The sequence below is a fragment of the Gracilinanus agilis genome, chromosome 2 (assembly GCF_016433145.1).
Source record: "Gracilinanus agilis isolate LMUSP501 chromosome 2, AgileGrace, whole genome shotgun sequence".
Taxonomy (NCBI): Eukaryota; Metazoa; Chordata; class Mammalia; order Didelphimorphia; family Didelphidae; genus Gracilinanus; species Gracilinanus agilis.
In genome coordinates this window covers 571,903,233-571,968,087 of record NC_058131.1, presented here as the reverse complement: position 1 = coordinate 571,968,087, position 64,855 = coordinate 571,903,233, and the positions used below count along the sequence as shown (strand labels likewise).

General features: G+C 38.5%; 2 protein-coding genes and 1 non-coding gene across 4 annotated transcripts; 1 reads left to right on the top strand and 2 right to left on the bottom strand.

Annotated features, from left to right (window-relative positions):
• The first annotated feature begins 4,485 nt into the window (after window positions 1-4,485).
• DIS3L (DIS3 like exosome 3'-5' exoribonuclease) lies at window positions 4,486-41,051 on the top strand. 2 transcript variants are annotated; one of them, XM_044665337.1, is made up of 17 exons: window positions 4,486-4,624; window positions 7,076-7,229; window positions 13,225-13,353; window positions 14,424-14,559; window positions 18,462-18,638; window positions 19,654-19,732; window positions 20,843-21,022; window positions 21,595-21,764; window positions 26,615-26,776; window positions 27,950-28,197; window positions 29,098-29,190; window positions 30,613-31,146; window positions 32,320-32,474; window positions 32,574-32,752; window positions 39,199-39,344; window positions 40,438-40,612; window positions 40,713-41,051. In XM_044665337.1, exons 1-17 carry the CDS (start codon window positions 4,486-4,488, stop codon window positions 41,022-41,024), a joined length of 3,168 nt encoding a protein of 1,055 aa, XP_044521272.1. In that variant the 3' UTR covers window positions 41,025-41,051. The 2 variants fall into 2 exon arrangements, with proteins under 2 accessions (XP_044521272.1, XP_044521273.1); XM_044665338.1 differs by lacking the exons at window positions 4,486-4,624; window positions 13,225-13,353 and having other exon boundaries at window positions 7,171-7,229.
• A 2,044-nt stretch (window positions 41,052-43,095) lies between these two features.
• TIPIN (TIMELESS interacting protein) lies at window positions 43,096-57,793 on the bottom strand. The gene is made up of 8 exons (XM_044665339.1): window positions 57,761-57,793; window positions 55,162-55,296; window positions 54,700-54,784; window positions 52,722-52,797; window positions 51,204-51,326; window positions 50,432-50,495; window positions 46,531-46,737; window positions 43,096-44,816 (listed from the first exon to the last, which is right to left on the bottom strand). Exons 2-8 carry the CDS (start codon window positions 55,289-55,291, stop codon window positions 44,641-44,643), a joined length of 861 nt encoding a protein of 286 aa, XP_044521274.1. The 5' UTR covers window positions 55,292-55,296; window positions 57,761-57,793; the 3' UTR covers window positions 43,096-44,640.
• On the bottom strand, window positions 49,483-49,618 carry LOC123238514. The gene has a single exon (XR_006505675.1).
• Window positions 57,794-64,855: the final 7,062 nt, after the last annotated feature.

Below are 64,855 nucleotides of genomic sequence, written 5' to 3'. Positions count from 1 at the left end.
AGACAGACAGACAGACAGACAGACAGACAGACAGACAGACAGAAATTTGGCAGAAACTAGGTATAGACCAATATCTTACACCATTAAGATAAGATCAAAATGGATGCATGATGTAGATATGAACACAGATATAAGCAAAATAGAACAGAGTATATTACTTTTCAGATCTATAGTAGGAGAATTTATGAATATATAAGGGACAAAGAATATGGAAGTATAAAATGGATGTTTGTTACATTAAATTAAAAAGTTTTCACATAAATAAAACTAATATAGGCAAGATTAGAAGGAAAGCAGAAAATAGAGGAGACATTTTATAGACAGTTTCTCAGATAGAGATATCATATATCAAATATATGGAGAACTCTGTCAAATTTATAGGAATATGAGATATGAACAGAAAATTTTTGAATGAAGAAATCAGTTATGTGTATCCATTTGAAAAATACTCTAAATCATTACTAATAAGAGAAATACAAATCAAAACAGCTCTGAGATATCATCTCACACCTATTAGATTGGCTAAAGTGATAAAAAGGGCAAAATAACAAATGTTGAAGGGGATGTAGAAAAATGAGGACACATATACTGTTTGTAAAACTGCAAACCCATGCAACCATTTTGGAAAGCAATCTGGAATTATGTCAAAGGGTTATAAAACTGTGTATACCCTTTGACCCAGCAATGCCACTCTTATGTCTGTTATCAAAGAGATCAAGGAAAAAGGAAAAGAACCTTTATTTTCTAAATATTTACATCAGTTCTCTTTGTGGTGGCAAAGAATTGAAAAATGAGGGGATACTCATCAATTGAGGAATGGCTAAATAAGGCATATGATTATGATGGAATATTTCTGTGCTGTAAGAAATGAGAAAGTTAATTTTTAAAAACATGGAAAGTCCAGTATGAACTAATGAAGAATGAAATAAGCAGAACCAAAAGAACATTATATACAGAAAAAGAAATACTGTTTGAAGATTAACTGAGAAAGTCCGCCTTCCAAGAAAGAACTGATAAACAGAAATATGTTTGATATATTTTATGTAAGTATTTTTTTTTCAAATTTCTCTAGTAAGGAGAAGGATAGGTGTGAACTTTAATGTAACAAACAAAATAATAACACAAGAAATTATGAGCTCAAGATTGCCAACTTGGGTATTTGGTTTGAAAGTAAGTACTTATCCTAAACCATGAAGATAATAAATTGGATGTAAATCCCTCAGAAGCCCATAAGTTCTTTGCCTACCCTTTGTAAAAATGCACATCTGGTCACCACTCACAGTATGATAACCCTTCATCAGTAGTAATTCAGAAGTTGTTTGCTGATGACTGCACTCTTGAAACACATATGCAAGTAAGCATGCAAATGATTAACAATTCCTTTGCAGAATAAGCACACTGATGCTAAGCCTGAAGAAGAATCAAGTCATGCACCAGGAGAATCTATTCCTAATCAACTATTCTCATCAGCAATATGGAATGGAAAGCTGTCACTAAATTTTGCTATCTTGGCATCACATTATCTAATGTATATTCTCATTGACAGTAGAGTAAAAAACTCAATCAAGAAGGCTAGTATGTCTTTTGTGGGGCCAACCAATCATGTATTGATACGGCACCATGCTACAGATCAAACTAAAAATCTCCAAAGTGGCAATGATGTTCAACCCTATATGCCAGAATGCATCCATTCAAAAAAAAAAAGCTTGCCACCATTAGTTGGGCTGGATTTATAAAAAGAGGGAAGGGCAGCAGGATAACCTCACAGCGATTTGAGAATAAACTGAAATGAAGGTAACCACAAGCAGGGACAACAAAAGACACACTGTGGTTCAGTTTTAACCAATCATATATGCAGGCATGAAATGCTGACTATACAAACAGACCAGTCTGAAACTTAAGGGAGTAGTGTCAACAGGATAGTTTATTTTAAGAAAAGCATTGTGTAATCTTTGAGGCAAAAAAAGGACAGTATTTTCCATTTTAGATTATAACTTCTTAGGGAGTAGGCATGGTTTTTCTTTAACATACTTTACAAATAATCTATCGGTGCAATACATGTACAGATGCTTAGTAAGTATTTAAAATCAATGGAGTTTTCCTTTACCCGAAACCACTAACAAAATATTTTGTAGTAATATTTGTAGTTTATGTTCTACAATCAAAAAATGATACTGAAACATAAAACTACATATATTACTACAAATTGTTTTGTATGGTTTGTTATTGTTACTATTTGGTCTTTCTTTGTATCCCCAGTAATAAGCATAGTGTCCGGTGTTTAATAAGATGCTTATTGATTTGACAGTAATTTCAGGTATAAGGAAAACTCCATTGATTTGATTAATCAGTCAACAGCAAATTATGATGTACTTACTATGCGCCAAGTCCTGTAATAAATGCCTCAGATACAAAGACAAAAAGAAATAATAATCTCTGCTTATATCTATCAAAGGAAACTAAATGTTCATGTGCATATAAATGTATTCATATACATGCATGTGTACTTTTATCTACAAAATGAATATGAATGGAATTCAAAATAAATACAAAATGGACTTTTTTTTTAATTTTTTTTTAAACCCTTAACTTCTGTGTATTGACTTATAGGTGGAAGATTGGTAAGGGTAGGCAATGGGGGTCAAGTGACTTGCCCAGGGTCACACAGCTGGGAAGTGTCTGAGGCCGGCTTTGAAGCTAGGACCTCCCGTCTCTAGGCCTGGCTCTCAATCCACTGAGCTACCCAGCTGCCCCCCAAATGGATTTCTTTTGAAGGAAGGGCACTAGAAATTAGAGGGATAAATATCATTCATATAGTTCTTTAAAGTTTGCATTGTTATGTATGTTATCTCATTTGATTTTCACAACAAATCAAAGTGTCTTATCTAAAATTTCTATCAATCAACTCTGTGCCTGGGAGGATTCTGCATATAGTAAGAATTTAATAAATGTTTGTCGAATGAATAAATGAATGAAATCAACTAATGATGAAATACTAACAAGTATACTATCTAAATTCCAAACTCCTCCCTTAAGGTTCTTTTAAATAATGGAAAACTCTAATATGTGAAATAAATTTTATTATGATCTAATAGTTTCCAAATCTTATGTAGTGACATCCTCACTAGTAATATCTCATTCTACTGTAATTTTCACCTGAGAAGTCCTTCCGTTAACCCAAACAATTAGACTGCAGATTATGGTTACAGGAGGGTCTTCCAAAGTTGCCTAATGAGGAAGCTCAGTTTAGCTTGGTGGTAGTGGGAGATGTCAGGTAAGGTGCTCCCCTACTGTCATAAGGTTATGCAAGGATATTAGTAGCAAATTATAGCTACAAAAAGCTATAGTCAATTTTATCTCCATCTCTCCACTCCAAGCATTTTTACAAGCTGTCTCTCTAGCCTGCAATTGCCTTAACTCCACCTCTTTGCTTCTAAGTCTCTGCTAAAGCCCTACCTTCTGCAACAAGCCTTATGTGATCTCCTTTAATGCCAGAGTCTTACACCAGCACTTATATCCAATTTATCTTAAATATCAAGTTAAATTGAATATGTATATACATATATATGGTTATAGATACAAATTGTGTTTGTAGTTGTCAGTCAATGCTCTCCAATTGTTCATGATCCCTTTATGCATTTTCTTTGCAAAGATACTTTTCCTTATCCAACTCATTCTACAGATGAGGAAACTGAGGCAAATAGGGTTAAGTGACTTGCCCAGATCACACAGCTAGAAGTGTCTGAAGTCAAATTTGAACTCATGAAATTATCTTCCTGACTCCAGGTTAACACTCTATCCACTTGGCCACCTAGGGGGTCGTTGTGTGTGTGTTGGGGGAGGGAGGGTATTATATATATATATTTATGTAAAATACAAGTTTGTCAGCTCTTTTATATCATCCCCTCTTTTAGAAGATGGGCTCCCAGGAGAGAGGGATTGTTTTTGTCTTTGCATCTCCACTGCTTTGCCCGGTGCTGCGTAGACAGCAGGGGCTTAATATCCGTTTGTTGACTGGCTTCGAGTGGAAAAAAGTTGCAATAATTAACACTCGATAATTATGCACCTTCCCGAGGAAATGGAAGCCTTTCATGTATTTTCTCCTCCTTTCCCTTATCTCCATAACCGTTTATTTAGGAGTAGGAAGATTCTTCTCTTCTTGCCCTCCCCGCAACGGGAGGGTCGCTTAGTGACCGAGCTCTGGCTAGGCCACCGGGATCCCAGTCTTCAGGAAGGAGATTTCAGGCCCCAGTCACTGTCACCTCCGAGGCCCGAAGAACGAGGCGGGGGCGGCCGTTGCGCCCCGCGGAGAGCGCCCGTACTGCCTGGGCTGTAGCGGAATCAACAGTAGCTTGAGGTGCAGCTCCAGCCTCAGGTCTCCGGGAGGCGCCGCGCGGAGTCCTGGGCCGGGCCTCCTGAGGGCGGAAGGGGGCGGGCCCCAAGCCGCGGCCTCGCCTCTTCCCGCTCCCGGGCCTAGTCGGCGCCATGCTGCAGAAGCGGGAGAAGGTGCTCCACCTGAGGACGTTCCAGGGCCGCACCGTGCGCATCGTGAGGGAGCACTACCTGCGGCCCAGCGTGCCCTGTAACAGCCCGCTGTGCCCGCAGCCCACCCGCTGCCACAACGGTCAGAGCTGGGGAGGGCCTGGGGAGGGAGAGTGGGAGGAGGCTACGCGAGCGGGCCCTCCCGGCTCTCTGCATCTGTGGCGCCCCCTGCAGGGAGGGCGGAGGCGAGGAGAGCAGCCGCCGACCGTGTAAATATGGGGCCTGCGCCTCCTCGTGGCGGCGGGGCCGCAGGATGGATCCGGGGCTGAGACCCAGTCGGGAGGTTGTAAACACTTAGACCTGCGCTCCCGCCCTCTCCTAGCTGAGGCTTGAGGATGCCCGGCGGGACCGGAACCTGAGCTGTTGGGGGCGGGGCGGGAGTGTAAACAACGAGCCGCGCCCCTCTAGAGGAGGAGATGTTAAACCCGGGGCCTGCGCTCCTCCCCCCGTAGCTAAGACGCCCCCTGGGGGCGGGGGTGGGGAGCCGGTCGGGCGCCGAATGTCAACCCCGGCCCTGCGCTCTTCTGCTTGACGTTCAGGTGTCCCCCGGAGTTGGCGGTTTCTCGGACTGATCCTGGCCCGCCCTTCCCCCCAAAAAAAAAAGTCTCCCCTGTATTTCTACGTAATTGGTTTTCTTTGTAATTCTGTTCATTTAAAAGAAACATCAGAAAGATTTAGGACTCCTGCTCCTAGGGTTACTTCCAGGCTACTCCCTCTCTATCTTGTATGCACCTACTTGGGTCCGACGGGTTATCACATTGTCATCTCCTTTAGGGCAAGAATTATTTGGGTTCCCTCCCCTTCGGTTTAGCCCAGTGCCTGGCCCATTAAGAACTCAGCCATTGCTTACTTGATCTCAAGTCACTTCCTCCTGAGTTAGAGGTTCCTTATCCTCAAAATGAATGAGTATGAAATATTTTGTATTCTTCCTTTAAATCCCAGGACGCCATCCTCATTGAGGACATTTCCTTATAAGCTGCAATGCAATGATGGCTGATCCTACCCTTGCAGGGCTTGAAACCACAAAGGAAGGCCCTTTCTTTTTAAGGTTAAATGAGCATTCCTGATTGTGGCAAGTCCCCCAGATAAGAGAGAAGGGTCACTTCTGAATGAAAACTCAATTGATCTGGGCAGCCCAGATCCCTTAGAATTAGAAGGTAAAGGGGGCATCTGGGTAGCTCAGTGGATTGAGAGCCAGGCCTGGAGACTGGAGGTCCTAGGTTCAAATCTGGCCTCAGACACTTCCCAGCTGTGTGACCCTGGGCAAGTCACTTGACCCCCACTGCCCACCCTTACCACCCTTCTGCCTTGGAGCCAATAGAAGATGGTTAAAAAAAAAAAAAAAAAGCCTCAATTGCTGTCCCAGAAATGGCCCTTCAGTGTTCAGAAATAACATCAAGTCATGGGTACCCTTGTTGTTGTTGAGTCTATTCAGTCTCATTTTGACCCCATTTGGGGTTTTCTTGGCAGAGATACTGGAGTGGTTTGCCCTTTCCTTCTCCAGATCACTTTACAAATGAGGAAACTGAGACAAACAGGGTTAAATGGCTTGTTCACGGTCACACAGCTCATGAATGTCTGAAGGCCTATTTAAACTCAGGTCTTCCTGACTCAGTGTCCAGCACTCAATCCGCTGTGCCACCCAGCTGCCCCCATGGTACCCTAGGCATCCTCCTTTTTCTGTTGATATGTACATACTGTTACAGAGGTGAGAGTCCCCGAAAGCATATTTCACCCTTAGCTTTTTCTTTGGTGCCCTATGCAGGTGTCTTCTCTAGTTTGATTTCAGGATTACCTTTCAAGTGCGTGATAGTGAACTTAATAAAAGATTGTAGAGCTGAAAGAAGCTGAAGTACCATATATCTATGTTAAATTTCTGGCCCACCGCCACGTAAGCCCATATTATCATTCCTCTAGGGGAAGCTGTTCGGATGGGGAAGGGATGAACCACTGATGTCATTTGGAACCCTCAACTTCAGGGCTTAGTGAAACATTCATGGTCAAAGTTGGACAAACCTGGATAGAAACTGTCTCATTTATTGCCCATTATCAAACAGCTCATTTAATTAACACCTTCATTATGGATCAGCAACATTACACTCAGAAACATAAGGTAGAACTCTGGCATGAAATTATATTTAGAAATAATGGCATTTTATGATTCTCTGGAAATTGTCTTATTCATAGTCTTCAGATACGGGTGGCTAGGCAGTGATGGGTTAACGCAGAAAATCTAAGTAATCCTAAAAGTTTGTTTATTTTTGAGAAAATCCATCAACTCTCCCAATGCAACTCTGGCATCATAATAAACCATGTTATGTTTTTATTTATCCCACCTTTAGAAAAATGAAGCTGCTAAGTTTACTTGCTCTTTGGCCCTTTACCAAAGTAGATTTGTCTTGTCTTTTAAAAACCATGCAGGGTAGTTAAGGTTGTAAGTTATTTCGTACACTGGGACTCCACGACATGGCAGTGGTAATAAAGCAGCCTTGGAAGTGTTGTCTCATCTCTTAAATTTTGAATTATGTTCCAGATGGGAAACTTTTGTCCAGTGATGTGACTCATTATGTTATCCCTGACTGGAAAGTTGTTCAAGATTACCTTGAGATTCTTGAGTTTCCTGAGCTGAAAGGTATTATTTTCATGCAAACAGCCTGTCAAGCTGTACAGCACCAAAGAGGACGAAGGTATCTCAGTTTTGCATAATTATTTACTTTTGATTTGAACTTGTTAAAAGGAAAGGCCCTATATTGGGCCTGGGAGTAGTGGTGGGGGTGGAGGATGCCAAATTGTTATTTCATTTAAATGAAATGTTGGAGTTAATATGTTTTTCACTTACCTAATAAGGAATTCTGAAAGGCATTTTTGTAGTAGCTTTATTTCATGATTTTTGTTTCAGCAAATGACTGAAGCATAATATATAGCTCATGTCCCAGTAGATTGGTGTTTAAGGTTACAATCAGTGCAGCCATAACATTATTTGGTCTGCATTCATACTTTAGGAAGTCGATTCCTAATTTCTTTTTTAGTGTCTTTTTAGCACTTTAATTCCAATATGTATATACATGTATATGGAACTCTGTGTGTGTGTATATATGTTTACATACATATCAACATATCTACATTCTTTCAGAAATTTTCAATTGAATGAAAAGCATTTTGATATTTTCTTTAAAATCTATGCTTCTCCATGGCAAGTACATATAAATCATACTATCTAATAATTTATTTCTTATTTTGTTTTTAAAACCCTTACCTTCAGCCCACCCTTACCAATCTTCCACCTATGAGACAATACACCGAAGTACAAGGGTTTAAAAAAAAAAAAAAAAAAATTAAAAAAAAAACAACCCTTACCTTCTGTCTTAGAGTTAATATAAGTATTGGTTCCAAGGAAGAAGAGTGATAAGGGCTAGGCATTTGGAGTTAAGTGTCTTAGGGTTCACATACTAAAAAGTGTCTGAGGTCAGATTTGAACCCAAGTCCTCTGGACTTCAGGCCCTCTTTCCACTGAGCCACCTACCCCTCACCTAATAGTTTATTGAAGGAGGCCTAAAATAAACTCCGCTTTTGTTTGGAGAGTCTTAATGTAGCTACCATCCACAATAATTGAATTTGCTAAACAAAGGCCTATCTAAAACTCTTTCCTTATAAAAATATCTAAATGGAAAAAAATTGACAGATTTTAAAGCAGAAATGCTTTAACAATGTTTTTGTTCTATTTAATGTTATAAGAAGATTCTGTGATTGAACCTGGAGACCATTCTTTGTTGAGAGATAGCATATTAGAGTTATTTATATAGGCCAACCCAATACCTAAAATCCTTTAAGTATAGGAGTTATTTATTCTTATTAAACATCAAAATTTCTTCATTACTTGGCAGTGAAAGATGTAAAGTGTTTTTATTTGTGTATTAAAATGATAAATTGCCCTTATTACATGTCCTGTTCATAAAAATATGCATTAAGTAGATTGTGTGTAGGATTTTCAGATAGAATATTATTAAATGAGTTTGAAGATGATCTTGTTCTGGCACTAAGATAGAAATATGTATACATTTCCAAGTTTAAATGCAGCTCCAGGTGTCATATTTCAATTTCTGCTACTAAAATCAATTTGTTGTTATCATTTGGATTACTGACACAACACAGAACCTGATAATCTTTTGTTTTTTAAAAATATTTTCATTTGAAAGGACTTTTAAAGCAATACCCAAATACCTCCAGATGTAAAGAGATGAGTTTTAAATATCGTATTCTCTAAAGCGTTTCTAAACAAATCAATCTGTTGAAAAGAAAGCTATTTTGATTTTCTGATGCTCAGCACTGTTGTGAATTCTCTAATAATTGGGATTTATGCAATAGTCTGATAGACACTGTGGCACAGTTATTAACTAATAGTCTATATTGAGCACCTCCAGTTTGTACCCTCTTTGAGTATTTGGGGGAGTATAGAAGGACCCTGCCTTTCGCTCCTCTGCAGTTCTGGTTGGGAAAATGATGGCTAACCAACTCTTAGCTCTTCTTCCCTGGGACTCTTCGCCATCCTGGGTCTTCTCCATCAGCCAATTCCACAGCCTCACTTAAGTCAAGTCAAGTCAAGCCGTTCCCCATTCGTGATGGGAAAATAAAGGACAAGCAACAACAGTCTCTGCCTCCTAAAGTCCCTTTCTTCCTATAAGGCTCAGCCCAAGGGGGCAGCAGTAGATAAAGTCTCAGGTCTTGAGTTGGGAGGATCTACGTTCAGAGTTGATCTTGGACACTTCTAGTTGTGTGTGACCCTGGGCAAGTCACTTAGCCCCAGGTGCCTAGCCCTTACCACTAATTAGAATCAATTCTAAGAAGGTTTGGTTTAAAACAAACCCGAGGGGGGGGGGGGGAAGGAATGGAGAAGAAGAGGGAGGAGAAGGAAAGGGGAGAGAGAGACAGAAAGAGAGGGAGAAGGAGAGGGAAAGAGAAGGAAAAAACAAACAATTCACTGTCTAATGCCTGAAACTTGTGCCCCCACCCCAGCTACTAGTGTCCTCCCTTCCAAGCTACCTCCTATTGAACTACTTTTCTTTGTCTATATTGATTGGCTTTACTTTCATGCTGTAAGCTCTTTGCCAAAGGGAATTGTTTTATTCTTTGTACTTGTATTCCTATCAGCAGGCACAGCGCTTTATAAATACTTAGTGATTGACTGATTATTGAAGTAAAATCCACTTTCTTTACCCCCAATCCACAATTTCTCATTCCCATCCACAGAAGTTTTTATGCTGGTCTCCCCTTCCTTTTCCTGGTGTTCCCTCAAATCCCTGTTCTGGCTTTTTTTTTTTAAACCTCTCCTTTGCCTTAAAATCAATACTAAGTATGCAGGTGAAGTGACTTGCCCAGGGTCACTTCTCTCCAAATTTTCTCCCTCTGTTTCTGTGTACAAAGTAAGCACCTTCAGGGCAGGGACTGTTTTTAGTTTTTATCTGTGTGTCCCCAGCCCCTNGCATACCCTGAATGGGAAATAGGCTTTAAAAACCTCAAATTTTAAAATTCGAATCTTAATTCCTGTTTCTTCCCATTGGGACTAGCCAAGGCTATGGGTGTGTACGTATTTTTGATTCTTTATGGGCTGTCTGTTATGATGCTTATAAATAACACGTGTCATTCGGGAAGCTTTTGATTCAGGGCAGATGAAGTTCTATTAATTATACCTCTGAAGAGAAGCACGCTTAACCCGAAGCCAGGAAACCCAGATTCTCCTTTTTGTCTTCTTCCTGCCTGACAGCTCCCTTGGCTAAGTCTCAGCGTGTCTGTGCTTACATTGTTCATGTCTTAGGATCTGGGCTAGGAGGAGAGTTTAGATAAAACATCGCTCCATCCCATCAGAGGGATGCCACCTAAATAACAAGAGCAGGTGATAAATGCTTGGAAATACAAGCAAAATCTTCAGAACGAAGTCCAAGAAAAAAGGAGAGAGCAGGAAAAGCTTCCCTTTGGGGAGGGCTTTTTTACATTTAATTTTTTTTCTCAATTACATGTAAAGAAACATATTTACTCTTCTTTTTTTTAATTTTGAGTTGCAAATTCTCTCCTTTCCTCCCCTTCTCATTCCTTGAGAAGGCAAATAATTTGATATAGATTATACGTGGGTGGTCTTGCAAAACCATAGGGAAAGCTTCCTTGAGTGGGCTTCTGGCATTCAACAATGGGTAGGAATCCACAGAGAAGGCATTGTAGGGCTGGGAAGCAGTGTCAGCCATGCCGAGAGGCAAGGTTTAAAAAGACTCAGGAAAACAGCGTGAGACCGGAGAGTGAGGGACGTGGCCTTAAAGCCCCTCACAAGAGGGCTTCTGCCTCTCTTTCTAGTATTATTATGCATTATTTTCTTTTGGGTGCTCTGAGTTCCATCCAAAGAGCCTTTGTGACTATTCTTCATACCAGACGTCTCATCTCCCCTCTCCACATCTTTGTGGCACTCCTGGAATATATTCCATCCTCCCCTCTGTCACTTCCAATCCCTAGTTTTCTTCAAAGCTTAGCTTGTCTATCTCCTCCAAGTGGTCTTTTTTGATCCCTCTGAGCTGCTAATGTCTCCCCCTCCCCTGACTTACTCTGTGTGTGTATGATATAGATGTATATTTGTACATGTACATATACACACATATATGTTGTTCAGTTGTTTTTTAATTGTGCCTGACTCTTGGTGAACCCATTTGGGATTTTCTTGGCAAAGATCCTGGAGTGGTTTGCCCTTTCCTTCTCCAGCTCATTTTACAGATGAGGAAACTGAGGCAGAGTTAAGTGACTTGCCTGGGGTCAAACAGCTAGTACGTATCTGAGACCAGATTTGAATGAGATGAGTCTTCCTGGCACTAGATCTGGCACTCTATCCACTGTGTCATTCTCTGTCTCTGTCTCCCTCCCTCCCTCCCTCTCTGGCTCTGTCTCCCTCCTTCCCTCCCTGTCCTTCTCCCCCTCTCCCCCCCAGTCTGTCTCTCCCTCCCTCTCTGTCTCTGTCTCTGTCTCTCTCCCTTCCTCTCTGGCTCTCTCTCTCTCTCTCTTTATCTCCCTCCCTCTCCATCTCTGTCTCTGTCTCTCTGTCCTTCCCTCTCTCTCCCTCTCTTTCCTGCCTTCTCTCCTTCCCTCCCCATCTCCTCTCTTTCTCCCTTTCTCATTCTCCCTCTCTCTTCTCCTCCTCGCTCTCCTCTCCTTTTTCTTTCTCTTGCCTCCCCCCTCCCCCCACTCTCTCTGTTTCTCTCTCTCTCTCTCTCTCTCTCTCTCTCTCTCTCTCTCACACACACACACACACACACACACACACACACACACTTCTACGTGTACACGTTTCCTTCTAGAGAGTGTGAGGATCTTGAGGACAGAGACTCATGTTTGTCCTAGTGTACCCTGTGCCTGGCTTAACCTATAACAAGAGCTTAATCAATGCATTTGGACTGAATAATAGATTGTATTGTGATGGTGCTTGTCAGCATCTATCCGAAAGACAGATGATGAAGTGTTTCATCTTTGCTTTAAGAAAAGCCTTTTTGTTTTCCCCAGCGTGAGGCAGTGGAGCAGGTATGTGACCCAAGTGTTTTTCCTATTGAACCAGGTATAAATGTTAATTGCCTGCCTTGTATAATTTATATGTTAATTTAACATCTGGTCTACTATGAACAATACTTCCTTTTTTTCAGAGAAATAATAAATTTTGTTTAAATAGTTATGAATGTCTCCATTCTTCTAAATTGCCAGTTTCCTGAAAAGCACCGTCTTACTTTTGAACTTGGCCCACCCGTCCGTGGCTGCTGGCCGGACGTTCCGATCTGATGGGCATGTCCCCCCTTCCGAGGGAGGAAGATCTTGTGACCTTGCCTTAGTGGGCTGGAAAATGTCATTAACTCCCTGCTACCCGTGCTTCGGATCGGGCCGGAGAGCAGGGGAGACCTAGGTTCAGGCTCCCAAGTCAGACACGCGCCCACTGGGTGACCCTGAACAGTTCATTTAACCCTTTAATACCTCAGGCACAAAGATTTATCATCTTAGTCTCTAAGACTAACTGGAAAATGAAATCACAGGTCCAGATGGAAAGCTGTGATTTACAAGAATGGACCTGGTGGGGCAGCTGCATTGCACAGAGAGAGCACTGGGCCTGGAGTTTGGAAGATCTGGATTCCAGGCTGGCCCCAGACATTTCTTAGCAGTGTGACCCTGGGCAAGTCACTTAACCCCCATTGCCTAGCTCTTGTCAGATCTTCTGAATTGATAAGAAGATAAGGTTTTGGGTTACACTTGTGGGTGTTTTTTTTGTTTTTGTTTTTTTTTTTTTAATATTTCCTATCTGATTTCTCTTTGTAAAGATGCTGATTTTACAAGTTATTGAAAATACTCGTAGGTACAACTAGTTAGCACAGTGGATAGAATACCAAGCCTGGAGTGGGGACAACCTGGATAAAAATCTGACCTCAAACACTTCCTAGCTGTGTGATCCTTGGCAAGTCACTGAACCCTGTTTGTCCTTCTGTCTTAGATTTGTTACTAAGACAGAAAGTAAGGGTTTAAAAAATGCCAGTCTAAGTCAATATTTGTTCACTTAAAAATTATTAGAAATGTTCTTTTAAGTGCCTTTTTAAAGTTTCATTTCCACCAAAAACGACACCAGGAAAGCACCTACTTCATTAGATTTTATTTTTCTCCTTTATGTTATAGGCAGTATAACAAACTTCGAAATCTCCTGAAGGATGCCCGTCATGATTGTATTCTCTTTGCTAATGAGTTCCAGCAGTACTCCTATCTTCCCAGAGAAAGAGGAGAGTCTATGGAAAAATGGCAGACCAGGTACAATACTAAATCTGTGTGAATTATCAGCTTTCTTGGTAGTGGAGCTAGAATGAAGGTGAAGTTCAGAAGAGTTGAAGATAATATGTTAAGGGCCAAAGAATTCTGGGGTACATCCTCAACATTTCCGTTATATCAGGTAGCTTGGAAGGGAAAAGCAACATTTCTTCTGATCCTATGAAATGACATCATCACAATTAATCATAAAACCTGGGGCAGCCCGGTGACACCATGGTTAGAGATGGAGGTCCTGGGTTCAAATCTGGCCTCAGATACTTCCTACCTCTATGACTTCAGGCAAGTCGCTGAACCCCAATTGCCTAGCCCTTGTGGCTCTTCTATCTTAGAATTGATACTGAAACCACAGGGAAAAGTTTTTTTAAAAATTAATAAGCAATATCCTTCGACTACCACATGAGCTTTTCATTGCCATAGGAAAGCTATAGAGCTTTTAAGCGATGATAGCAGTTTTCTTGTTATATCTCTACAGCCCATCTTTATGGTATTGATTGTTTTCCAGTGTGGTGTGTGTGTATACATGTGTATGCCAGAAGATTTTCTTTTTTAGGCCCTAATAAGTACTTTGGGGATTTGAATCATTGATTTAGAAATGGCTTAGAGACCATCTAAGGCCCAATCTTTTACAGTTGAAGAAAATGAGGCCCGGAGATCATAAGAATTTCCCAGGGTTACATATTAGTCTATTTATTACTTTTTAGAAACCTAAATAAGAGTTAACAAACTAAAGTTAGAGAATTTAGAACTTAAAAAATGCATTTTTTTAATTGTTTTTACCTGTAGTAGGAGGAACAATAAAATAATATTTTTTAAAAAGCAAATACTAAAATGGGCAGCTAACTATAGGTGACTTGCCCTCGGTCATACATTTTGTTAGTTTTAGAGTCAAGAGTTGCATCCCAGACTATCATCTCCAAATCAAGCAGTTTTTCTACTACATACCCCGTTGCTTCTCAAGTTGACGATTCAAAACAAAACATGAAATTCTAAGCGGTCATCTGTGTTTTCTAATGTGTGTAGCTGATGGGGGTGCCCACGGTTTGTGTTTCTAGGAGCATTTACAATGCAGCTGTGTGGTACTATCACCACTGCCAAGACAGGATGCCCATTGTTATGGTGACAGAAGATGAAGAGGCAATTCAACAGTATGGAAGTGAAACTGAGGGCGTATTTGTGATTTCATTCAAGGTATTTCCAGTTACTTTTTAGCAGGCGGGGGGGGGGGGGGTTGGCCTGTGAGGGTGAGGTGTCCTCCCTAAGTTGGGCCCACATGGCTTCAGACCCCTTTGGCCACTGAGGGACAGGACAGGAAAGAGTGGGGGAAGGTGCCTCAAGGTTTTGGGTCCCCCCTGCCTAGTTGGGTGGACACTGATGGTTCTGAGCAAGGCTTCCTGGACCACACCACCCCCAGAATCTTCCCTGGCCCAGGAGCCCAGGCCAGCCCCGCTCTGTCCCTATTGGCATCCTACAGGAAAACCCAGGGCTTTAGACACCCAAACCAGGGACTGAAAGAATCACCATTGTTGAAGGCTTCTTTAGGGTGTTATTCAGCTGTTCTTCACTCTCAGTTACTTGTGGATAAGTGTGAGTAAATAAAAGGATCCAAGTGCTGTATTGTTCGTTTAAGGACCATTGTCTCAAGCCACAATAGGCACTGTCAACTGGCCATCTGCCCTGGGATGCCCTCGCCCCATGGCATTATCTAGTGGGCCCTTTTGGGAGCTATAGAAAGGCAATTCATTTTTTTTTAAAGATTATTAATCTGTTTTTTCTTGTCAAGACCAAATGGCATTTGATTGCTATGATTTTTAAGGTAGAGTCTTGGATAAGACCACTCGTTTCTCTTTGTCAAATCCCAGAGATTCTTATTGAACCTTTAATTGTAGATTTTATAAGGGCTCCTAGTTGTTTTATGTTTCTGTTGCTAAAATTTGCCAATAGAATTTCCTTGTCCTCTAAAAAACATTGTTCTAGAATGCCAAAGAATTCCAGGGGCCCTAGATATTAATGGCAATGTCACCTCTTTTTTCTTCTGCAATACATCATGTCTTGTTCCTGCAGAGGACAGTTGACTAAAATTACATTTTTCTCTTCTCTGTGAAAATCACTTCTCTTTGTCAAGTGTTTCAATGCAATTTTATTTTGCACGACTTTTCTCAAATAAACCCTTTGATCTGAGGTTTACAAAGTTGAATGATAGTGGAAGGGAAAAAAAAGCAATGTAGGGTGAAGGTGAGGCAGCTAATAAGTTCCATCAGGTGGGATTTAGACTTAGAAAAGAATGAGGAAGAAAACTGCAAAGAGGTTGGGTGCTAATGACAGAAGTTGGAAGAAGGTTTGAGAAATGAATATGTTTAAAGCGCTTGGGGATTGAGGGCCCCAGAAGGAAGAAAGCAAATTTGAATCAGACTTTGAAATGGCCAGAAGAGATGTTGGCATAAATAAAAAGGGTAATATAAATGTTTGACTTCTGTATGGACTTAGAGACAATATTTTAGGGAATCCAAAGACTTTTGACTAAAAGTTGATACTAAGTCACAGATTCATTTGATAGAGACGGAGGGTATGAGGTTTCTTTGCGAGAAATGAAAAATATTATACTGGTGGGTCAGTCAATCAGTCAACAGATATCAAGTCCTGCCTATCTACCAAGCACTGTCCTGTGCTCTAGGGATACCAAAAAGAGCAAAGCTATTGTTTCAGCCCTTGAGAACCTCTCATTCTAATAGAGGAGACAATACAAAAATAACCACACGTGAGATGTGCAAGTTTAGAGACATCTCCATCCAAAATGTTCATTTGGACTCTTCATGCCCAACCTGTGGTAGAGCCTCCCAAGGTCCTAGTGATGTCCATTTGGTCCTCTTCAAGTTCAGAGAACAACAACAATGTGTATTTGAGATATAGTCCGGCACTGGAAAGACCTCCTGCAGAAGACTTGGAGGAAGCCAGAGCAGCCGAGAGCTGCAGCTGAGGAGGGAGAGCATTCCAGGCATGAGGCGGGAGTCTGAACCTGGGGCAGGGGAGCTGGATCATAAGGCATAAGAAAACTGCAAAGAGGGGAAGGAGCCGGAGCTTGGAGCGCCAAACAAGATTTTCTGTTGGATCCTGGAGTGAACAGGAAGCAGTAGAGAGACTGGGAGGAGAGGGACACATCAGGCCTGTCCTTAGGGGGCATCCCCTCTGGCATCTGAGTGCCAACCGGAGTCGGGAGAGAAAAGAGGGAGAGAAGTAGCAATTGAGGTGGGAGGGGATGGCGGGGGTGGTGAGGAGAGCAGAGAGAAGGGAGTGAATGGACGTGAGAAAGATGAACCGTGAACATCCAAGCACTCAGACTTCACAAAAGATCGAATGTGTGTGAGTGTCAGTGAGGAATCAAGGATGGTAATGAGGTTTTCAGTGTGAATGCCCATGATAGGAAAGTGAGGAAGACAGAAGCGTTTGGGGAGAAAGAGGCTGAGTTTGTCTTGGACATACTGAATTGGAAATGCCTGTGGAACATCCAATTTGAAATATCCAAAAGGTATTTGGTAATCCAAGACTAGAGCTTAAGAGTGACAGAAGGTAAGGGTTTAAATTAAAAAAAAAAAAAAAAAAAAAAAAGACTGAGAAAAAGGCCATTAGATTCACAAGTTAGGAGATCATTGTTAACTTTGGTAGGTGCTGCCTGAATGATGCAAGACAAATTGTGAGGATTTAGAAGTGAACAAGTTGAAAGGAAGTGGAGGTACTTAGAGAAGACAGATTTCTCAGAAGTTAGCCAGGAAGGGGAAGAGATATATAACCTAATAGCTATTAAGAACAGAAATCAATAACCTGTGACATGTTCCCAAAATGGTGCAAAAGAGCCACACGGGAGACATGAAACTGGGAGTTTGAGTAAAGACATACACCCTGGCAGTCTGAAACTCAACATTATCATCCTCTCTAGGCTTCTTCTCCAGATGCTGCCACTTTTCTCTGCTAGAAAAACAGTAGCAGTGAATATACCCACAACAGTGATCCCCAGGTCTTCTCTGAAGATTTCAGAGCTAAATGAGGCCAGAGTTGAGCCTGGCCTCTTTTAGAGATCACTGGCACCCTGGTCACTTACTTCTAAAGATACAGTTTGAGATGAGATTAGCTTAACAGTATTTATTGACCATTTGCTGTATGCAGAGCACTGTACTAAGTTAGGGAAGAGAGTTCCCTAAGAAGTTTATGTCTATTCAAGGGAGAAAAGCCCATCGCAGATGCGTAAACCCTAGTGACAGAGACATAAATCAGTCCTTCACTTTTCCCATGGTTTCCTGCTGGCTACTAAAGATCCATATTTCTCTTCTTGTCACCTTTATTGGCTCATTTTTCACCACTGACCCTAAACATGGCCAAACAGATAAAGGTACCTGGACCCGCCTTGACCTAGATGATGATCTTGTTTAAGACAGTATCCAGGTACAGTGTGCTGTGTGTCCCACTGTCTGTCTTTACAGTACTAGCTTTGGAGACTGCCTACATTTCTAGGCATGAAAAGGCAGAGCAGTCAGGAATGCAAACCCTAAAATGTAGCTAATCTGAAGGCTTCGTGGGATAAGAGGTAGCCCCTGATGACCCGAATGACCTGGAGCAAGTCTTTCACCTCCCTTAAACCTCAGCTTCCTTATCAGGAAAGTGAGGGGTGGACTAGAGGACAACTTTATAAAGTTCCTTAAAGTTTTAAATATGCGATCCTTCATTTACAAGGCTTAGAACCACCTTCTTACCAATTCCATCAAGCCTTCTTAGTGTAAGAAATTCATTCATCCATTGAATGAATTTTAAACACATGTTGGGGCACCTAGGGGGCTCAGCAGATAGAAAGCCTTGCCTAGCTTTTCTGCTCTTCTCTCTTGGAACCAATCCTTAGTGTTGATTCTAAGAAGGTATGGGTTCAAAAAATGCATAAAACCCTCTACCAGATGCCAGGAAAGAATACTGACTATTTAATATTTCCTCAAAGAGATATACCAGTAGCTTTTATTCAAGAAAATGAATTTTAAAAATAGAACTGAAATGGAGATTTTTATTTATTGTTTCTCTGTTTTGTTTTGTTTTTTGCCTTTATAACACAGAATTATCTGGACAATTTTTGGCCTGAGTTAAAGGCTGCACACGAGCTGTGTGATTCTATACTTCAGGCTCGTCGTGAGAGGGAGCTTGAAAGCCAGGAGAACAATGGGAAAGAATACCCAGAACATCTTCCTCTGGAAGTATTAGAGGCCGGAATTAAATCTGGGAGATATATCCAGGTGAGGAAATGGACAAAAAGACTTTGTTGGGGCTTCTAGGTAGCACAATGGATAGAGCGCCAAGCCTGGAGTCCGGAGGATCTGGGTTCCGTCTGGCCTCAGCTGTGTGACCCTAGACAAGTCATTTGATTCCCCAGTGCCTCCCCCTTTGCTGCTCTTGTGCCTTGGAACCAATACTTAGTATCAATTCTAAGACAGAAAGTAAGAGTTTATTTAAAAAAATAAAAGACCTTGTCAGGATCAAGCTACCATGTGCCCTTCTCCCTAGCTGTTTTCTTACTTTGTGTGATTGCCTAGGAGGCCTTTGAGAGAGAGGATCGGTGGGCTGTCAGCCTATCTGATGAGCAGCTCTCACTGTGAGTAGATACCATTCTACTGGTAGAACCGAGTCATCTCATCCAAAGCCACTGCTTTGCAGGGTTACTGATGAAGAGAACATTGAAAATGGCCTTGCAGCTCAAGGGGGAATCACAAGGGAAAGAATAAATATTCTTATTTTAGTTTGAGGCTGGGCCCGTTCAAGCCAGTGTTCATCTCATATATCCTCGCTTACCTTCCTCTTTTCAACCTTCTCAGTGCCAAGGCCCCAAGAGGCTATTATTGCTACCAGGACTTCTTTTAGGAATGGATATGATAAACTCAAATCTCACCGATATGTTAAAAATTTAATGTGTTACATATGTCAGTGATAGCTACATTTTCTGCAGAATCTCAAGGAATGGTATATACATATGAGTTATATTTGAGGACCACATAGGTAACACCAACTCAATCAGGAATAATGCCATTATAGCCAGGAATAGTTCTGTTGTATCCTTTCCTCTTGAGGGGGGAAAAAATCCTCTTTGTTGAAAAAGATGATCCCACCCCTTATAAAAATGAAATATAATTATTAAAAAATAAACAAATAAAAATGCAATGGTTTTTGTCACATCGTTCTCAAAATTCTAAAACAAAGCTGAATTTTCTTCCTCTTCATCCAGGCCATCTCATTGACTGTTAATTTTGATTTTAGGGAATTCTCAACGTCAATAAACACAGAGCACAAATAGAAGCTTTTGTCCGACTCCAAGGAGCCAGCAGTAAAGACTCAGGTTCAGTATATTTAGTTCCTTCATACCCTTCTTTTCTTAAGACTTCCACAATAAAGAAAGTAGGGTTGTTATTTTATCATATTACACTCTTTAGTTGTCATGATTGGCTGCATAAAATAGACATCGTGGTAGCTCCGCTTTCTTGTGGACCAGACTGTCAAGGCTAGGAGATGATGGGTTTTTATGGTCCTTTCCCCTTGAAAATAATCTTTTCAAATCAGCTACCCCACTAATCGTGAAAAGACTTGTCTGTGGTAGAGCTGATTGATCTGCAGGAGGCGTGATCAGAGGGCAGATACATTTAAGAAGGATGGATTGCTTCATGCCTTTACAGGGATTCTGACAGAGACTTGCAATGATAAATGGGGATAATAGTCTATATACCTTATGGGCTTATTGTAAGTGCCTTGAAGTTATAACAGACTGGGTTCAAATCCTATCTCTGACATTTGCCAATTCTTTGTTCATGGAAAAACCCTCTCATCTGTGTTTTATTTTCCTCATCTATAAAGTGGGGAAAATAACAGCAACTACATTAGGTGGTTATTGACAGTAACAATGGTATCATTTATTTGTGAAGCATTTTTCAAACCTTGAAGGGATATGCTGTTACCTATTATTATTGTTGCTATCATTATTGTTATCACAACAAAATAATAATTCTGAAATTATTTGATGCCATATCAGGTAGTGCTAAGAAAATATTCATTGATGGTTAATAATCTTCAAAACAATACAAGTTTGGGGGTAACTAGGTGGCTCTGTGAATTGAGAGCCAGGCCTAGAGATAGGAAGGCCTGAGTTCAAATGTGGCCTCAGACACCTCCTAGATGTGTGACCCTGGGCAAGTCAGTTTATTCCCACTGCCTAGTCCTTACTGCTTTTTTGCCTTGGAACCAAATACTTTGTATTGATTCTACAATGGAAGGTGAGAGTTTAAAAAACAAGAAGAATACAAGTTTGTCTTTGTCTTTGAAGTAGGAAGCTACTCAGTGTGGGACTATCGATGAGACTTAAGGTTTTGGTTTTTTTATGGCTAGTCTTTGAAATGTCTGGCTAACATTAAAGTGCTTTAGGACTTTCTGTGTATCTCTGCCACTTTAAAAACAGATTTAATCAGTGACATCCTTGTTCATGGCATGAAAGCTCGAAATCGCTCGATCCATGGTGATGTGGTTGTAGTGGAACTACTCCCCAAAAATGAATGGAAAGGAAGGACTGCTGCTTTATGTGAGAATGAAAATGATGACAAAACACCAGGGGAGTCTCCCAGTGAACCTATGCCCACAGGTAAGTGAGAGAAGGAAGAGCAGGTGGTGAGCCTTTGAAGAGTTTCTGTTTTAAGATACATAAAATAAAGTAACTTTTATTCTTGTAATTCTTCCTACATCCAGTTTTCCCACTGATTCATTATCTTTCCCTACATACTTACTAACTCTGACATTGGTAGATAGGGAGCAAAAGAGAAGGGAAGGCAACTGTATGCCAAGCACATAATAAGATATGGCAAAAAAAGATCAAAAAGATTGAAAATATATATAGAGAGAGACAGAGACAGAGAGGTATGTTTGTTTGTGTGTGTGTATATATTTATAAGGGGAATCTAAATCTTATAAATCAAGTGATAGGAAAGTATCTTTGAGCATCTTTTCACTTCTGTAGATATACCTGATGATCTAGTATGATCATTATTGAGGTGCTCTAATGAACAAGATGCTAACTTGCCTCATTTCCTTTTATACCACTTTATAATTAACTTAATCATAATTTAATTAATTTAAACTTGTCGATATGGTAGATGGTTCTCTCTAAAGTCCCTAGGCATACCTCCCTCACCGGTCAATATTGTTTCTTCTTCAAAGGCAGAGTGGTAGGAATCCTTCAGAAGAACTGGCGGGATTATGTGGTGACTTTTCCATCTAAAGAAGAGGTTCAGTCGCAGGGCAAAAATGCCCAGAAAATCCTAGTTACTCCTTGGGATTACAGAATTCCCAAAATCAGAATCAGTACTCAGCAGGCAGAAGCACTACAGGTAACGAGTAAAGTTTCATTTTATTTTACCTGAATTTGGTTGTGTTTGTTCAGTAACAGTAAATACAAGTATTTCCTTTAGCAGAAGAGGAAATAAATTATGGATGACCCCAAACTATATATCTAGTTTTATGGGATACTGTTTTTAAGAAGTTCTAAATATAAAAGGATCAGCTATTGAGTAGTCTTCAGTTAATAAATGAAGGGCAGAAAGAAACTGCCCTAGAAAGAGCTGTGTAGGACAACCAAAGAGAACATATATTATCCAACTGTCCAACTCTGAAACCATTTCTGTGTGTGTGTGTGTGTGTGTGTGTGTGTGTGTGTGTGTGTGTGTTTATACATACAAAGATCTTTTTAGTATTGTTGGCAAAATATACGTATATACATATATACATACCTGTATATTATTTCTTTTTCAAAAAATGTGTATGTGTGTGTATATGTTTGTTTTGCCAATAACACTAACAAGCTTTCTTTCAACAAATGATAGAGAAATATGATTTGCATGCCCTGTGGTGATGATTTGATAGTAATACTTCACATAGTAATACTTCATAATCCATCACTTGACTCATAGATTTTAGGCCTTTCTTACCTTGGCTCATAAAGTATTTCACTAAATGTGAGAACTCTTTGTTATCCACAGTATCATGAGACTTATATCACCAGTAGGTCTGGTCACTCACTAGGTGATGAATTCTTTGGCCAATACAACCCCATATAGCTCCCTCTGTTTCTGCAACCACTGATGCATAATAGCAAAAAGGGTAACAGATGCTACTAAGAATCACGGTTTTTAGACCCTTTATAAAAATTAATTTATTAAATGTGAAATCCATGTCTAATGATGAACAAGTTTGATATTCTATTAAAGAGAAACAGAACTATATCAAAATTGACATTCTCAATAAAAAATAAAACTGAAAGCCATAAGAAGTTGAAGCTACGTGGTAGGTTTACAGTTGGAGAGACAAATGATGGATTTGGCAGGGGGAATTTTATTGTTCACTTGAAGGCAACAAGAATCATCATTTCATGGCATGATTGTCCTCATGATCAGCAATTATAGTCATGATCACAAAAAACCCCATGAATATTGTTTCATTTTATATAACAAAATCTGTTGCAGAGAACAAAGAGGAAGATAAATTCCATGGAGATCATGATAAGATTCTCTAGTCTAAATCAACACATATGTGTTGTGTATGTGCTCAGTGGCTTCATTTCAAAAGTGGACAGAGGGAAGGATAATTTTAGAATATATGGTTCGGGATTAAGAAGTGTGAAAGAGGCCTAAGACTTAGAGACTACTGAGAGCTTCATATCTAAATACCATAAGTAATTTCTTAAAGAAAAGAGTTAAAAGGTGCTGGATGGGATGAGCACCAAACCACAGAAAAAATGAAATTGGTGATTATTAATAGACAGAACACAACTGTTTATTGATTTGGAAGTTAGTTCCAAATCAACTGTGTTTTAGGCAGATGATCAGTTAGAGCAAAAGTCAAAACCAATTCCAAACTAAAAGAAAATCTAAAAATTAGAAACCTAGTCTATAAACTATAGTAGTTCCAACCTGATGTATCCATATGAGCTATTGAATCAAAAAAATAGGAAATGGATTAAAGAAAGGACATAAACTCCAGTGATCAACTTTTCAAATTTTATGTTTTCATAGAAATTTAGCAAGTACCAAAAAATCCTCTCAGTTATGAGACCAAAAGAGAATTCAGTATTCAGGAAGCACCTATTATGTGCAAGGCCCTGTACTGAACTCTAGGACACAAATACAAAAAACTTCTGCTTCCAGAAATGTCATGAGCCAGCAAAACTTGATTTTGCCAAGAAAGATATAACAAGCATCAACATCACCATTAGTTTAGAATATAAACAACATTTGAAAAATATTGTATTTTTTTTAAAATATATTGTATTGAGAGGATAGTGGAAGGTATGAGCAAAATCTATTACCTCACTAAACAGGGAAGAATGATGGAAAGAAAAATGAGTTTGCAACAAGTTTGGCATGAAATTTATCTAAACCTTATCAACAAAGAAAAGGGAAAAATGAGAACATGTTTTCCAGTGCATCCTTTAGCAACTTATTTTCATCATTGATAGTGGAATCACCATGTCTAGACTCTTAAATAACTTATTTTCTTGAGTATTATATTAGGAAATGGAAATGGTACTTTAGAAAAGCAGCTATATCAGGCCAATACACACAGAGTAAATCTGTGCTAGAGGGAATACAATTTTAAAAGCATTAAGGGATTGATTGTCATGGCCTTCTGAAAGAAAAGTTAGCAAATGATTACAAAAAATAATGGATACTATCATTACCAAAAAGTCTTTGAGGATAATATATACCCATTGCAGGTATCCTTGAAGAAAGTGAGAAGCATCATAGTCACACAGTTGGCTGTAAGTTATAGAGATCATAGGATCCTGCTCTGGTTTTTTATTGTTGATTATGAGAAAGCATGAAAAAATAACTTTTGACTCAGTGAAGGTGAACATATCCTGAAAAGCACTCCTCCAACAAGATCAAATGAGATAATAATTGCAAAAAATTTAGCAAAATGAGTAGAACATAAGTGCTCTGAAATTGTTAACAGTGATGATGATACTGATGATGATGATGATGATGATATCTAACATGAATATGTTAAAATAATGCAAGTTTCCTTGATAAATGCATCCACAAAGATAACTTGGTTCAGTGTTCCTGTTTCAAGCAAGACATAAAAAAGGGAGAAGTACAACTGGAGAGTGAATTCCTATAGAAAGGAAGTTTCTCTGAATTTTCTATGTGCAGACCATGTCTACTAATCACATTTGAATCCCAGAACATACAGGGCCTCCTTGATGTAATCCTTAATTGTACAAAAGAAATCAGCCAGATAGTCCATATAGGAAAAAGGCAAGCGAATGAAAAATAACTGATGTTCTGATTGTGACCTAAGATCATAGCACTTAGACCTGGAAGGAAATTTAAAAATCATTGAATCTAACCTGATTAAATGGGATGAGCAGCCCACTGAATTAACTCTCTGTATATATTTTATACCTCCACTGTGGGTGGACAGTTAGCTGGATCCAGAATTGAATAGTAAACAGAGCAGCCTAGATTGCATTAACAAAAGTATGCAGCTCTTTCAGTGTTCCCAACCTGTTCACTGATGCAGAAACACCAATTCCCTTTTAGTGAATAATAGGACACCACAATATCTGAAGAATCAAAATTGTGGGTGGCATAAAGGGCAATAATAAAATGAGTGACAGATAGATGTAGATTAATAGTGTATTGCCAATAATAACTTGGGTACAAGAAGGATGTAAGGGAGTTGCTAGGTCATTCAGTAGATTGAGAGCCAGACCTAGAAACAGAAGGTCCTGGGTTCAAATCTGGCCCCAGACATGTCCTAGTTGTGTGACCCTGGGCAAGTCACTTAACTTCCATTGCCTAGCCCCCTTAGAATCAATACACAATATTGATTCCAAGATGGAAAGTAAGGTTTTTTTTTTTTTTTTTAATAAAAAATGAGGGATATTGTCCTGGAACTGTGATTTTTTAAAAAAGGAAGTGGAAAAGTCATGGTAAATATGAGAAATAACAGGTGAAGAACATGAGTGCTACATTAAAAGATGGATAGAAGTCCTAGAGAAATGCTAGCTTGTTGAGTAACTCCTCTATGAAGGATTTTTTGGGAGAACATAGGCAACGTTCCATAGAATGAGAAGGTTGTGGATAGGTTATGATCTATCAGTTAGAGACAGTATCTACATCAAGAAATAAATCCTTGATCTCAAGCATTGAAATATAGAAATGGAGACAGCTAGGTGGCTCAGGGGATAGAGCACCAGGCCGGGAGCTGGGAAGTCCTAGGTTCAAATGTGGCCTCAGATGCTTCCTAGCTGTGTGACCCTGAGCAAGTCACTTAACCCCAGTTACCTAGCCTTTACTGTCTTGGAACTGATAGTATTGATTCTAAGACAAAAAGTAAGGGAGAGAGAGGGAGGGAGGGAGAGAGGAAGGAAGTGGGGGGGAGGGAGAGAGAAGACAAGACAAGAGAAGACAAGAGAGATTGTTGGTAAAACTACCAATCTCTATAGATTGGAATGCTCCATATCTGTTCTAGGACATGGTGTCTCTACTGGCACAATCATTACTGAAATTTAAGAATACTATAAAGAAACAAGCTTTTGTCAATTACTACAGTGCTTCTTTTATTATTATTAAGGCAAAGAAAATAGAGATAGGATGAATCTTTTTATTTCAAAATAAAATTAGAATAAAACATTTGCACCAGTTGATACACTTTGCCCTTTGAGATGCCCCAGAGTGGAGAGAGCACTGGCTTTGCAGTTCAGAAAGACCTTGGCTAGAATCCTGTTTCTGACATTTCCTACCTGTGTGGCAATTAGACCAGTCACTCAACTTTACTAAGCTTCAATTTCATCATCTGTAAAATGAAGATGCTAATACATTACTACATTATATACTTTGTTGGATTGCTGTGAGAATCACATCATGATATATGTAAAAATATATATGATTGATTGTATAAAGTTATAGAATGATAGAAATACATTTGTTATATTTATGTATATATTATAATATACTACATATTTATATAAATGTTTATAAATTATATAATGGCCCAATATAAATGATATGATATAAAATTATATAATGTATACAAAAAATAAATGTATGTAATGTAAATGTATGCAAACCTCCAGGTGCTGTGTCAATGCCAATTACTTTTTACCTTTATTCAAATTTGAATGCCTCTTCTTTACTAATGTAACCTCTAACCATGGAACTGTTTCCTTTAACTTCAGGACTTCAGGGTGGTTGTGCGTATTGATTCTTGGGAGTCAACATCTGTATATCCAAACGGACATTTTGTACGAGTTTTAGGAAAAATAGGAGATCTTGAGGGGGAAATTGCAACAATCCTGGTGGAGAATAGTATTTCAGTTGCCCCTTTCTCAGAAGCCCAGGTTAGTGCCTATTGTAATCCTATGTTCTTTTAACAGCCTCTAGGGTTTCTTTTAAATTTCATCTTATTTTGTGAAAGCAAAACTGTGGAAATAAAACTTTTTGGAGCCGTGAAAGGAGATAGGGCACTCTTCCCCTCGATTGGTACTCATCCTGCTTTGGGTACGGAGTTTACAACTCCATAGTCTGTTCCCATGACAGGGATCAGTTTTGAAATTTTTCCACATAGCTAAAAAGTGGCTTTCTTATAGGGCTTGTCGTGAAAGTAACCTTCTTCTTGTAACATCTGGTTGCATTTCTGTTTGGGCCATACTCTCTATACAACCTTATAAGAGTGGAATAGAGCCCTTCTAAATCCCTAGCCAGACAAAGAAAGGGTAGCAAAATCAAACTTTTGTAGACAAAATGGTTGCTCTAATCTTATGACATTTCAGAATATTATACATTATGAAATCACAGCATAAATATAGATCCTCCTTGAATGCAATGAAGTATGAGCCAGCTTGACAAGATTGGATTGTTTTTCATCTCTTGGCAAAATTAGTCAGGATTTAACAGTCCAGACAGATGATAGCCAAGAGAAAACAGTTTACAAGTCTTGGACTAAATAACATTGCTTTAAGTTGCTTTTAAAAATTTAGCCTATCACAGAATCAGGTAAGTGGGTCAGTGGATTGAGAGCCAGACCTGGAGATGAGATGTCCTGGGTTCAAATTTTGCCTCAGACATTTCCTATCTGTGCAAGTCACTTAACTCTAGTTGCCCAGCCCTTACCACTTTTTGCCTTAGACCCAATATTTAGTATCAATTCTAAAATGGAAAATAAGGGTTAAAAAAAAAAAAAAAAGAATTAGCCTATCATAATGGGAGCATGTTAATGTTAATGCTACTTGGACTTGATCTAAAATTCCACAACTGAAAAAGTGCAACAGCCTTTGGGAGCAGTAGGGAAGGGAGGAGAGCACCAAATAACCATCTGTATGTTCACATTCTAGCTTCTGGGTTAAAGTAGCAGTCGGAGGAGAGTAGATGGCTAGAGGAGGCAGTTGGGGAGGTGCAGCATTGGAGTTAGGAGTTATGGGATAGTTGAGGTGATATTGAATGTGATCAGGAGCCGATGGATGATTCTCAAAGCCTGAAACCCACCAGTTGCTGACTTAGTTCTCCTTGTACAGATGTGTGAAATGCCAGTCAACACCCCAGAGAATCCCTGGAAAGTGAATCCTGAGGAGGAACGGGAGCGCATCGATTTGAGAAAAACTCATCTTGTGTTCAGCATTGACCCAAAAGGCTGTGAAGATGTGGATGACGCTCTATCAGTCAGAACCTTAAATAATGGCAACTTGGAACTTGGCGTCCATATCGCAGATGTAACTCACTTTGTGACAACAAATTCTTATACTGATATTGAAGCTAGAACCAGGTAATACTATTATTAATATTAGGAGAGGCTCAGGAAATTAAATAACATTTTAGGTAAGCGTTATTATTGAATGTAGGTGGTTGCCCTTTATATTCTTTAGGATGTGGTTACTATGAAAGTTGAATCTTTACAAAGAAAGATTATGCATGAGGGAAAGAGTGTCCAGTGCTGAGTGCCAAGTGCCGCAGTTCCCCAGTTCTGAAATTCTTTGAAGAAGGAATTTAGAAATCTGCTTCCCTCTCTTCCTTTATGAAAACAGGGTCCTTGATAATCCTACCTTTTACTATGTATGGCTGACCTCTTTACACCTTCTTTTATACTAAATTGACATTTACTTAATAGTTCACAAGTTTATATGGATAACAAATTACTGCATTCTAATTCTTCTTGGTATTCACAATTTTTATAAGATTCACATCAATAAAGAAAGCAATTTTCTTATTTCTTTATGTAAAGTGAAATATGTGGATACTGAAAATACTTATCCAACAAGATGATATGCTGTGGCATAACAGACTAGTTCTCTTACAGGGCATTCTACATTGTATGAAAAGCTGCTGGGCTGTGGTGAATTATACTTGTATTTTGTTCATTTAACTCACCATAGACCAAATTTTTTTTCTTTTTAAACTCTTATCTTCTACCTTAGAATCAATACTATGTACTAGTTTTAAGGCAAAAGAGAGCTAAGGGCTAGATAATGAGGATTAAGTGACTTGCCCAGGGTCACACAAATAGAAAGTATATGTGGCAATATTTGAACCCAGGAGCTCCCATCTGCAGGCCTAGCTCTCAGTCCACTGAGCCACCTCTAGCTGCTCCTGATAAAAGTATTTCTTAAAGTAATAAATGCTTTTGTATTTCTCTATTAACTATGGCGTGTCTGTATTTTATTTGCAGGGCAACTACTTACTATTTAGCAGATCGTCGATATGATATGCTGCCCTCCATCCTGAGTGCTGATCTGTGCTCCCTGCTTGGAGGAGTTGATCGGTGAGATTTATTCAAATGACCAAGACTCTCCTTTTTCTTCGGTTCATCTCTCCATTGTTCTGTTTTTCCTTTATATCCTATGCCTCATCTTCCACTCCACTAGTCCTTGGTCTGCTTTACTTTTCTGTTCAAACTCTTCCCCTCATATTCTCTTGTCTCTGCTTCTAATACATGATTGCTTTTTTATTTTTTTTTCTAATTAAGTCCAAGAATATGTATAGTTATCTATATGCATCTATATTTCTTTGGAGGACTCAATGAATGTACCTTTTCTTTTTTTTGGCACAACAACCATAATTCTGTATCTTTTAAAATGCACTAATACTACCTTTCTTTGCTTACTGTATGTTTCTGATTATTATTTCCTTAAACTTACTGTGCAATCACAAATACCATGGGCTAGTATGATTCTACATACTTAGTTTTGCTTTCCTTTACAATGGAGTCAAGGTAAACAGGTTTATCTCGGTCCAAAACAGTTCTAATTGAGTTGAAAAAATATAAGCTGGGATTTATAATTACTTACAACTCTACCTTCAGGATAAAAAGGAGGTAACTGAAGGTTACAGTCATTTTTTTTCTTTTTTTTTTTTAAACTCTTACCTTCTGTCTTAGAACCAATACTGTGTATTGTTTCCAAGGCAGAGGAGTGCTAAGGGCTAGGCAATGGGAGTGTGACTTGCCCAGGGTCACATAGCTAGGAAGGGTCTAAGGCCAGATTTGACAGATTTGAACACAGGACCTCTCATTTCCAGGCCTGGCTCTCAATCCACTGAGCCACTCAGCTGCCCCCAGTCATTTCTAATATGTCAGACCTCATTGGAACCAAGTTTGGTATTGTTTTGTTCATTTAAAAATTGCATTTTTTAGTAGTAAAGTTGCACTAAAGACCATCCTACTCAGTGTCGCACTGTGACACATATGGATCCCTGAGTTCTTAAAGGCTGTGACTGTAGGACATAAGCTCTGTCCAGCGGGTCCTACCAGGTCAGCACACAGGAGTGGCTAGATAATAGCAGAGAGAAAATAGTGTACAGTCCTGGTCTAGATGACATTATAAAGAATTAGCCTAGCATAATAGAGGCGTGTTGATTTTTTTTTCACTGCATGTTCTAGCATTCTACAAAATATCAGGCTTGGTCTGATATTCTACAAAAAAATTTTAAATAAATCAGTTTGTGTTTTTTTTACGGGAAGTTGGGAGAGAAGAATACTCATTAATCATCTAAACGTTCTCCTTCTAGCTTCAGTATTGAAAGTAGCAGTTGGTGATGGACTGTATGCTATGAAAGCTTAGAGATAATGGAATGAGAAACTAGACCAGAATCTATAGAAATGACATCTATTCTAGATTGTGAAGAGCAGAATGTATAATTAAAAGTAAGCTTTGATGCACTAAAAACTGTAATTGTTTCTTTTTAGCTATGCCGTAAGTGTCATGTGGGAGTTAGACAAAAATTCCTTTGAGATTAAAAAAGTGTGGTACGGTAGAACCATCCTTCAGTCTGCATATAAGCTTTATTACGAGGCGGCCCAGGACCTATTGGATGGAAACTTTAGTGTTGTTGACGACATTCCCGAATTCGAGGAAATGGATGAGAAAAGCCGACGAGCCAAACGGGACGAGTTGGTGTGGGCGATCGGCAAGCTGACGGACATAGCCCGGCACGTGCGGGCTAAACGGGACAGCTGCGGAGCCCTGGAACTGGAAGGAGTCGAGGTGCGGGTGCAGCTCGATGACAAGAAGAACATCCACGACCTCATCCCCAAGCAGCCCCTGGAGGTTCATGAGACCGTGGCGGAATGCATGATCCTGGCCAATCACTGGGTCGCGAAGAAGATCTGGGAGAACTTCCCTCACCAGGCCTTGCTGCGCCAGCACCCGCCTCCACACCAGGAATTTTTTTCTGAGCTCCGGGAATGTGCTAAAGCAAAAGGCTTTTCCATGGATACCCGGTATTCCTCTCTCCTGGGGGGAGTTGGGCCTTGGGAGTTTGGGTCTCATTTTAATTCGTGTTCCTATAATATACTAGAGGGTTAGGCCAAGATCGAAGACTTACTGGCTCTCTTCAACTCATGGCAATGTTGGATGTTTTATGGGTGGTGCACTAAAATAAAAACACATTTCCCAATTATAATGTTCACCCATTTCATTCTGTAAGACAGGCATGAGATTGACTCAATGAATTGAAACTCCTGCCCTACAGATGGGAGGTCCTGGGTTCAAGTCTGGCCTCAGACACTTCCCAGCTGTGTGACTCTGGGCAAGTCACTTAATCCCCATTGCCTGGTCCTCACTGCTCTTCTGCCTCAGAACCAATACATTGTATTGATTCTAAGATGGAAGGCAGGTGATCAATTTATCTTGGGTGAGGCACCTTGAAGTGCCCAGCCACAAAACCAGTGCCCTGGTTCAGTCTTTCATCTTTAAGTTAAATCTTATACCACAGGGTACGGAATGTCCAGGGAGGACAGGCCCCTCTGGGGAGGGGTGACAGCCCTTTCCAGGCCCGCTCCTCCTCTGGTGGCCAAACCAGGCTGAGAGTGACCCACGGGCCTCAAGCTCCGAGCCCAGCCCGTCAAGGAATGGCTGAGAACACTTTGTTTCCAGCCGTGGAGGTGGAAGCAGCTCCACAGAGTGCTTCGACGTAGGATTTGGATCGCTGGATCCCGAGCCATCCCCAGGCCTCTTGAGTCTCGGCTTTCCACCACTCGGGTGGTTCTGGAAGAGGCAGCGAGGCCGGTAATGACTTTAGGCAACTCTGCCTCACCTAAGTCCAGTTTGTCCAAAGACATCACCTCGTGATGTCATATCAGTCCTCTTCGAGTGCAATATCAACATATTACTCCTTCCCAAAGAGCTTCTCTAATATCTGAGCCAATTTCTCTCTTTAACCATAAGGAAAATTAGATTTTTCTAGTTACTTTTAAAGCTTTTCCCGAAAAATGATGATAGCTAAGCAGATCAAAGATGCCAGAAAGACGAGTAAAGGATTCATCTAAAGCTTTGTTTGATTATTACTTTTGTTAATAATAACAATAACTATGTTATATTCATCACAATGATTTTAATGATAACAAAAACAGACCGACATTCGAGTCCTAACAGTTTCTTTTTTTATTTGATAGGTCTAATAAAACGCTAGCCGATTCCCTTGATCATGCCAACGACCCAAGGGATCCCCTGGTGAACAGAATACTGCGTTCTATGGCCACCCAGGCAATGTCGAACGCAGTGTACTTCTCCACGGGATCTTGTGCAGAGGATGAGTTCCATCATTACGGTAGGAGACTGACATCTCCTCAGACTTACAGATTTGTTTTTAAAACTATTTGTGTAATGTTCTTTTCTCATCATTTGAATCCTTTTTTTTTTCCTTAAGGACTTGCATTAGATAAATATACTCATTTCACTTCTCCAATTAGAAGATATTCAGATATCGTTGTGCACCGATTGTTAATGGCAGCAATTTCAAAAGATAATAAAACAGAGATTAAGGAAAATTTGTTCAGCAGCAAAGACCTGGAGGAATTATGCCGACATATTAATAACAGGAACAGAGTAAGAGTATTTTAAATGCCCTACCCATTGTCCTACTTTTGTTAATAGTAACAATAATTATGTTACATTTCATCACAATTATATTAATGATAACAAAAACAGGATTTGCACAGTGCTTTGAAATGTGCAAAGTTTACATATGTTACCTAATTTGATCATCACAGGACCTGTGACATTAGGAGCTATTCTTACTCCCATTTTACAGATGAGAATATTGAGGTTCAAAAAAGTGTAATGACTTGCCCATAGTCACACAGCTGGAAATGTTAAGGTGGGATTTGAAAGCAGGTCTCCCCGATTCCAAGCCCAGCTCTCTTTCACTGCCCCATGCTTCCTCTTCAGCTTTACTGTACAACAGAATTAACAAATACCTGAGCTTTTACTTAATAGCATTATATTCTAGCAAAAAATTAACATCAGAATTCTTAATAACAATGAATTCATATTTTTTAAAATTTTAGGTTCTATGAAATAATTTAATAGAAACATAAGTATTCCCTAGTGGGTATATTCAATAGCCTATGACCATGTTGGCAAACCTATGGCACATATGCTGGCCTGTGCCAGTGGGGGCTGCTCCCCTCCCCCTCTCCACGCACCTGAGGATATTTCTCCCATGCCCCGCCTCTCTGCCCAGCAGCCCAATGAGAGTTCTTTCTCCCTCCCCTGTGTAAGGTAAAGCAAGGGGGCTGGGAGAGGGGGCCTCCCATGCCACATGAGGGTTGCAGTTTGGGCACTCGATCTCTAAAAGGTTCACCACCACTTAATGGAGCATAGAAAGATTTTATTTTGAGGCATACTTTACAGTAGAGATAAGACCAAGGTGTTTCCCTGATATTTTCCCTTCTTGGTTTCATGAACTATAGGCCAAGCTGACTTACCAGAGATCCCAACACAACATTTTGTTTGTCAGTTTAAAACTATATTTTTTCATGGAAACCATTTTAAAAATGCTTCATTAAGACCTCTGGTTGCCTGCAGTTTATTTACTCCAAAATTTAGCTTAGCAGTTGTACTAATATTTTCTTATGTATGCATCTGTAAATATGTGATATATAAGCATACATTATATACTATCTGTAGGTATGTGTGAATGTTGTCTCTGTGTACATATATAAAAGGATACACATGCTATTGTTGGATATTCTGGTTTTACTATTTGTGTATATAAAACTACTAAGATTTTTTTAGACATCCTGAATGTAAATACACATGTATACACACGTCAGTATAAATTAAGTGAGTCTTTTTGGGGTCAGCTCAGATTGGGGAGTAGATTGTGTTATATTCAAATGAGGTCACTAGTATCTATTTGAGGTAGTAGGAAATGATGTACAGAGAGGATAAGATGGCACTTCTTTATAACAGTTGCCCAGGCAGGATCCTTCAGGTCAAAGTGGTTTATCCCTTCAGGACCCACCTGGGGTTAATTGATATATTAATTTGGGCTCTTCAGTTGGGATAACATTGATAATCTGACTATGTTGGCTCCCTTCCCAAAATAAGCTTTTGAAACTAATTTAGGAAGGTACTTTAAACTTTATATATACTTGATAAGAAGGATATGGGTAAAGGATTGAGGTATTAGGAGACCCTATTTAAATTGCTACTAATGAAACTCTAACTGCAGGCAATGAAGAATCAAATGATAGCTTCTCTCTGGTCCAGCCTGGCCAGAGCTAAACCAGCGTAGGTAAACTGCTGGGAAATCTTCAGCTTCTTCTTCTGTAGATCTTAATCCTTAACAGTTGAGATTTCCACCCTTTCCACCCTCTTCTTCGTCTCCTGCCCACTTCCCGGATCCCTCCCGGGCCCTGGGAAGCCTAGATAACTAAGATGGTGAAACTCCTAATATCTAGGGGCAGTAGACACCGAGGTGGTGGTCAAGTACAAGTTGATAATGGTACAGGGAAAACACAGGAGGAGCTTGCAGAGTAGTGTTTGCAACTCTCTATCTCCAAGACCAGGATCCACACCAATCTCTAGCCTCAGAACAGGTCAAAAGCCCCAGAACCTCTCTCAGGGTTCTCAACTGCCCCCTCCTGCCTCTCGCATGCCTCTCTGGGAACATTCTATCCAACTGACTTATCTGTCAATCATTGAATGAACTTCAAGCTCCCAGAGATTCAATATAACAATTGACTCCTGGGCTTGGAGTTAGGAAGGCCTGAGTTTATTTCTAACCTCAGACCCAATGACCTCAGCAGATCATTTAACCTCTGTCTGCCTCAACTTCCACAATTGTAAAATGGGGATAGTAATCATACCTACCTCTCAGGGTTGTTGTGAGAATAAAATAAACTACTACTTGTAAAACTTTCTATTAATAACTACAGAAATATAAACACTACAAATTTATTTTAAAAACTGACATTTGAAAAGTTAATTATTTAAAATTATTGATATCAAAATTATTGATATGCTTCTTATTAAAATCCAACGTAACCATCATCATGCTTATACATTGCTCTGAACTTGTAAGAGAATTTCCTCTCTTGCTGTACAGTGACTGGAAAGATCGTACTTTTTTTTTTTTAAAACCCTTAACTTCTGTGTATTGGCTCGTAGGTGGAAGAGTAGTAAGGATGGGCCATGGGGATCAAGTGACTTGCCCAGGGTCACACAGCTGGGAAGTGTCTGAGGCCGGATTTGAACCCAGGACCTCCTGTCTCTAGGCCTGGCTCTCAATCCACTGAGCTACCCAGCTGCCCCCTGAAAGATCATACTTGTGATCCTAGCTTTAGGTCACCCAAAGGAACAAGGTTTTGATGACTGCCAGGCAGCTTTGATGTGACCTCACAAGAAAAAGTCTAATGGAGTTAATTGGATCATGTGCCTGAGGTGGCCACACCCAAAGGGTGCCTTTTGTTAAAATGAAAAATCAAATATTTATTATTCAAAATACACAAAACCAAGAATTAAGTGGGTTCCTGGGGACCCCATTTTGTAATTAGAAGACTTGAGTTCAAGTACCCCCTTTACATCTATCACTTATCATTTACTACCTTTGTGACCTTAGTCAGGTTACTTAAAAATTACTCTAGACCTGTTATCTGTGAGGGAGCTAGAATAGATGACTTTATTTAGATGAAAACTTTTATATATTTTTTTTCCAATTGCATGTAATTAATAATTTTTTAAACCCTTAATTTCTGTGTATTGGCTCCCAGGTGGAAGAGTGGTAAGGGTGGGCAATGGGGGTCAAGTGACTTGCCCAGGGTCACACAGCTGGGAAGTGTCTGAGGCCAGATTTGGACCCAGGACCTCCCATCTCTAGGCCTGGCTCTCAATCCACTGAGCTACCCAGCTGCCCCTAATTAATAATTTTTAACAATTTTTTGAGTTCCAAATTCTTTCTCTCCCTTCTCTCATGACTCCTTGAAAAGGCAAGCAGTTTTATGGAGATTTTATATGTGCAATCATGCAAAACATATTTCCATATTAGCCATGTTGCATAAGATAACAGAAACCAAAAAACAAAAGCAAAACAAAAAAATAATAAAACTAGAATCAAGTTGCTTACCGTCTAAGGGAAAGAGGTGGGAAGGAAGGAAGGGAAAGAATCTGAAACTTAAGATTTTGGAAAACAAATGTTAAAAATTGTTAGTACGTATAATTGAAAAAATACAAATCTATATAAAGAAAAATATGGTTTAAAAAGTATGAATGTTGGGAGCAGCTTAGTGGCTTAGTGATCAAGAGCCAGGCCCAGAGATGGAAGGTTCTGAGTTCACATCTGGTCTCAGATACTTCTAGCTGTATGAACCTGGGCAAGTCACTTAACCCCCATTGCCTTGCCTTTACTGCTCTTCTGCCTTGGAATCAATACTTAGTATTGATTCTAAAGTGAAAGGTAAGAGTTTAAAAAAAAAAAAAGTATGAGAAAATATAGATCAAAGCATACTTTTTTTAAACTTTACTGATTTTTAGAGCTTTTTTTTATTTGGGATTAGATGACTTCTAAGGTTTCATCTAGCCTTCTCACTGGGATTGGAACTAAAAAAACTTGACTAAACACAATATTCTGTCCTATTTAGATGGACTTCCTTTCTTTTAGTGCCCTAGATCAGTGATGGGCAAACTATTCCCCCGTAGTTTGCCCATCACTGCCTTAAGCAATTCCCTAATTACTACATCTGGATGTGGGGGCTCAGTGATTAGGGAATTGCTTAAGGCAGTGATAGGCCTGGATCTGGCCCACGAGGAATAGTTTGCCCATCACTGATCTAGATAATAACTGTGCCCTGCAGTTGTGTGGGTAGAATATGTATCTAATTCCAAGACAGCAAGCAGATGGATAGATGGAGGAACTCTTTCCTGCCTAACCAAAACAGGATGATGAAAGTTTCAGACTGATCTTTATAGAGCCCTGAGCCATGTTTGGGGCTGGGCTGATAAGTTAGATCTGCTAACTGCTTCAACACCCCAAATCATAGGAGGGATCCCCAAAGTCTGAGGCAGAGAAATGGGAAAGGAGGAAGTACTGGCCAGAGGACATGAAGTCAATAAAATCCAATAACATATTGGAAAAGGGAGAGGAAAGATAGTTAACTCCCTCCCCAGAAGTCCCCTAACTCCTAGTACAAAACCTAGCTAGAAATGACCATTTTAAGGTAAGTTTGAACAAATCTGGCCTCAGACGCTTCCTAGCTGTGTGAGCCTGAGCAAGTCACTTAACTTCAGTCACCACTCTTGTCTTGGAACAGATATTTAGTATCAATTCTAAGAGAAGGGAAGTGTTTTTAAAAAGATAGAGCAAACTTTTATATAGTAGCAGAAGTGTTTTTTGAAGAATGATTTGTACATAGCCAGCCTCTAGAGAAAGAACATATATATTGTTTTAAGGGGATTAATCTAGTAGGGTGATAAAGTGGTAGTAATAAGGGAATAGGCTAGAGGTAATAGGGAAATTAAGGCAGAGGTAAGGTTGTAATAGGGGTAAGGCAGGTAAGGGTCTAAAGGTAGTGTGAATAGGGGATAAGGCACTGTGGATAGGGTTTGTGGATACCTAAGGCAGTAAAGTGGATAAGGAAGGTACAATGGTGAAGGTGGTAAATTGAGGTGGTAGGAGAAGTAAAGGAATGACTGAGTTTAGGGGATATAAACACGGAGGTATAAAGAGTTGCAAGGGAGAGGATGAGATATTTGGGGCAGGTAGCTACAGCCTGGGAAACACAGACTGGGACACTGGTTTGAGACAGAGAACTAAAGGGAAACAGACTGAGCCCTTTAAGCAGGAAGGGCACTTCTACAAAGGTTAGGGCCAGCCAAGAATGGCTTGAAACTGACTAGAGGGCTTTCTAGTCAATTTCTCAGGTTCACAAAGGAATAGTTCAGAGGAAGTATTGAGATTACACTTCCTCCAAAATAGACGCCTCCAATTCCCTTCAGGACCCAGAGACAATATTATTCCTTTCTTCCCTTCTCCCTCTCTTATCAATCAACTAATGAACTAGCCAAAGGTTTGATTAAGTGACAAACGGGGTTTATTGAGTTTCAGGGTTGATTGGGAGGAATGGAGGAATACAAGGTAACTCTTAACAGCCGCCTAGAGAAAGCTTCAGGTGTGGAAGGGAGACAGGAATGTGAGATTGAGAAAGAAACTGCCTAACTCAGCCTGAGAGGTTTTGTAGCCTATAGGGTTAGGAAAGTTGGATACAATGATTCAAGAGATAATTTGTAACAAGGGTAAGCCCTACTTGACTACAGGAAAACTAAATCTACCAAGTTTGAAAGTTAACACCCAGATCCACCCTCCTTTCAAAACCTCACAGAAATTCAGGAAGGGAAAAATGATGATTGGGAATGGGGAGGTTTAGGGAGATCCAAAGGAAATAGTTAAGCTAACAAATTTTAAGAGAAAAACTGCAGAATATAGGCCAGGTTTTCAGTCCAAAGATAGAGCTCAGTTGACCCTTCTACTCTCGAGTCTCCAGGGTCAACTGTCCCTCCTCAGGATTCTAAACCCTTTTCAACTGTCAGAAACTCTGCAGTAAGGCTTTGCAGGGTTGATATGCACCCTTTTGCACTACAATATATAATAGAAACATAGTTTTACATATACATGTATCTTTGGTTAAATAATGCTTTTTCTGGTTCAGGGAAGGGAGAGGATGGGCGATACCTAGAAAATTTCAATCTAACTAATTTTTAAAAGAATCACCAAAATATACTTTGCAGTCATAATAAAAACTACATTGTCAGCTCTTATTGTAAACTCTACTTGTTAATCATCTTAGAAAATAAGTGTTTCCATTAGACTAACTTGCATCATCATGATAACTGAATTAGTTTAATTAGGCATTATTTACTGTTGTTTAATGCATTTTCTAGGAGTTCATTACTAATACGGATGTAGATTAGTTTGTGAAACACATCTTTTCATCTTTCAGTGGTTCTGCTTCGATTTTATAAGTTTGCTTTTGGGATTGTCCTTATTCTCATAGGCGGCCCAGCATGCCCAAAAACAGTCTACCGAACTTTTCCAGTGTATGTATTTCAAAGACAAAGACCCTGAAATTGAGGAGCGTTGTATAGCTGATGGAGTCATTTATTCAATTAGAACAAATGGCGTGCTTGTATTTATACCAAGGTAAGTTACAGCTACCAAAATAATGAATACAGAATTGTAGTTAAAATGAACTAAAGCTTAGAGGATCCGTGTTCAGTGCTCCTAAATTTATTTCAGGCTTTGGCTACATTTGATTTGTTCACAAAGCAGAATATTGGGTGGAGGGGAGGGGAGGATAGTGGCAGTGTTTCTCATCTTTTTTAAGAAAAATCCCTCTAAATTATTAATAATCGTAGTTCATATTTATAATAAACTATGTGAAAAAAGCTCTTCATAGCACTTTAATGCTTATGAACACTTTATATACATTATCTCTCATTTGATCCTTACAATATAAAGATGGAGTGGAATAGTGAGAAAAAAAAGAATTATTTTAGAGTAAATGACCTAATTTTCTGCTATCTGTATGTCTGGGGTGAGTCCCTTAATTTTTCTGGGCTTTGGTTTTCTCATTTATAAAATGGGGATTACAGTTAGATAATCTCTTATATCCCCTTCCAGTTTATAGTGCAAGTGTTATTCTACCAATTTTATAGAGAAGGAAACTAGATTGCTTTGCCCAAAGTCCAGGAGTGTGCTGGAGCCAGCTCCTACCAGAACCAGTTATTAAATTTTCAGGGTGAGCATTTATACCTCAGAAATTAGCAGATACCACAAATCAGGGCTTGACTTATTTTATAATTGTCTAGGATTAAGAGGGTTGGAGCAGAAGGAGAAAATATTAATAATGTAGATTAAACTTTAAAATGTGGTATATTTACATTTTTTTCCTGGAGAGCCACTTCTGCCAAGGTCACACACAAAGTGGTAAAAACAGGATTCAAATCCACCTTTACTGGATTTGTCAGAATTCCTTACCCTATTCCATGATGGCTCTATACAAAGGTAAACATTTTAGAGCCAGAATATTCATATTAAAACGAATTCTAATACAGAAGTAAAAGTGATAGATCAGAGAAAGCATGAATGTGTGGGTTTCTATGTCACTGGGTAGCTCACTTATGTACAGTTCAGTAGCCCCCATTTCAATTTGAGTTGACTATCATTTTAGATAAGCTACCTGATTTGAAAGCTTGCATACTGACTGGATTTGTGTTTTCCATCCATAATCCAGGTTTGGAATTAAAGGTGCTGCTTACCTGAAGAATAAAGACGGCCTAGTGATCTCATGCCGTCAGGATGGATGTTCTGAATGGAAACCAGGATCACTTCAACGATTTCAAAACAAAATCACTTCTACCACAGTAGGGGGCGAATCCATTACATTTAGCTTGTTTGATCATGTGACAGTAAGTCTAGGGCCCCCCCCGCCCCCCCCTTGGGTTTTCCATTTTAATGGAAAGAGCCCAGAAGGCAATAATATAACACGGCCTTTCTTCTTTTTGATAGGTAAGGATATCTGTGCAGGCCTCCCGTTGCCATGCTGACACAATCAGGCTTGAAATCATCCGCAACAAACCATACAAGCTATCAGAAATGGAATTTTCTCAACAGAATTCCCTTTTAATGAAAAATGAATTAGTGAAAGAAGTAACCAGGTCTGTCGAAGAAGCTCAGCTTGCCCAGGAAGAAGCCAAAGTCAGAATCATTCAGGAAGACTATCAGGAATATTGCCAGACAAAAGGGACTAGCTTGTACACACTTCTAGAGGAAATAAGGGACTTGGCTCTTCTGGACCTGTCAACCAATTATGGAATATAAAATACAATTCTTTGTTATTCCACCTAAGGAGTTTTGCCTCACAAATTATTTTTATGCTTTTTTTGGAATATATCAGTATTTTACATAGTAGCATAATACCACATTATTAATTGTTCTAGTTGGGATTAGATAAATGTAGTTTTGTTCTTGAACTAAACAGTTTCATTGATAAGAAAACTCCTCACAAGAGGTCTTTTCAATTATTTAGAGAGTAACTTAGGAAAATGACAGCTTAAATCAGGAGTTTTAAATTTTTTTGTTCACACCCCTTAAGTCTGATAAAGCCTATGGATAGAATATAAGGTTTTTAAATAAAAATACTTAGGGGACCACAAAGGAAATAAATTATGTTAAGAGTAATTATCTTATCTATCCATGTAACTATATCAATATATTTTAAACAAGTTCGTGGACCCCAGGTTCAGTACCCTAGCTTGAAAGATTTGCTTTCAATCTACAGCCATTACAAGTTAGTTAGAAGCATCCAGGTCTTCCTGACTCAGAAACTTTTTTAACTATACCACTAACTACCTCTTAAACATTGTTTGCATATACAAATTGGTTTTTTTATTAGTCATCTGAATTTGCATTGAGTACAAATGGGTCTTTGTAAGAACAGGAGAAAACACATACAAAATGATAGCTCTTAAAAGCCAGATTATCAAACCCACCTTTTAGACCCTATCAGTATCAATTTCCTTTGTTCTGCCTCATGACCCCTTTTCTCTCATTTTAATTTTTCTCAAAAGATTTTCTTAGGAGCAGAAAGAAACCTTTTATTAAAACACAAGAATGGTCAATTCTCAAAATTCTAGCCAAATGGGGGTCAGAATCTGCTATAAGAACATATAGCTCATCATATAAGTATAATAGTAAATTCAAAACACTCTAGGAAACACAAAAAAAACATTAGATACATCCTTGCTCTTGTGGAGTTTAGAGTAGACAGATATCCACAAATAACTTTGAACTCATAGACTATTAAATAGGGGTGTTACAGGAGACTCCTAAAGTATGTGTACTTTATACCAACTTCTCACTTATTCTTAGCAATAGGCCACCCTGTGCCATCATCCCTTTTCCTATAGTAGAACACACACCAGGATAGAACAACTGGGAGTGAGACATCATCAGCTGAATATGGACATATTATGTCAACATATGAAAATGAAATTGCTATTCCCTTCATAAGTTAGAAAATACTAAGAACAATTTTCTGGCCAAGATATGCCAAGAAAGCAGTTTACCCAGAACTAGAAGTTAGCAAATAAAAGGCCTAGAAGCTGAGGGATTCTAAAATGGTAACAAAAAGAAAAAAAACAAAACTGAAATGGTTGATGATGGGAAAAAGGGATTTGAGGTGTTTAGGGACATAAAATTAGATAGAAATAGGTTAAAGGAACTAAGAGACTCTAGGAGCATTTTAAAAATTAGTGATCTAATAAGATTGTAGCTTAGAATACAATTTTTGAATTCTAAATAATGGAGATACAAATTATACTTGAAAATGTGACTTGTGCTTTTGAGTGATTAAATAATAGAAATGGGGGGCAGCTGAGTAGCTCAGTGGAGTGTCAGGCCTAGAGATGGGAGGTCCTAGGTTCAAATATGGCCTCAGACATTTCCTAGCTGTGTGAATTTAGGCAAGTCACTTAACCCCCATTGCCTACCCCATACCACTCTTCTGCCTTGGAACCAATACACAGCATTGATTCTAAGGTGCAAGGTAAGGGTTAAAAAAATTTTTAACTAAAAAAAAAAAAAGGGGGGAATAGAAATGAAGGTCACTACAGATCCCAGTTCAAATTATCAGATAAATCAAGAACAATTAATTCACTGGCAATAATACTGAATAACTAAAGCAAATCTAAAATTTGGATGCCCAATAACATTCTTATGTTTGTTGTATGGTATACATATATATGCCACCATAACTTACCTCTCATGTGACAATTTAAATGTTGTGAATTCCATTAACTAAATATAAGAAAATCAACACATGCAACTAATTGAAAGAATGATTTCTAACTTTAGATTCACTAAAATGTTACTCTCTTCTGTAAAAGTTTTAATTTATTCACTTATTTTACAAAAAAAGTGTACAATCATCTCTACATCTTAAAATATTAAGTACTTTTAAAAATTGTATACTAGCAGCAGAAAATACCTAATTGTCAAAAGATCTGTCTATATAAAAAGACAAGTAAAAGGAGTTCGGGAGGCTGTAACAATTTAAGCTAATAGAAATAAATAGGTGGAACAAATATAAACAAGTAGCCCATCTCTTTAAAAAACTTCCAATAAAGCTAACCACTTAAATGTTTTTACCCACCATGAAAAAAAATATGTACTATATTAGCCTGAATATAGTCAAACGTTTTTTCCTCCAATATGTACTTTTGAAAGCTGCATTCACACTATATTCAAGCACTTCCAGCTTTGAAACCATAAGTTGTGTATTATGTGCCTCAGCATCCATAAAAAGCATGGCTATCTCCTGGGGCAGATGGGAAATGCCAACCAAACGCCTGTCTTTGATATTCTGTCAAATGTCACCATTAATACTAAAGGTACCAAATCAGTGCCAATTAAAACTACTGGAAATGAGAAACTAGAAGTGATGCTTGCAGTCACAGTTGACAGGCAAAAAACTGCCTCCTTATGTAATTTTAAGGTGTAAAACATTACCTAAGAAAAGTTACGATCAGGAATGATCTTTTGTGTGCAGGAAAAGGGATGGATATATGAAGAACTTATGTTAGATTGGTTGAATGTGGTTTGGGGTAGGCGTCAGAGAGGAATGCTTGTACTTGAGACATTCAAGGGTCACCTGACTGAAAATGTGAGAGTTGCTGAAATGCGCTTGGACCTAGTTGTTATCAGGAGGAGAAATAATATCACGATTACAAGTGTTAGATGTAGTAATTAATAAGCCATTCAAAGATCATTTGAGGAAAGAATATGAGTCGATGTTGGCTAAAAACCATGAGTTTACTCCATCAGAAAAAATAAAGAAACCGTCAGTCACTGTATTAGTGAACTGGATCAAAATTGCTTGGGACAAAATCTCCACCGAGTCCACTGTGCTTGGGTTTAAAAAATGTGTATCAAACAATATAGATGGTAGTGAAGATGATGTTTTGTGGGAAGAAGAGGGTGATGGCAATGACTCAAATGATGTTTCCATTTCAAGAGAAGAGGAAATAGAAGAGGAAGGAGAACATGATTAAATGTTAGAAGGTAGTTTCTCACAAGTACCTATAAAAGTAATACATATTTAATAAAAGTGTTAGCATTAAAACTTCTTTAACTTGGTTTCAGGACCTTGAAAAAACTTCAAATATAAAGTGACTATTATTCAAGAGTTAAGAGAAAATAAGATGGGTGTTTCCTCTTCGAGTTACCCTTCAAAATACTTCGGATCACACTATATTCGAGGTCATAATATATTCAAGCTAATACAGTAATAAATCTCTACTTGTTAAACTGGAGAACGAGTAGATTATTTTTTAGTTTTAACTGAGGCTTATTTATCCATGCTTCTGAATGAGACAAACCTATTGATGGCACTTAAGTGTTCTTAAATAAAAAGAATTGAATAGTCCTATTGTATATTTTAAATGACTTCATCTACTCCTGAAGTTTGTAGGTCATCATTTATATCTATAGTATCAGTAACACTGTCTGTGATTTCTAGACTTTCTTCACTTAATCCATTTAAATTCTCTTCTTGTGCTTCATTTGTACTCTTATCTTCTAATGCCTGTGTTCTGGGCCCAATAACTGACATATCTGAAAAAAAAAAAAGGGGGTCATTATCCACTTATTTTAACCTATGTTATTTTATAAATATGTGCAAATTGATCAATAATCACAAAGACCAAAATATTTTTATCCATATGAACATTATTCTACCTAAATAAATACAACAGCCCTTATGGATTTCTCTGTCTTTTTTAAAGAACTTTGATAGTAGAAGGCACTATAATATCAAAACTCTTTTTAGATTTGCCCAAAAGTGGTACGAAGTAGTGAATTTATCAATGGAAGTCTTCAAGAGTCAGCTAACTGATCTGTAAGAGTCCATTCAGAGGCTATTTTAAAATCAGAATAAAGGGCTTCATCTTGAACTAGATAATGATAGCACTAGTTGTCATGTGCATTGGATAACTTAATAAAATAGTTATGTAGAATAAAGTAGGTGTGGATGAGTAGACTCAACTGTCTACTTGGCTGGAATATTGAGCAATTTCCTCCCATCACTTTTCTATTTTGGAATAGATACAAAATGGGGACAGTGGCAGGGAGAGGTTGACACCAAAGAAGCTACCATACATGGGCTCTATTCCATATAGTTCCTTCCTCCCAAAATCACTTTCAATACATTCAACTAGTATAAACAAATACTAATGACATTTAAGCTCATTATTAATTGAAAAAGAATCTGGAGGGGCAGCTAGGTAGCACAGTGGCATGGAAGCAAGAGAACACTTCCAAGACATCTTAGTCTTGATTCTAAGACAGAAGGTAAAAGGGTTTTTTTTCAAAGTGAGAAAAGAGCCTGGAGTGACTTTATGATTCTGCCAAATGACTGAGAATTTCATAGTTTTTTCCTTCATATTCACTTAATTTGGGGGCAGCTGGGTGGCTGAGTGGATTGAGAGCCAGGCCTAAAGACAGAAGGTCGCAGGTTCAAGTCTGGCCTCAGACAATTCCTAGCTGTGTGACCCTGGGCAAGTCATTTGACCTCCATTGCCCAGCCCTTACCACTCTTCTGCCTTGGAGCCAATACACAGTATTGACTCCAAGATGGAAGGTAAAGGTTTAAAAAAAAAATTCACTTAATTTGTGAAAAATTCATTTAGCTAGGAGAAATCTGGAAAACACAATTGCAGGTAGGGATGCTTATGGGTACCAAAAGTAATGACAAAGAAGTACCAAAGAAAAAAGGCAAAAAAGCATATTAATATCAAAACCCAGATTTAAACAATACAGCGATCTAAGACTCAAGAAATGGCAAACAGCCCTGCAGCCTTTCACAAGGTACTGAAGGTATCACTGAATTGTTCAGTACAATAACTGCCATTCATAAGGATGACCCCAACTCACCAAGAAAAAGCTAAATTGTTAAAAGCACAATCTTATGTTTCAGACCTTTGGTTTTGGATCACCAGAATCTAGCAACAGGTGCCTATAAAATGCTTATTGAACAAATAAGAATACAGAGGTGTATGTTACACAATTTTGCAAAGATTTCCATCCAAAATGGCTAAAATTTTTTAAAAGCTTTTATGTTAATAACATAAAACGGTATAAATCCATTCCCTCCAAGTCTTAAAATTATGAGGCTTTCAGCTAGTCAATGTTTACTGTCTTTTAAAACTGAACCTCTATCACCTTTTCTTAGATTTATTATTTTAAGGGGCAAAGAAAGAACTTAAGTTAAAAATTTCTAATATGTCCTTGGTACATTAGTGGCAGCACATATATCAAAACTTATATTTACCATTTTCTTGGGATTGACTGTTATTTAACAATTTTGCCTGCCTCCTTTCCAAGGCTAGTTGTTTGTTCTTCTCAATTCTTTGCTGTTGTTCCTCTGTTAAACTTGTATTCAACTGAGATGCAAATATTTCTCTATCAACTTGATTTGAAAAAAGGGAATCAAAGTCTACAGCAGCTGTATCTAATCCATTTCCTTCTGCTTTATCACCTAAATTAAAAAAGAAAACTAAATCAATACAAGTATATTAATTATATTAATAACATATTAAAGAACAAAAGAAGTCCCCAAGTGAAAGCTAGTTCAAAGTGACTAAAAATAGTAAACTCTCCTGATAAGGATAAAATGCATCTTTAACAAGTTTCAGACTATTGAGATTATAGACATCAAAGTTCTTTAATTTTATTGTCATGGCTACTCTCTCCATTTACTCAAATCAAAACTTCTCTATGACTTTGAATTGTTATAGCCAAAAAAAGGTATGACCATGAAACTATACTTATTAAACTAAGGGAGTTCTCAGATAAGATATAAAGAGATAGCTAATCACTAAATCATCACTTAAAGCCTTTGCAGTTTCCCAAGTGGCCAGCCAGAGATTTTGTTTCAATAATACAAAGTTTTCAACAACACAAAGTCAGGTCAAGAATCTTAAGGGTAATAATGAAAACTAGAGAGAAGGAACAGGGTCTGTCAGCATCAAATTTCAGACTGCAACAGAAAGTTTTATCACTAAAATGTTTCAGTACTAGTTTAAAAAGTGAGAAATGTCAGTAACAGATTAAGTACACAATATATAGAAGAAAATATATTTACTTTGGGGGGACGGGGGAGGAATTTCTGGGAAAACTGGATAGCAACTGGGCAGAAATTACGTTTAGACTGTTTCACATATACACCAAGATAACCTCAAAAAAGATTCCAAAGATATCTTTAGATACAGAAGGTAATACATAAACAAAGGGGGAAGGATAAAACTACCTTTCAGAATTATGGATAGAATGTATAATTAAACAATTAATAGAGAAGATCATGCAAGACAAAATGGACAATTTTAAGTATATAAAATTTCAAAGTTTTTGCAGAAACAAATCGAATTTGGTAAAAATGTGAAGAGAAACTGGGAAAAAAACCTTTGTAGCAAGTTTCTCTGATAAAGGTTTAATATGCAAGATACATAAGGAATTGATTCAAACTCATAGGAGCCTTTCATTCCCCAAAAGATAAATGATCAGAGAATATAAACAAGCACTTTTTTCAAAGAAATTAACCTAAGTTATTAATTAGCACATAAAAATGCTCTAAATCAGTGATGGGTAACTACTGCCCCCAGAAAGATCATAGTTTGCCCATCACTACCTTAAACAATCCCCTAATCACTACATCCTTCCCCCCATCCAGATATAGTGATTAGGGAATTGCTTAAGGCAGTGATGGGCAAACATCCGCCTGGATCTGGCCCTCGGGGAATAGTTTGCTCATCACTGCTCTAAATCATTCTTAATTGGAGAAATACAAATTAAACTTTGAGGCTACTTTACCTCCCACTTTTCAGGCTGGTAAAGAAAACAAAAGAGGAAAATGAGAAATGTTGGATATTAAAAGGATTTTCTTAATCTCTCCCTCTGTCTCTTTAAGAGGAAGAGTGAAGGATTTCTAAGTAAGAGCAGAAAGACAGGAGACTGTGTAGGAGAGCTGAAGATTCCATTATTTTAGTTAGGATTAGGAATCTAGGTATAATCATAAAGTATTAGAGTAATAATATCTCTTTTCTCCTTTATATTTTCTATCTGTACTTCTCAAATTAAACTAAGTGTTTTATCAAACTGTTCTTGCTTTTGTCAAACTCCTACCATTTAACCCTTACATGGAGAAGTGAAAGTAAAACAATTATACCCAGTGCCATTCTGTTAAGAGCTATGAATTGGTCCAGCTATTATAAAAAACAATTTGGAACTATGTTAACAGTCACCAAACTATGTATATCCTTTTAATAGTACTCTACTAAGAAGCCTATAATATAATAAAACTCATCTTAAAAAAGAAACAGGTCCATATGAACAAAATTATTTATAGCAGTTCTTTTCATCATAGTAAAAAACTAGAAACTAAAAAGAGTGTCCTCTTATTGGGTAATGGCTAAACAAATTGGGGTATATAAATGTAATGGTATATTTTTGTCTCATAAGATTGATGAAACAGTTTCAGAAGAAACAAAATGAAGCAGAGTGAAATGAAAAGCACTAGAATTGTTTTTATAACAATAGAGAAAAACAAATTTGAAAGCCTTTAGAGCTCTGATCTGCAATGACAAACCATGAATCCAAAAGAAAGTAAAACACAACACTCTCACCTCCTAACACTAAAATGCAAAAAGACATAAATTTTTGAATGTGAGAATTTATTTTGTTCGTCTATATAGCTATATATTACAAACTACTGAGTTTGTTTTTTAATTTGCTCAAGGAGGAGAAAGTGATGGGTGAGGCAGATTTATTTTTAAAAGCTTGATTTAAAAAAATAATCATAATAAAAAACACAAGTTTATTTTCACACCAAAATGTGGTTTCAAAGGACTTCTCTTTAGTGGAGGAACATTAGTTGAGATTTTATGCCAACCAAAAAGGCATTAAAAAAAAACCCTTTAACTTCAAATTGCTACACTGACTAAAAAGGCAAAAGCTGAAGTTTTAAAAATGAGCAAAAATTCTTTGTTTAATTTCTGGAGTCCTAATTCTCTTTATTGATGATGCCCTTGAAATCCTTCAGTTCAGTTCCCTAAATATACAAAATCCCATTGTATGCAACATATCTTGGCAAGAAATTGGTTATAGTATTGTGTTTAATTATTCTTATCCACACTTAAAATCAACTTAGAAATGACCTTGAAGAATTCTGTATTGAACCCATATTTTCTACTGTTTTTTATAAGCAACAAAATATGTTGGATAAAGAGATGTGCAGAACCATCGCACAGGAAATCTGATAACTAGACAGACCCTGTCGGCAGGAACCACTAGTGTTGATGTATGTGACTGACTGTGGTTACACTCGATGACTAACAAATGTAACCAATACCAAGTACAGTCACTTTAGTCTTGCTGCAGTCCTGCTGTATGAATGACCTGGGGTAGGTCACTTAGCCTCCCTGGGCTTTGGTTTCTTCTACTATAAAATAAGAGGCTGAATTAGATGTCCTCAAATCTTATGCTCAGCTATATACTGAGTAAAAGACAAACTATTTCATCATCAGCTTATTCTATTTGATCTTCCCAGAAGTACTGTTTTAAGATTCAGTCACTCAGATATATACATCAAAGTTCTTATCTTAATTTATCATCCTTTTACTCTCTTACTAATCTTTTTTTTTTTTTAACCCTTGTACTTTGGTGTATTGTCTCATAGGTGGAAGATTGGTAAGGGTGGGCAATGGGGGTCAAGTGACTTGCCCAGGGTCACACAGCTGGGAAGTGGCTGAGGCCGGGTTTGAACCTAGGACCTCCTGTCTCTAGGCCTGACTCTCACTCCACTGAGCTACCCAGCTGCCCCACTCTCTTACTAATCTTGACTAAAGAATGAGTTAACCAAGGATAAATAAACATCTGTATCAACTAAAGTCTCTAAAGGTCTTTTAATATCTTCTGCAAAATGGCCCTAGAGTCAACTCATCAAGGAAGGACACAATAGACTTTACATAAGCATCTTTTTGAGCTAGTTTATCACATTCTGGTTTAGTAGTCATTTGAATTTACAAAGGCATTTTAACTCAACTCCTTATGTTAGATTGTTTTCCACTTTAAAGATACAGCTATTTGCTTTTTTTAAAAAGCCTCAAACCATTACATATTCTAAAAACAAAAAAGGTGTAACTCCTAATCCTTGCATTGCAACTACAACTACTTACCATCATTACTAATAAAATCTTCATGTACAATAGGAAGATCCAGCCGAATTCGCTTTAAGCAGGTCTGAAAGGCAGTATTTTTTTTACACTTTAACACTGTCACCAAAAATATCAGTGTAGTAGAAAAATGATAACTATTTAAAGTTGAACATCACTCATTCTATTCTAAGATTCAAGAGACAATATTTTGTTTCTTAAATTAACTTTATGGATTCACTTCTTTCCTAGTAGGCCTTGCCAATTCAAAATACAGAATCACAAAATAATAAATCTGCTGTGTTTTTAAAAAAAGTTTTAAGACAATGTTTCTATAGTCTACTATGTTGTTTCATATTTGGATAAAGTTTGTTCTGGGATTCTTAAAGGTTTTATCAGCTGAAGGCAAACTCTCACAGGATCTATACCTAACTAGAAAAGCCTTGATTCTGGACCCAAGAAAAGACTATGTATAAAGTTTATTATTTGAGAGTCAGTCTAGTTAATTTTGGAAAGGCTTCTCAGAGCAATGAATACCAGTTAAGTGAAGTTTGGGGAATCAAAAATTTATCAAAGGCATAAAAGGTTTTACAATGTGTATTTGTGGAAGAATCCTTGAAGTTCTTAAAATAGTTCTGAAGTCCTCACAAGTACTGTAATTACAGATGTCTTCTTAAATCACTTCCAAACAGTTTAATTTTAAAAGGCACTCATAAAATACACTTTCTTCTTTCCATTAACTCTGTTTGTACTATATGGGATTAAGAAGGATGACTCTATCATAGTTAAAACTCACCTGAACTTCCTTCTTATTTCCCAAATGTTCTACTCTACCAATAAAATCCTCAAATTGCAGTTTGGGGAATAGCCTATGTGCCCAGTGCTCCATGTGTCTTATTAATGTCTTCAAATCTTCAGCCTATAACATAAAAATAAAAATGCTAAATAGAAATTTCATCCAAACATTTGACAATATCAGCAGTTTTTAAAATAAGAAGTGTTGCCAAAGACACTGGTGTCATTTAGTATTTTTCAGAGTTGAGAAACTTTTAAAAGGAAATTTATTAGTAAGGAGTTGCTAAATGTAAAGAGCCCAGAATATTCACTCATAGAAAAGGATAAATATTGAATTATTTCAGATGAATGTTCAAATAAGCAGTTTTTTAAAGACTTTAGGGGCAGCTGGGTAGCTCAGAAGCTCAGTGGATTGAGAGTCAGGCCTAGAGACAGGAGGTCCTGGGTTCAAATCCAGCCTCAGACACTTCCCAGTTGTGTGACCCTGGGCAAGTCACTTGACCCCCATTGCCCACCCTTACCACTCTTCCCACCTATAAGCCAATACACAGAAATTAAGTGTTAAAAAAAAAAAGACTTTGAATCTATTAGCTTAAAAAAATCCACTGGATATAGTTTTGTAAAGGCTAGGGAAAATCTTCCAAATAAAACTTATTCCAAGTGCTATAGTAGTTATACATGGATCATATCAAAACCATTTATGTATGTATAACTATATAAATGTTTATGTTAATGGAACTCTTAGCAGTAACTAATCACATGTGGCTAATAATATATACATAGAAAAAGAATGATCAAGACTCAAAATTTTGAGGAGAAAAAAATTCAAAATTGTTAAGGGGAAAGAGTCAAGAAACTGTGGCAAGAGTATTCCTACTGCAAAGACTGCCAGAATAAGGATGCCTTAGTCATACTATAATCAAGGGGGCTCCTTCCCTGTGGGGGGCAGAGGGATTGGCACTCATGAACTTTTAAAATTATTATAACTACATGTCAATGTAGTTAACTTCCTCTGTAATTAATTCCATGTATTTTAATGTATTTAAACACAATACTGAGTTAACAGGCCTGACCAGAATGCCAAAAGGGTCCATGACAAAAAAGTTTTCATTAAGAGATTAGGATTTCTCCCTAATCAAACCTTCTTCATTTCTTCATGCTTCAATATGAACTGGTATAAAGGCTTTGCTGAAAAAAACTACTGTTGTCAGGCTGGCTTATTATTAATGAACAAGAGGAATTTGCTATGTTCATTGTGAAGTATTTTCTTTTCCATTTAATGACATTTTATAACAATGAATCCAGTAATCAAACGCTAATAATGACTAGCTATATAATTTTGAGTAACTAACCTATCTGAATCTGCAAAATGAAAATTATAACCACCTTCATAATTAAATGGAAGAGACATTCAAAATCTATAAAGCATCCCAAACTTCTTAAGAAAATGCTAACTGAATTCAATGTCATTAATAATAACATATTAAAAGTAGGTGTATCAAAATTGCCTGTTTCTTACCTCATGGCCTTTACCTTTGAATTTCACATTTTCAAACACATGCCTTAAAGCTGGAAGTCCTCTTTCTGAAATTAATCTGTGAATCACAAATTGGTGCTATGAATATAAATTTTCTGACTCCACCAAGTTAAAGTATACTTGCAAGGTAAACATGGAAAACTATTTCTTAATCAAAAATCTCTTTTGAACTAGGCAAGTTAAAATTTGATCAATAAAATGAAACTGTATACCTATCAAACTACCAAAAAATGTTTTACTGAATTAGAAAAAAAACTATAACAAAGTTCATCTGGAAGAATAAAAGATCAAGAATATCAAGGGAAATAATGAAAAAAAAAAACATGAAGGAAGGTGGCCTAGCAGTACCAGATATTAAACTATACTATAAAGCAGCAGTCATCAAAACAGTATGGTACTGGCTAAGAGACAGACGGGAGGATCAGTAGAATAGACTTGGGGTAAGTGATGTCAGCAAGACTGTCTATGACAAACCCAAAGAGCCCAATTTTGGGGACAAAAATCCACTATTTGACAAAAACTGCTGGGAAATTTGGAAAACAATATGGGAGAGATTATACTTAGATCAACATCTCAAACCCTACACCAAGATAAATTCAGAATGGGCAAATGACTTGAATATAAAGAAGGCAACTATAAGAAAATTAGGTGAACATAGAATAGTATACCTGTCAGATCTATGGGAAAGGGAAAATCTTAAAACCAAGCAAGAGTTAGAAAAAATTACAAAATGTAAAATAAATAATTTTGATTATACTAAATTAAAAAGTTTTTGTACAAACAAAAACAATGCATCCAAAATCAGAAGGGAAACAACAAACTGGGAAGAAATCTTTATAACAAAAAACTCTGACAGAGGTCTAATTACTCAAATATACAAGGAGCTAATCAATTCTATAAAAAAATCAAGCCATTCCTCAATTGATAAATGGGCAAGGGACATGAATAGGCAATTTTCAGATAAAGAAATCAAAAGTATCAATAAGGACATGAGAAAATGTTCCAAATCTCTAATAATTAGAGAAATGCAAATCAAAACAACTCTGAGGTACCACCTCACCCCCTAGCAGATTGGCTAAAATGATAGAAGGGGAGAGTAATGAATGTTGGAGGGGATGTGGCAAAATTGGGACATTAATGCATTGCTGGTGGAGTTGTGAACTGATCCAACCATTCTGGATAGCAATTTGGAACTTTGCCCAAAGAGCTCTAAAAGACTGCCTGCCCTTCAATCCAGCCATAGCATTGCTGGGTTGTACCTAAGAGATCATAGATAAACAGACTTGTACAAAAGTATTTATAGCCACATTTTTTGTGGTGGCAAAAAACTGGAAAATGAAGGGATGCCCTTCAATTGGGGAATGGCTGAACAAACTGTGATATATGTTGGTGATGGAACACTATTTTGCTCAAAGGAATAATAAACTGGAGCAATTAATTCCATGTGAACTGGAAAGACCTCCAGGAATTGATGCAGAGTGAAAGGAGCAGAGCCAGAAGAATATTGTACACAGAGACTGATACACTGTGGTAAAATCAAATGTAATGGACTTCTGTACTGGCAGCAATGCAATGATCTAGGTCAATTCTGAAGGATTTATGGAAAAGAACGCTACCCACATTCAGAGGAAAAACTGCAGGAGTGGAAACACAGAAGAAAAACAACTGCCTGAACACATGGGTTGATGTGGACATGGTTGGGGATGTAGACACTAAATGACCATACCAACGCAACTATCAATAATATGTAAATAAGTCTTGATTGATCACACATGTTAAAACCAGTGGAAATGCACATTGGATATGGGGGGGGAGGTTGTTGGGGGGTGAAGGGGAAAGTAAAAACAAGAATCATGTAACCATGGAAAATTTTTCTAAAAAAAAATATTAAAAAAATGAAACTGTATCTAAAATCACCGATAGACACAAAGTTTAACAATCAAAAAAGAGTAGGAAATACCTCTGAGCATCTAACTTAGGCAAATTCCTTTTTACAGTTTTCTTTGTAACTACAGGCATTTCTCCCATCTGATCCCTCCTTGTACCTGAATAAAGAGAAGATCATTTAAAACAAATTCTGTACTTAAAAAATAATGTGAAACACAGTATTTACCAGGACAGACGTTAACATCTTAAAGAATTGAAGGGCAAATAGTTTCACTCCTATCCACTCTCCATTTTATTAACCTATCTGATGAAGTTTATATTTCCCCTAAAAATGAGAACATCCAATTTATTATTATAAGGCAGTTTTCTCTATTTTGATTGGGAATACAGCTGTACTTTGGTTTTGATTGAAATGTCAACAAATAGTTTATTCTTAAGTAAGCAAAGTTAATAAGTAATATAATTTCCAAATAGTATTATTTACATGATGATGATCACTTAGGCATTTTCTGGAACCTCCCTCCTCCTTTCTAACCTGTAGTAAGCTCATTTTCTCCAGTATCATCCCTTCCTGGAGAGGCTGGAGGTGGAAAAGGTTGAAAAGCTTCATCTTCTATCCCTTCATAATCAGGAAGGTCCAGCAAATTGTTCTCCTCTGGTTCCATTTTTCCTGGTAGGAAAATGGGGTGAGAAAGGAAAAGATAATTAAAATAGCAAAACATTTCTTCCTAAATAATTTTCACCTGAACCTATTATCCTATTATCTCTATTCCTTATCAGACCATGTTTTATGATGCAAATATATAAGTAGCTTAAAATGCTAGACTTGTTAAGTCAAAAGCTTGGGATCAAATTCTGTTTCTGACACTTTGTTTGCTTGGTAGTTTGCTTGGTATCCCTGAGCTAGTCACATTTTGGGGGTGGGAGTGGGGAGACATGATCAATTTGGGAATTTGTTTTGTTTGACTTTGACTTTATATGTTTATAGTAAGGGTTTTTTCCTCTTCTTTTTTCTCCTTGGGGGAGAAGGGAGGAAGGAGAATTAGAAGTGAGAGGGAAAAGAGTTGTTTATGGGAAAAATTAAATTTTAAAATATTCCAACAGAGAATATACTAAATCTAAGATGCAAAGGATGGGATTAAAAAACAAACCAGTTCCTGTCTTTAACTGTCTTATAAACAGGGAAAAGATGCATACACAAGACAACAGTAAGAAAGATGAAACCTGTGATTTGATTAGTTGTGGGTAGCTTCTAAGTGAAGAAACTACCTCTACCAATGCAGGTGGGCACTTTTTTTAAAATTCAGTCCTAGAGCCTCTAGAGCAGGGGTCGGTAACATATGGCTCTTTCTGCAGGAGCCATAAAGTCAATTTTTTTTCAGGTGCTGTTACAGGAGCACACACTGTGAGCACTGTATGGCTCTCACGAAATTACATTTTTAAAAATGTGGCTCTCATAGCCAAAAAGGTTGCCGACCTCTGCTCTAGAGCATTTAAGTTAGGTGATTTGTCCAGGGTGACACAGCCCGAGTCAGAGGAAGATCTATAACATATCTTTTTGGCTTCCAGTTCTATAGCTACTCATTCTATACTAGCTCTCAGAAATAGGATAAAAAATAAGTATCTTTCTGTAGCATTTTTAAGGTTAACAGTGGTGAAAATAGATAAGGAAAAATGAAGACAGGAAGGTGGTCAGGAGGTAGTGCTATGAGAAATATATGAGATCACTTAACTGTGCTTCCTACTATCAATAATATGAAAAAAATGTTCTAAATCACTCTTGATTAGAGAAATACAAATTTAAACAAAAATTAAAATACCACCTCACAACTATCAGATTGGCCAAAACAACAATAAAAGAAAATGATAAATATTGGAGTGAATATGGCAAAATTGGGACAGTAATGCATTGTGGGAGTTTTGTGAACTGATCCAATCATTCTGGAGGGCAATTTGGAACTTTGACAAAAAAACTGTGCCTACTCTTTGATCCTGTAATACCAAAATAGAAAGGAGGGAAGGGCCTAACCATACAAAAGTAATTATAGTGGTTCTTTTTTGTGGTGACAATTGGAAATTGCAGGGATGTCCAACAACTGGAGGATAGCTGAACGAACTGATATAATGGGGATGAAATATATTGTGATGTAAGAAATGATAAGCAGGATGATTTCAGAAAAAGCTGTAAAGACCTACATGAACTGATGTGGAGTGAAATAAGCAGAACCTGAAGAACATTGTACATGGTAACAGCAATATCGTACAATGATCAACTCTGAAAGGCTTAGCTGCTCTCGGTATTACAATGATCCAGGGCAATTTTGAAGGACTTATGACAAAGAATGCTATCCACCTCCAGGGAAAGAACTGGAGTGAAATGCAGATCAAAACTTAATATTTTTCACTTTAATTTGTGTTTTTATTTTATTTTTGGGTTTCGGTTCTATGTGAGTATTCTTTCACAAGGACCAATATGAAAGTAAGTTTTGCAAAATCATATATATAATGCATGATTAAATTGTTTACCGTGTACAGGAATGGGGAAGGGTGGATGACAATTTGGATCTTATAACTTTGGGAAATGTATACTGAAATTGTTCTTACATGTAGTTGGCATGGTGAAATATTTTTTTAAAAAATTTTAATTGTGCTTCCTACATGTAAGATCTCGGTCTTTACTTTCCCTCTCTAGGCCTCCGTTTTTACCTTCGGTTAAAAAAAAAAAAAAAAAAGGACAGCACGGTTATCAGTCTGTAATTTTCATATCAATGTCTTTATTCTAATAAAGCTAAATCCTATGGGCCGCCCCCTCGACGAGACTTTGGGCAGGGAGTATGTCCATTAGCATCCCACTCTAACAAAGACGGCAGGAGGCTAGAGAAACCAAGGCAGAGGGAAAGTGGGTCACCCAGGAAGCTGACGGAGGAAGGGGGAACCCAACTCCTAGTTTCCCACTTCAACGCCAGGCCCAGCCCCAGCAGACTCCCAACCTCGCTGACCCCCAGCTCCCTCAGAAGCGTCCGCTGCGTGCTCCGCCTAGGCCTCGCCCGGACCCCACACCAACACCGCCCCAGCTTCTCCTTATTCTCAGGTGTACTGGGAACAACTCCGCCCAGGGTCCCGGGAGCCCTCACCGCGGTTCCGTCGGACCAGGAGCAGGCCGAGCAGGAGAGATGCGCCGAGAATTGCGCCAAATCTCGCGAGTGTGCCCCACGCAGGCGCAGAGAAGTGGGGATTCCCGCCTCAGCCCCTCCCCGAGACTCGCAATTTGGCGCCAAATGTGAAAGTCAGCCATTGGGCAACTACGCCAAAGTCCTCCCGGAAGAGCCCTCCCTCCGTCTTTCAGTGACTTCACTTCCGGTAGCACTGACGGTAGAAGCGATTGGAGGATGTAGAGCTGTTTGTGTTTGCAAACACCGTTAGATAACTTCTACGGTTTGGGTTGTTGTTTAAGAGTTTTTTGGCAAAGATACTGAAGTGGTTTGCTTTTCCAACCCTTTTGACAGATGAGGAAATGGAGGCAAACAGGGTTAAGTGACTTGTCCTGGGCCGCTCAGCCAGTAAGGGCTTGAAGCTAGATTTGAACTCATAAAGATAAGTGCCCTTAACTCTGAGACCAGCACTAATCCCTATGGTATAGTTGGCACCGCCCTAAGTCTACTCATTAGAGCAGAACTTGGTCAGCCTGGTTTGTAATGTAATTGTTACTACTGTTATAAAAAAAATTTAGTAGTAAATAAATAGTTGTCTATAGTAATAGTAGTTGTAGTAAATAGGGCTTTTAAGATGATACTGCTCCTAGGGGATATTGGTTTGGGAAGCTGTTCCCTTTGTATTCCCCTAGGTAGCTGGTGGCTGGGAACACCCACTCAGTCACCTTAGTTTGATGGTATAAGTCCCTTTCTAAATATAACAGTGCCCAGGTAGGACCCTTATGGGTTTGTGGATAGGTAACCCTTCAGGTCCCACCTGGGTTGGACTGATTATTAATATTGGGCTCTATTAGCCTTGGATAACGTTTTCATCTGACTGTGTTGCTCCCTCCTAAAGGGCCCTGATTTATTAACCACTCAGGAAGGTACTTAAATAAACTTTATCTATAGATGTTAAATAGGGAAAGGAATAATCAGGAACAGATTGGGGATAGGAGACCCTGTCACTATAGCTATGATCAACAATCCCTCAGGACTGTAGGCTATTGTTTCAGTAAGCTGGAGCTCGTGGTTTCCTACTCCTCTGGTTCAGCTTGGCCACTGCCAAACCAGGGAGGGCAAACTGCTCAGTTGGTACAGATATTGATTTCTCTCAGCTTCCCTGTTCTCAGTTTGTGATGTCAGCCTGCCCAGCCTTTAGGAAGTATCTACCCTTCACCTCCCTCTGCTTCTTCTCCTTCCCTCCTCCGGAGCCCAGATACCTAAATATCTAATGATGATGAAATGCCTAAATATCTAGGGAGATTCAGAGCAATGTTCAAAGATCCAAGCATACAGGTCCAAGCCTAAGACCAAAGACCTCCCCCAGATGGCTGCGAGGGCTATTTATATCCTCAGGCCAACTGACTTTTCCCTCTCCTAACAGCCTTGCCCATGCAGGACCTTCCGTCAACCTGGTGTCTTTTTCACTCCATTTAGCAGAAATTTCATCTATTCTAGGAGCTATTAACCTAGCTCTCCTCTAAGATTTAGGGCCAACCACTTAATTTTAAAATTGGGAAAACAGGCCCATTGAAAGGAAAGGAGGCAACTTGAGATCACATAACTGGGGAGGCAGAGCAGGACCTGGAAGCCAGGTCTTCAGATTGCAAAGTGGAGGAAAAAAGTTTAGGATTGGGGTCTTGGTAATTCTGTTCTTCAAATGTGTTTTCCTTTTGTAACAGAACATAAATTGGCCACTTCAATGAAAGTTATAGACTTAATTGAGAGAGCTGTTGGTGGAATTGAGCAAGCACTTAGTGGATCCATGGTCCCAGAGCTCATTTGTATCAGGGAAATTTCACCTCTAGACCTTTCTCATCCTACTCCCCAACATCTTTACCTCTGAGGCTACTTTCCATTTGCTCTGTCTCCTATATTCCTACTTATTTACATGTATTCTCCATTTGCATGTGATCTCCTTGTGAGCAGGTATTATTTATCCCCAGGAATTTCCAATGTGCCTAGCTTAATATAGACACTTAATGAATGCTTAATACTTAGTGACAGTCCAGCCCAGCAATCTGTGTCTGAAGAATTCAGCACCTCAGTGAGAAACTGATGATAGGCTTGCAGCTGATACTCAGACCATAAAGAAAACTATGCCTTTCCAGCTCAGTAGAACCATTCACTTACATGTAAACAGAATAGAATAGTAAATAGTTAGAATTTCAGGCCTGAAGTCAGGAATATTCATCTTTCTTAGTTCAAATCTGGCCTCAGACTCTACTTAGGTGACCCTGGGCAAGTCACTTAGATCTTTTTGCCACTATAAACTGAACTGGAGAAGGAAATCTCAAGAAAACACCAAATGGGGTCATGAAGAGTTGGACATGACTGAACAAAAACAAGAACCATTGAGAGTTTATGCTCTGTGGGTATAGCCAATATCCTCTTTGAAGTATGGTACACCCATAATTAGGAGGAGGACTTTACATGTACTCCCAAATTTCATCAGAAGTTTATATTCTATTGAAGAAAACAGCATTTACAAGTATAAATACATTTAAATGAATACAACATAATTTCAGTGGGGAGCTACTAACAACTGGGGAGTGGTCAAGAAATCTTCTTGTGTGAAGTAATGTTTAAAGCAGTGATTCCCAAAGTGGGCACCACCACCCCCTGGTGGGTGCTGCAGTGATCCAGGGAGGTGGTGATGGCCACGGGTACATTTATCTTTCCTGTTAATTGCTATTAAAATTTTTTAAAAATTAATTTCCAGGGGGCTAAATAAATTTTTTTCTGGAAAGGGGGGCAGTAGGCCAAAAAAGTTTGGGAACCACTGCTTTAAAGTTGAAGGAAACAAAGAATTTTGAGAAGCAAGGGGGAGTTGAGAGTTCATATATCTTTGGTATGGAAGTACAATTTGACCAGATTATATTATATGAGAAGGGAAAAATGTATAATAATAATGGAAAGGCAAGAGTAGTTTGTATTTATCACAGAGACAAAAAGGAATCACTGATGTTTCTTGGGGAAAGAAGAAAATCAGACCTGTATTTCAGAAACTTGGCAGGGAAATCAATTAGAAGGTTATTGCCTTCCAAGTGAGAGGTGATAAGGGCCTGAACTAAGTATGATTCGAGAAAAGGTACAGAAGTGTTGAGAATGATATAGGGGAGACTTGGAAATTAATTGGTTATGTGGGGTGAGAGAGATAGAGCAATTAAGGTTGACTTGAGTTTTTGAACCTGGCTATCCAAAAGGGTGGTGGTCCCTTAACAGATACAGAGAAGTTAGGAAGACTTGATTTTAGATGAAAGATACTGTTAACCAGAAATAGATTGCTAAAGTAGTAACAGGTGGTGGACTAATTCAGAGTATTATAATCATTAATCTGGGATAATATGGATGCCACTTTGACTGACAGGGATGGCAGTTGAGAGTTTGGAATGTTCTCAGGTGCCGTGAGCCAAGGGTAAACATCGGTTAGCCCCCACCCTATATATATACCCCCTAACAGGTATAGTGGAGGAGGTCTCTCAACTCAGAGTTGGAGGTCTCAGATCTCTGAGCTGAGACTTGAGCAAACATCTTTGAATCAAATTGGGAAGAGGGAGGTGAAGGGTGGTTGAAGAAGAAGAGGGTAGGCCAAAGCCAGAACCTATTTCCTTACTTGACTGTGAGATCTAGTAAACCATCAATACTATTGGTAGGAGAGCTGAGAGAATACACAGAACATCAATATCTATCTACAGCAATAGCCTTCCCTGTTCTCTGGCTTGGCTGTGGCCAGGTCCAGTCAGAGATAGAGAGAGGGTCAAGACCTCAAATCTCTACCAGTCTAGGAGTCTCCAGTCCTGATTATCAATTAGTTTAATAGTCAAAAAGAGCAATAGGGTTTCCAATCCCCAACCCTGTACCTTGTTATCCTATCCCTGTCAATTGATAAACAGTGTTTAATAGCAAATACCTTCCTGAGTGGTCATTCTATCACGGCCCTTAGGAAGAGAGATCAATTATGTAGTCAGATCCTAATCATTATCCAAAGCTAATCAATAGCCCATTTCCAATCAAGCTAACCCCAGGATGGGCCTAGAGAGGTTAACCATCCACCTAACCTCTCAAGGCGTCCTCACTTGGGCAGCTGTTAGAAGGAATCACTGACAGGTTAATTAACCAAACCTGTCAGGGAAAAGAGGGATAATTTACAGTAGCAGCCAGGGTGAGAGGAGTAGGTATTCTTCCCCACTCACTGCAATTCATTATATATATATATAATTTATTTATTTATTATTCCTATTGACTCCCAGAGGAGCATAGGGCCGCAACCATCTCACGCCAACGGACTCTATTCTGGGCAACTTCCCCCAACTGGGCATCTCACGCCAACGGGCTCTGTTCTGGGCAACTTCCACCAACTGGGCATATCTTTGCCAGGTCTGTTTTGGCCTTCCGACTTCTCCCTGGTGGGTTCCATATATATTTTTTTTTCATAGCGTCCTGACTGATGGGATACTGAATTGTTCTTTCCCAGAGTCTGGGAGATTGGAGATCTTTTCAGGCCATCTGATGTTCAAGATTTGACGTAGGCCTGGAGTTTGTTGGCTTTTGCCAGCACGCGTCGTGGACTCTGTTGGAGAGCAATCTTCCAGACTAGGCAATCGTTGGTTTTGTTGGTTTAATGAGGTTGCCGTTTCTGTAGCAAGTGAGATTTTTACGGGGTGAGGTTGCTAGCCTCGCGCCCAACCCTCCTCCTTTTTCAGCCAGGCTTGGGACCGTCCTTGGCGGAGTTTTATATATATATATATATCCCTACAAGAGTCACCATACAACAAAAGAGAGTACAGGAATATCCACTCTGAGGTAGAGGTAAAGGAGTGGGATTAAATAAACTTCAACAGAGAAGAGTGATCAGGGAGAATAGCAAGTGGAAAAAGTGACTACCATTTTATAAGATTAAATGCTCTAGTTGTAATTAAAGTCTGATCATATCAAAGACTCTAAGAATGGTAAGTTTTCAGAGATAACACAAGACCAGATCCAACATGAGGTCAAGGTAGCCCCTTCTGATAACTGCATTTAATAATATTGAGTACTATTTTGGACATTTTTAGTTTGAGAAGGCTACAAGACATCTATTTGTAAATATCTAATAGATAGTTGGTAAGATTGAAACTCTAGAGAGAGACTACAGCTTGATATTGAGATGATAATGATAACATTAGCAGCATTTAATATTTTTATAGCACTTTAAGGGTTTATAAAGTGCTTTACATATTCTTGCATGTATAAAATTCCCTTTTTTTTTTAATCAGAAAAGCTATGAAGCATATACTCACTCTACCCCCATTTTTCAGATGAAGAAACTAAGAGGAGTTAAGTGACTTGCCAAGGGCAACTGCTACTATCAAGTAGCTAAGGCAAGATTTGGATGCACATCATCCTTATTCCAAGACCAGCACTCTGTCCACTATATCACCTAGCTTATCTATTTCTAGATCAGGAAGTCATTTACATAGATTTGATAACTGAACCCAGGAGAATAGATCCAAAAGAGGGCCCTAGGAGAGCTCTGAAATATAACCATTTATGGGGAGTTGGGGAATGGATAATGAGGAGACTTGGTAAAGGAGACTAACATGTAGCAGGTAGGAAAAGAAACAGGAAAGAGCAATGTCTTGCAAATTTAGGTAGGAGAAAATCTCTATTATAAGAGGATAATCAATAGTGTTAAATGCTGAAGAGAGGTCAAGAAGGATCAGGAACTGAGAAAAAGCCATCAGATTTGCCAATTAGAAATCTTAGTAACTTTGAAAAAGGCAGTTTTAATGGAGTGATAAGGTTAGAAGAAGCACTGCAAGTAAATGGGAGGTGAAAAAAATAGAAGCAATGAGTGTGGTTATTTTTTTCTAGGAGTTTGGCTATGAAAGGGAGGAAAAAGATAGGAATAGGAAGAAAACTTGGAGAGATACTAGATTCAAGTGGAGGGACTCCAAATCAATAGTCACTCTACCTCACTTTATGAGATTTCAGAATGTAAAAGAATGTAAAAAGTGTTAAAAACAATCTTACTTGCATCTTATAATAAAAGGTAATCAGGGAAATGTTTATGGATTATAAACTGGGAGTGATCTATTCCCAGCTTGTAAAGGAAATATAAAGAAGTATTTACATTGTGTTGCTCCTTTGAATTAAGAAGTTCCTCCATCAATTAAATGGAATTGATGAGTAGTCTTAGGGAAAAAAAAAAAAAAAAACAAATAGCCAGTCCTGCATACTCTCTGGAGTTCATTAAAGTAGACAACAGCTCTAAGTAGTATGGACTTTGGCAGCGGAGGAGAGTGGGAAAGAAGCAATGGTGTTTACCGGCAGAGCAACTCTCCCAGTAAAGGTTGCTGTGCCCATAAGAGAACAGGCCCAAAGAGTTCTACTTTGGAAATGAGTTGAGCTGCAGAAAGAAAAAGGCCCAGAGAATTCAGATAAATGACCTGTCCAGCAGAAACCTGACGGAGCAGTGCATGGAAAAAGACATGAGAAAAAGACACCAAAGACATAAGAGCCCTGTTATTCTGGAGATGTGATTTGACCACATGTGTTTCTTAAGTGTCTATTTGTGTAGACTATATGTGCCCACTCTTCCTCCCAACCCTGTATGTATTTTTAGGAGAGTAAAATCCAGGTTAATAGGGAAAATGCTTTGTTACTGCTGTTCATGCTATGCTATTCACTAATACCTTTTCTTTGAAATAATTTTGTCAATTGATTGACTCTCAAAGATTAATGCGGTTATAGAAGTTCATAAGCAATAGTTTTAGGAGTGCATCCCCGTAGAATACTTTCAATTTGAAGTAATTGTCCCTAATAACTCACAAACCTGTGAGTGCCAAGTTGGTGTTGGGAGTGGGGAGTGGGGAAGATATTCCCAGAGATTATGCTATATTAAGCTGAGGAAGACCAAGGCATACTTTTAAGTTATACAGAAGAAGCCAAAGCATAAAGAAAGATTGAAAATTAGGGAGAAAAAAGGAATGAATAATCAAAGGGGCAAGCTCCTATGGATAAAGAAAGAAAGGCATAAATAGAAAAGTTGGT

Bases quoted from the DNA above. Each gene is read 5' to 3' on its own strand.
- DIS3L (XM_044665337.1), top strand. From the start codon at position 4,486: ATGCTGCAGAAGCGGGAGAAGGTGCTCCACCTGAGGACGTTCCAGGGC. The intron at 28,198-29,097 runs GTAATACTATTA...TTTTATTTGCAG, and splicing joins GATATTGAAGCTAGAACCAG to GGCAACTACTTACTATTTAG. The intron at 29,191-30,612 runs GTGAGATTTATT...GTTTCTTTTTAG, and splicing joins CTGCTTGGAGGAGTTGATCG to CTATGCCGTAAGTGTCATGT.
- TIPIN (XM_044665339.1), bottom strand. From the start codon at position 55,291: ATGGAACCAGAGGAGAACAATTTGCTGGACCTTCCTGATTATGAAGGG. The intron at 54,785-55,161 runs GTTAGAAAGGAG...CTCTTTATTCAG, and splicing joins AGAAAATGAGCTTACTACAG to GTACAAGGAGGGATCAGATG. The intron at 50,496-51,203 runs GTGAGTTTTAAC...ACTGCCTTTCAG, and splicing joins GAAATAAGAAGGAAGTTCAG to ACCTGCTTAAAGCGAATTCG.